The sequence below is a fragment of the Helianthus annuus genome, chromosome 1 (assembly GCF_002127325.2).
Source record: "Helianthus annuus cultivar XRQ/B chromosome 1, HanXRQr2.0-SUNRISE, whole genome shotgun sequence".
NCBI lineage: Eukaryota > Viridiplantae > Streptophyta > Magnoliopsida > Asterales > Asteraceae > Helianthus > Helianthus annuus.
In genome coordinates this window covers 57497596-57569684 of record NC_035433.2, presented here as the reverse complement: position 1 = coordinate 57569684, position 72089 = coordinate 57497596, and the positions used below count along the sequence as shown (strand labels likewise).

Sequence of the window (72089 nt, the reverse complement as noted above, 5' to 3'; positions counted from 1 at the left end):
AATAACCAAAACACTGTGCAATATTCCCAATATGCCCCTGCTGCCCATGTAAACACTGCTCATTATGCAAATCCTGGAACCCCTGTTCCTGTGCAGTATGTCCAAGCCACTGTTCCTCAAATTCAGTATGTCCAAGCCCCTGTCCCTCAGGTTCAAGTGCAACCAGTTGCACCTCAACAAGCTACACCAATAGTGGTTCAACCAGATCAGCAAAGCTTTTTCACCCAAGGCTTTGTTGACTGGAGTAGCTTACCTGATGAGCTAGGTGATGAAAATTTTGCACTCTATGCTACCAATGATGCTTCTAACGATGATTACTGTTTTGTAGCATTAGAGTCTATACTAGAAGGGCTGGAAGCTGAAGAAGGACAGTCAAATGAAGAAACAGTGGATGAAATTGCTGAAGCAGTGGTTACTGTTGTTGCTGGTAAAATACTGTTGGGAGAAAATTCAGAACCCCTGTTGGAACCACTGTCTGACCCTGGTCTGAAGAAGAAGAAAAGAAACAAGGTGAAAAAGAAGAGAAAGTGCCAGATGAAAAAGAACATGTCTGTGACTGTGCCATGATGGCTGCAGCTAAGGCATCATCTCAGGTTCTTAAAAACCTTTGTTGAGAAAAATGCATCATAGCATTTGCAAACATCAAAGAGGTGAATGAAAACCTTAGGGATAGAGTGTTAAATGATGAAGTTCAATTTGAAAAGTCTTTAAAAGAATTAAAAATCAAATTGGCCGAAAAAGATAATGAAATCTGCAATCTCAAACAAGAGCATAGCATAACCACGGACCAACTCCAGACTATGATAGAAAAATATCAAGTTTGTAAAAAGGAGTTGGAAACCACCCAAATCACTTGTGAAAAATGGGTGGAATCCTGCAAAGGTTATGAGATTATGCTTGAAAAACAGCTTGAAAGCAATGTAAAATTTGGTATAGGGTTTAGAAAAAATGACCAAGTTGAAAACACTGCTGCAAATCAAACTGGTTCTGTTGAAATCATACCTACAAACAAGGATGGCTAAGAGGTTAAAATAACTGATAAACTTGGTAACAAGATCACTTTGGAAAGATCTGTGGGGTCCTCAACTTTTGAGGAGATTGAGAAATACCAATTCAAACCCACATGGTCTGATGAGTGCGACATCCTTGAAAACTTCAAACCCATGGACTTCATAACTATAGATGGTGTCAAAGCTCCAAAGGCCAAGGTGATTCCTCTTAAGGATATCCCAACAGTAGTTCAAAACTCTGTTGCAAAAGAGTCTGAAAAGAAGAAGAAAAAGAGAAAAGATTAAAAACCTGTTTTGTGACTTTTGTGAAAAGAAAAATCACCTGACCAAAGATTGTTTACACTTAAAAGCTTATGATCTTAACAAAACAAGTACTATTGTGCCTTCACAGAGCTGCACCATCTGTGGTAAAACAAACCATTCTACTCAGTAGTGTGTGTACCTGAAATCCTTTGAGGTAAAAAAGAAAGAGTACATTTCAAAAACACCAATGAGTTCATCAAAACCACAAGTCAAGAAACAACCACTGTTTGTGCCAGTTCAAACAGCTATTACAAAACAGCTGAACCTAACCTCTGTTAAAAGAGAAGTTCAGGTGACTGATGCACCCCCTGCTAACCAATACTGAAGAGGTAAAGGTCAACCACCATACCCAAGGGTCCCACATGTTTATGAGGTGTACAAAAAGCCTTCTAAACCAAGAGTGAACATGCATCCTAGGACAGGACCCCCAACAGTGGTTAGAGAAAAACAGTTCTAGAACTGTCCAAACCCCTGAGCTAACCACTGTCCATCCACCTGAACTTAACACAGACACTGTTGAGACCCCATCCAAAGCCTTATTGGCTTTGGAGACCCTCCTGAACTAATTATTTACTTGATGTGCAGGGAGCTTCTGCATGCTTAGATAGTCTTTCATATGTAGATAGTGGAAGCTCCAGGCACATGACTAGATGTAGAGCCCTACTCAAGGAATTCAAAACCCATGGAGGGGGTGATATATCTTTTGGTAATAATAGTAAAGGGAAGGTGATGGGATCTGGTACAATTCAGTCTGGTAATGTTAAGTTTGAAAATGTCAATCTAATAGACAATCTAAAATTCATCCTTCTTAGTGTCTCACAAATGAGTGACAAAGGGTATGGGTCATTCTTTACTAAGGAGTGTTGTAGGATTGTTGGACCATAAATGGTTAAAAAGATTGAAGAAATAATAAAAAATGGAAAAACCCAACTTGTTGCTCAAAGGAGTGGCAATGTTTATGTAGTTGATTTGTCAAAAGAGAGCCCCAGGACTGATGCCTGTCTGTTCTCAGCTGCCTCTAACAAAGAGACGGAACTGTGGCACATGAGATTGGGGCACACAAATCTCAAGACAATCACTGCTTTGTCAAAACAGGGGTTAATAAGAGGTCTACCTCAAAAACTGTTCACCTGTCCTGAGCATTGTGTTTCCTGTTTAAAAGGAAAACAACATAAAAGCTCATTTAAGTCCATTGAAGAGTCCAAAACAACCAAGTGCTTGCAAATGCTGCACATGGATTTGTTTGGCCCAGTAAAAGTCATGAGTCTTAAAAAGAAAAGATGTTGTTTGGTAATTGTAGATGATTTTTATAGGTTTACTTGGACTTATTTCTTACATTCCAAAGATGAGACTGCATGCATTCTGCAAGACTTTGTCAAACAGGTTGAAAAGCAGTTTAACTTGCCAGTAAAAATCTTTAGGAGTGACAATGGCACAGAGTTCAGAAATAGGGAGTTGGATGAGTTTTGTGTCTCAAAAGGAATTGTAAGGCAGTACAGCATTCCAAGGACACCAGAGCAAAATGGGGTTGTTGAGAGAAAGATCAGGACACTGATTGAGGCTGCCAAAACCATGCTTGCTGATTCAGGTTTGCCATTAACTTTCTGGGCAGAGGCAGTAAACACTGCTTGCTATGTCCAGAACAGAGTTTTAATCAACCACAGTCATCAAAAGACTGCCTATGAACTTCTGTATAAAATTAAACCACTGGTCTCATACCTTAAAGTATTTGGCTGCCCATGCTTTTTTTTTGAACTTAAAAGACTCAATTTAAAAATTTGCAGCCAAAGTAGACAGTGGATATCATTTGGGATACTCAACCACTACTAAGGCCTACAAAGTGTTTAACACAAGGACCAAAACAGTGGAAGAGACTTTGAATGTGAAGTTAAATGAACTTTCTTCAATGAAAATCCCTGCAAACCCTGCAAAGTTGTTTGATCTTGATAAATTTACCTTTGAAAATGTTTCTGTCAAGACTAGTCGTGCAGGTCCATCTCAAAATCCTCCATCAGATAATGGGTATGAAGTGATTCTTCCACTACAAACCTTCAAATCCATTGCCAGAGCAGCAGATGTTCAAAACAGCTGTCAAAGCTCAACCACTGCTACATCAACAATTGTTGACCAAAGTAGCCCTTTAACCCCTGCTTCCACATCATCAAACACTGTTGATAAAAGTCCTCAAACAGTGGATAAAAGTCAACATGTTTCCACACCAGTTCCACCTATTCCTCCACCTCCATTTCAAGACACTGTTGGATCATCAAAGTCACCAACAGTTGTTAGCTCAGATGATTCACCTCTGCAGCCCTCACCATTAAATACCATTGTTCCATACAAAGGAGATCTAATCTTCTTGAAGTCTCATCCACCTAAACAAATCATTGGCAACATCAGTGAAGGGGTGCTCACAAGAAGTCAATCCTAAAACATCTGTCTTTTTGCTGGTTTTCTATCTCTCCATCAGCCAGTCAAGTACCAAGAGGCACTGGAAGACAACAGCTGGGTAGAGGCCATGCAAGAGGAGCGCCAACAGTTTAAAAGAAAACAAGTATGGGAGCTTGTACCACTACCAGAGAGTGTGAGTCCTATTGGCACAAAGTGGGTCTTTAAAAATAAAACTGATGAAAGGGGCATTGTTGTCAAGAATAAAGCAAGGCTAGTGGTTCAAGGTTTCAGATAGGAAGAGGGCATTGATTATGATGAAACTTTTGCCCCTGTAGCAAGATTGGAAGCTATTAGACTGTTCTTGGCCTTTGCTGTCAACCACAACATAAAGATGTTTCAAATGGATATCAAATGTGCATTCCTCTATGGTAAGATTCAAGAAGAGGTATATGTTTGTCAACCTCCTTGTTTTGAGGATCCATTTAATCCAAATCTTGTCTACAAGCTAAACAAAGCTTTGTATGGCCTGAAACAAGCACCTAGAGCCTGGTATGAAACTCTTTCCACCTTTCTTCTTTCCATTGGTTTCACAAGAGGTAAAATTGACAGAACATTATTTTTAAAATGGAGAGGGAAAGACTTGATGATTGTCCAAATTTATGTGGATGACATCCTTTTTGGAAGTACATGTTCTAAAATGTGTGAAGAGTTTAGACAGCTCATGACAACTGAGTTTGAGATGAGTGCAATGGGTGAACTACAGTGCTTTCTTGGTCTCCAAGTAAAGCAACTGCAAAATGGTACTTTCATTCATCAAGGCAAATATGCCAAAGAACTTTTAACAAAGTTTGATATGAATGATTGCAAACCATGTAGTACACCCATAACAACCACCAAGTTAGTCATGTCTGATGAAAAGGATGATTTGGTTGATCAAACTCTTTATAGAAGCATGATTGGGTCTTTATTGTACCTAACTGCATCTAGGCCAGACATCATGTTTGCAACATGTGTTTGTGCAAGATCTCAATCAGCCCCTAGAAAGTCAAACCTTATTGCAGTAAAAAGGATATTCAGATACCTCAAAGGTGCTCCCACACTTGGTATCTGGTATCCAGCTGATGGAAATATCAAGCTTTCAGGTTTCTCAGACAGTGACTTTGCTGGATACAATACAACAAGGAATTCCACTTCAGGAGGGTGCCAATTCCTAGGCAATTACTTAGTGTCTTGGCAAAGCAGAAAGCAAGCTGCTGTTTCAACATCCACTGCTGAGGCAGAGTATATAGCTGCTGCAAGCTGTACAGCCCAAATGCTTTGGCTTCAAAAATCAACTTTTGGATTTTGGTATCACTGCCTTAAAGACACCTCTCATGTTGGTTAGTCAGGCAGCAGAAAATATCATCAAAAATCCAGTCTCTCATTCAACCACCAAGCACATTGATATCAGACATCACTTTGTGAGGGATTGCTATGAAAAAGGTTTGATTTCTCTGCATCATGTTCCAACTAAAGATCAGTTGACAGATGTGCTAACTGTCACACCCGCTCGTAGCGGAAGCGCGAGGTGTGATCTGATCAGTTCTCATTGCATAACAATATAAGTGAACATACTAAATGAATAAAAACAAGCTCCAATGCCATTGTCATAATCGTTTCAAAAGAACGCAAATAAGTTAAATGTATTGGTTACAAACCATCAAATGAAAATAAGTTGTCATTGTTTTATACTTCGAAATGTAAGTCTTAAAATGTCAAGGCTTTGACCACTATATCACCGCAAAGAGGCGGTATATAACGGGCAAACCCTTTAAATGGTGGCATGGAGTCTTGATACTTGCTTTCCTTGACTGAAATGTCTGCATGGTCCACTAATTCCCTGAAATACATGTTAAGTTTGAAAACATCAACAAAAGTTGGCGAGTTCATGCAGTTTAGTTGGATGAGATGTATCTGTAAAATGTGAGTTGTATAAAATGTATCCATAAAATGTGAGTTGTATAAAATGTATCCATAAAATGTGAGTTGTATAAAATGTATCTGTATGTAATGATGTAGTATGTAAAGCGTCAATGAAATCGTTGATCATTAATGTTTCGCGAGGACATTAATATGTGTGACGAATAAGGAAGCAATCCAACCCTAGACGATTTTATGCCGATTCCTATCGACTGGGACACAAAAGCACTCTTCCGTATGGGTCCATGACCAAGAGTGGGGCTCGCCAAAACCCATTAGATCTAACCACTTGTACCTAGGTCCAAACTGGATTAATGGTGCTTAGATGTATAACCCTAATTCGCACATGATCTAAGGTGTTTCATTCCCTAACTTTAACATACGTTGAACATGTATTTTCCCCGATAGTTGTAAAGTTGTAAAACATTTAAATGAATAGGGGACATGAACTCACAGAATTGCGTCCGTGAATGGTAAGTAACTGTGATCTGACGTACGGTCGTCCTGAATAGTATCACCACCTACAAACGTTCTATATTTGTTAGACACTTCGGTCTTATAATGACTTGAGTACAAGTCTTTTATCTTGAATATGTGTTAAGAATTGTATGTCTTTGTTATTCATTGAACTGTGTCTTAGATGTATTAATTGATAACTTTTACCAATTTATATGTCATTGGGCTTAGCCCAAGAATTCATGTTATTGGGCCAAAATAGTGTTGGGCTTCAATAGTGTTGGGCCTAAATAGTGTTGGGCCTCAATAGTGTTGGGCCTAAATAGTGTTGGGCCTCAATAGTGTTGGGCCTCAATAGTGTTGGGCCCAAATGTTATTGGGCTTTATGTTATTGGGCCTTGGCCCATATGTTGGGTATTGGGCTTAGCCCATAAGTTTTGGTATTGGGCTTAGCCCATGTATTTATGTTAAGCCCATTTAGGATGATAAGCCCATTTGTAAAAATAGCCCATTTGTTATAAAATAAGCCCATTTGTTAAAAATAAGCCCATTCGTAAAATAGCCCATTTGTTATAAGAGAAGCCCATTTGTTAAAAATATATTCTTTCATTTTTATAAAAATTACTAAGTATAGGTTTTTTTTTTTTTAGTTAAAAGAATACACAATAGTTTTTATAAGTTTCAAAACATTCGGATATTGTTTTCGGTGATGTGTATGTATTCGTGTCGAAAGATCGCCTAAACGTCGTAGTAACTTCCTCGGAATGGCGATATGTTCATAGATTCGCCCGTCGTCCGTTTTGACCATAAGTTGTGTTCGAAAGCTCGGAATGTCCGTAAGGTGTTTATAAGATGTATTTAAATGTAGTCTTGTAAGACTTTAGTCGAAATGTACATTGTGTTCATTTGTATCATTGTATTCAAGTTCCTAGTTATCATAAATATAACTAATACAAACAAATGACACATAGCACATAAGTTGTTAAGTTAACTAAATATATATTTTCTCAAAAATATATATTTATATCAAACTTTGCTTTTATAAAAACTATTCTTTAAAATCTTTTTAATCTAATAAATATTTTGTCAAAAATAATAGTTTTTGTAACTTATGATTTTTAAGAAAAACTTGGCCATATTTTATTAGAAATATGGACTTTGCCATGTTTAATAAAAACACATCTTTTTCTTATAAAATCACCACTAATCTTCTCATATTTTTCTTAATAAAAACATATGAGATTTATAACATAACTTATCAAGATGAACTCATAATCATGTAGGGTTTTGGTATGATCTTTACATATGTTTACTAGTCCAAAAATCATATTTTACTTCTAGTTTTAACAAGCTTTTCATAAAAACCCATCTTGTATGTTTTCCTTTTATAACTTGTAAAAGCATTATTTTTAGTTAACAACCTTACATACTTTAACAAAATCAAAGATCATGATCCTCCATCTAAACATTTATGTTTAACAAAAACCCTTAAACATTTTCATGTACACTTGTTAGATTATGTTTTTAAACATCATCTAACAAGTTATTTTTATGCTAATCATCAAAACTAGATCAAATATGCAAGTAATCATCTTTAACTCACAACATAAACACACTTTTATATCATGATTATTATTTTGCTTCTTTATATTTTCATCTTGTTTTGTATTGTTGTTTTAGTTATAAGTTGTTCTTTAACAATAAATACATAAACAAGTATGAAAATAAAGGATTTAGAAGTCTCACTTCTAGCTCTTGGCTAGGGATGATCTAGGTGAAAATAAGAAGCAAAGAAGATGAAGATTTGATGGTTGAAAGCTCTTAGATGAATGGAAATGCTTGCTTCAACTTGTGGTTGTCTTAGATCCTCCTAAGTTCCATGAAAATGCATCTTGATCATCATGAAAGTGGCTTGAAAATGAAGATGGGGGAGGGGTGTTCTTGACCGAAAATGGGGTGTTGTTGGGAGCTTTTGGTGTTGTGAAGATAGGAGGTGAAATGCATGAATGAAAGGGTTAGAAAAAGAAGGTAACTAGTTGCTACAATGATCACATTTCACCACTTGTATCAAGTTGCAACATGAAGTAAATATCTAGATATTATTGGTAACAAGTTGAAAGAAAAGTGGGGCCCACAAGGGGTGTTGCAACCGTGAATGGGGGGGGGTTCCCTTTGCTTTTCCTTCTTGAATTACTTAGTAAAAATGCTAGAGTTCTTAGTTAGATGTTTTAGGTAGTTTATAAGTATAAGTGTTTAAGTGTTTAAAGGGTGTTAAATGATCATTACTAGACCAAAATGATCCGATTAACACTAGATGACCATTAAAAAAAAGATTTGATATCGTTCGGACATTTGTTTCGAATTGTTTCGGTTAGATGTTATTTGAACGCTAAGTTGCGAAACATGTGTGAATTGATGTAGTTATTGGCTCGGATATTACCCGAATGTATCCTCACATGAATTATATGTCAAATAATATTTTTACATGTCGTAAAAATATTAGAAAGCTGATTTCAGCAGAATTTCTGCGGAAAAATGTTGAAATCATCGCTTTTAGTGCTTTTCGGGCAATTTTTAGTGTTATCGGACTTCGGAAAGGATTTAAATCAAACCCTTGTATTCCTAGTTAGGGTTTAATATATATAAGATGTTGGACTTTCGTCTAAGTCCTAAAGATGTCGTTTAGATGATTTTCTGCGGATTCTGCTTTTTCGTCAGAATACTAGTTTATTAGGTGCTTTTCTAGTAGTTTCGATGCATTGTTTAAACTGTTCCAAATGTACTTAATAAAAATGAGTCATATGCATCCTAAGTAAGTATTCCTTGAGTATTCTATGTGTATGTCACGAAATAAGCAGTTCGGATGTTCAAAATGAATAAAAAATGTAGCTAAAAATGTAGCTAAAATGAGTATTTTAAGTGTGAAAAGTTACCGTAAAGTGGCAGTTGTCACATTCTCCCCCTGTTATTAAGAATTTCGTCCCGAAATTCAAGCTGAGTCATCCTTTGCAGGAGTATTCTCGAACAGGCAGGGGTATTTTGGTTTTGATTTGATCTGTACGTTCCCAAATATATACGGGTCCGTGTCGAGAGTTCCAACGAATTTTAACTAATATGTTACGACTCCTTCGTATTTTCTGGACCTCCCGGTCCATGACCTTAACAGGTGCTTTATGAATTGGAGTTTGTCATCAATGTGAACTTCATCCGCCGGGATGATAACCGTTTCTTGTGTTGAACTCTTCTTAAGATTCGACACATGAAATATGTCGTGTACACTACTTAGTTCTTCTAGTAACTTTAGTTTGTAGGAAACGGTGCCAATCTTTTCTAAGATTTCAAAGGGTCCTACATAACGAGGGTTAAGCTTTCCACATTTGCCGAAACTTGCTACGCCCTTCCAAGGTGAGACTTTCAACAAGGCCTTATCTCCGACCTCGAAAGATAATGGCTTCCGTCTCCTGTCTGCGTAGCTCTTTTATCGATCGCGAGCCGCCTTGATACTTTCTCTGATCTAAAGATTTTATCCGTAGTCTTTTGGACTAAATCCGGTCTGATTAGTTGTTTATCGCCCGCTTCCGCTCAACATAGCGGAGAGCGACACTTTCGACCATAGAGAGCTTCAAACGGTGCAGCTTGTATACTTGTATGGTAGCTGTTGTTGTAGGAAAACTCAACCAAAGGAAAATTAGTATCCCAATTGCCGCCCAAATCCATAACACACGCACGAAGCATATCTTCGAGTGTTTGGATTGTCCGTTCACTCTGGCCGTCAGTTTGTGGATGAAAAGTCGTACTTAGATTTAAATGAGATCCAAAGGCCTCTTGAAATGCCTTCTAAATTCGTGAAATGAAGAGACCGTCTTGGTCTGAGATGATTGAAATAGGCACTCCATGACGAGCCACTATTTCCTTAAGATAGAGTTCTGCTAGTTTCTTTGTGCTATCCTTCTCCCGAATCGGCAAGAAGTTTGCGGACTTTGTCAATCTATCGACGTTTACCCATATCATGTCGTGGCCTCTTGCGGTCCTGGGTAGCTTCGTAACGAAGTCCATCGATATTTGTTCCCATTCCTAGAAGGGAATCTTGGGTTGTTGTAGCAACCCCGAGGGTTTCTGATATTCTATCTTGACCATTGTGCAGGTCAAGCATTTTCCGACATAAGTCGCGATATCCTTTTTGAAGTTAGGCCACCAATAGTACTCTTTCAAGTCTTGGGCCTATGTGCTTCCTCAAAATAACATCTCGAAGGCCGCCAAACAGTGGAACTCAAATTCTACCCACAGAGTATAAAGTTCCATCTTCTTTCGGTACTAATTGTTTTTCTGTGACTCAAAGTGTTTCTGCTCGAATATGTTCTTCCTTGAGCGCTTCTTGTTGTGCATCATGAATTCGTGTGGTAAGATCCGTGTGAATCGTCATCTGTAATGCTCGAACTCTCAAAGTTCTAACTCGTTCCTTGCGGCTCAAGGCGTCTGCTACAACGTTCGCCTTGCCCGGATGGTACTTTATTTCACAATCATAGTCATTCAGCAATTCAATCCAACTTCGCTGACGCATATTTAGTTCTTTTTTATTGAATATGTGCTGAAGACTTTTATGATCCGTGAAAATCGTACACTGAGTACCATATAAGTAATGTCGCCATATTTTCAAAGTGAATACCACTGCGCCTAACTCGAGGTTGTGAGTGGTATCATTCTTTTCAACTTTCAGTTGAAGTGATGTGTACGCGATAACTTTTTCCTGTTGGATAAGTACGCAACCAAATGCTTGATGCGAAGCATCACAGTGAACTACAAAGTCATCGGTACCATCGGGTAGTGATAAGATTGGTGCATCGCACAACTTATCCTTGAGAAGTTGAAATGATTCTTCTTGTTTCACAATTTAGGTGAGGGAGGTTAGCGGTTGAGAAAATTTTAGAAAAATTCTCTATAAATCTCCGATAGTACCCTGCTAATCCCAAGAATTGTCGGACTTCAGTTGAAGTCTTGGGCGCTTCCCAGTTCTTAATTGCTTCAATCTTCGAGGTGTCTACTTGAATCCCTTTCTCGTTCACTATCTGCCCGAGAAATTGTACTTCACGAATCCAAAACTCGCATTAGTGTCTCCTTCTTGAGTAGTTCTAAAATGGTTCTCAAATGTTGTTCGTGCTCGTCTGCCGATCGTAAGTCTATCTTGGAGTAGAAGCTTGAACCTTGCAATTGATCGAATAAATCACCAATCTTCGATAGTGGATACCGATTCTTGATGGTGAGTTTATTCAACTCTCTTTAGTCGATGCACATTCTGAGTGTTTCATCCTTCTTCTTTATATACAAAGCTGGAGCTCCCCAAGGCGAGAAGCTTGGTCTAATGAATCCTTTATCCAACAACTCTTTGTGTGAATAACTCTTGCATTTCAAAAGGTGCTAATCGATATAGAGATTTGGTTATGGGTGCGGTTCACGATACCAAGTCGATATGAAACTCGACTTGTCGATATGGTTATAGTCCCGACAAGTATTCAGGAAATATTTCAGGAAACTCTTTTACCACTGGAATATCTGTCAGTTGTGGCCCAACGGCCTTCTTGTCGACAACATGTGCTAGAAAGGCAATACAACCTTTCCATAAGCACTTCTGTGCCTTCTTGTAATTAGTGATCCGCAATGGTGTGTCGTGTTTCTCTCTGTGAATAACAAGTGTCTCTTTATTTAGTGTGGTAGGCTAATGACCTTCTCATGACAAAGACTTCGACTTGGTTATCAGACAACCAATCCATGCCAACCACTACATCGAAACTACCCAACTCAATGGGTAAGAGATCGATACTGAATTTTCGCTCGCCAAGTTCATAGGAACATCCTCTAACAACTTCCCCTGACTAGGGTAGTTTACCGTATGCCAATTCTATAGCATGAGGGGATGTCTAGCTTACTTGACTCTAGGCCAAGTACATTTTGAATTCTATGTGGCGAGGACTTCACAGTATAGTTTTAGGAACCCTATGTTTAAATGTAGGATAACCCAAATCCATATGTTTAGATGTAGGATAACCCAATCCATATGTTTAGATGTAGGACAACCCAACCATATGTTTAAATGAAGCTAAAATTGGCACCAGTAACAAATAACATGGATGTGAAATGTTGGTTGATTGGAAACGTGTCGAGTAACTATTGTTTGAGTGGTCGAGGTAGGGTGGGATGATGCGGTCATGCCTCGGATCTCCGGGGCAAAATCCCATATGTAACGTGCAATGCGTTTGAATTCGGGTGTTATGTAGTATGGAAACAACCCTTGAGATATCGTGAAAGCCTCGAGCGTAACCAACAACATTGGCTCTAATCATGATCGAGTTCTAGAATTTTGTTTCCAACCTTCGAATTTAAATCAGCGAGCAATACTCTTCTCACATGAGATCCTTGAGTTCTTCCCCCGACAACCTCTTCACAGTATCACTTCCTAGCGTTTGTACTTGGAGATTCCACCAAGTTAAGGTTGCGTTCAGCAGGAGACTCTCTGTGTATCTAATTGTCTACTCAGGAATGCGTTTCCTAGTATGACTAACCGACTTCATTGTCTTTACGTGGCAGACAGAACCTACCGCACCTCTCATATTAACGAGGTCTTGCCGCTTACAGTCCGAAAATTCTTAAAATTAAGGCCTTGTGTGGTCGCATCTTCTGGTGTGGCATTGCTACTCATTCCCGATCCATCGAGATTTGAATCACTTGAACTACCAGTACCATCACCAGTGTCGTCCCGATTAACCTCATGTTATGCATTTCTGCACCCTCGTGTTGTTCCATAAGAACTTTAGTTTGACTGTGAGATGTTGATTAGTTAACCCCTTTTTGGGTGTAGACCTTCCTCCTTGCGCCATGATCTTTTTAAGATACAACATTAAAAGAATCTAGACATATATGTTGGATAAATATAGTCTATCATGTGCCCGATAATGAAGAAGGAAATCGGTTATAGAATCCTCAAGATCGTATTGTTCATACATGTTTGAATAGATGATAATGTGGATAACCGCAACCAAAATGCGTAGTGCCTCTTGCGTGTATTGGTCAAAGGTCTAAGTGGAAGAAGAAATAATTTGTTGAGGAGGGGAAACCAACCAGTGGCCTCCGTCCATATAGTATGCATTCCATACTCCATAGGCTTTGATCATCTGAAGTAGAGAAATTCCTTTGTCGTACTTGTTCGTGTGACGAATATGGTAATAGTGCTAGAGCTTCACGAGCTCCAACGAGATCATTAAAATCTCCATAGATGTCGAATAGAATGTATTGAGGGAGTTGTAGCATGGCTCATGCCATACTATCCCTTTGGATAACACAAATGTCAATATGAAGGAATTTATTATATCCATTTCCAATAAATAAGATAAGGTGTCGTAGACACCAAAGAACCAACTCATGTACAAGAATTCTAGAATGTTGAGGAAAGATCCTCCATGAGTGGTTAACGAGTTTTATTTGTTTCGATGACTAGTCTCGAACAACTCGTGTTGTAGATTGAATATTAGGTGTGAACAATACGTATCGTCTTCCTGTATTCTATTGTAGGGTGTTATAGTAACCATCTCGGTTTGTGGTCTACTGGATAGAAATTTGAACAACTTAGGAATTTTGAATGGATAGTGATCACTAGCTTCGCCCGCAGAGTCCCCCAGAATTTCCATGCACTACAAGTTGTTATTACGTGGGCCCCCATAATAATAAATTGCCTTGCATGGTCACCCTAGCATTCTCTCGTTCAAAGCAGACGATCAGTCAGAGAGAGGACACTATTGTCTATGTTAAACACAGAAGGGAACTTCATGATAGTTCATGTGTCAACGTCCGTTGTCATTACTCGCAGAATGGCACGGCATTAGATGAAATAAAAATTAAGAGAATTCGTAAAAATAACAACTAGAGGGGCACCTTTAAGAAGAGTACTTCATCTTCCTTGTCTGGACAAGAGTGTCATCAATCATGATTTGGATGAGCCACAGGGACCTCGTCCCCCCTAATGGAGTTGTTGTCCAAGGCTACCACCTCTGCCTCATCGTCACTACTGAAGTCAGGCATCTTAGCATCTGCGAGAAAGCAACCATCTTCCACGGGATCAATGCTTTATGGTCTCAATTAGGAACCACGTTCGTCATGAGCTCCGCAATAGACGTGAGGTCGATATTCTCATGGAAGATGTATTGTATAAAATATGTCATGTTTGAAAATAGAGTATCATATCTTGTTTAAAAGATGCTGTGTCTTAACCATGTTATGTGTGTCAAGGATGACAATGGAATTCGGAGTTGAAGGCATTTTGTTCTTGCCAAATATTTTATACAACACATATATGAATAATGTATGTATATAATCATGTAAAATCCTATCAATCAAGGATTTCTATCTTGTATAAGCTAAACTTGTAAATTGTTTATAATGCGTAAACTGATAGTGTAATGTATTGCAGGCACATAGTCTGTTAATGTAATGTGTCTATTTCTCATAGACTTCACCCATGGAAATGTCCTCGCTTGATTTATGTGAAGTGAATTTTTGTTGTAGTGGACCTTGAAAAATGTTTATGCAATGAAAACCTTTTGACCTGTCCAATTTTATTTATAATCTGTTCAACATGAACAAGAGGTTTTCGTGAGAGGTCCCTAGTGATTGTAGACTTAGACTCGAGAAAGAATCCTGGTTCACTACAATCGATGCTCTGATACCAATCTGTCACACCCGCTCGTAGCGGAAGCGCGAGGTGTGATCTGATCAGTTCTCATTGCATAACAATATAAGTGAACATACTAAATGAATAAAAACAAGCTCCAATGCCATTGTCATAATCGTTTCAAAAGAACGCAAATAAGTTAAATGTATTGGTTACAAACCATCAAATGAAAATAAGTTGTCATTGTTTTATACTTCGAAATGTAAGTCTTAAAATGTCAAGGCTTTGACCACTATATCACCGCAAAGAGGCGGTATATAACGGGCAAACCCTTTAAATGGTGGCATGGAGTCTTGATACTTGCTTTCCTTGACTGAAATGTCTGCATGGTCCACTAATTCCCTGAAATACATGTTAAGTTTGAAAACATCAACAAAAGTTGGCGAGTTCATGCAGTTTAGTTGGATGAGATGTATCTGTAAAATGTGAGTTGTATAAAATGTATCCATAAAATGTGAGTTGTATAAAATGTATCCATAAAATGTGAGTTGTATAAAATGTATCTGTATGTAATGATGTAGTATGTAAAGCGTCAATGAAATCGTTGATCATTAATGTTTCGCGAGGACATTAATATGTGTGACGAATAAGGAAGCAATCCAACCCTAGACGATTTTATGCCGATTCCTATCGACTGGGACACAAAAGCACTCTTCCGTATGGGTCCATGACCAAGAGTGGGGCTCGCCAAAACCCATTAGATCTAACCACTTGTACCTAGGTCCAAACTGGATTAATGGTGCTTAGATGTATAACCCTAATTCGCACATGATCTAAGGTGTTTCATTCCCTAACTTTAACATACGTTGAACATGTATTTTCCCCGATAGTTGTAAAGTTGTAAAACATTTAAATGAATAGGGGACATGAACTCACAGAATTGCGTCCGTGAATGGTAAGTAACTGTGATCTGACGTACGGTCGTCCTGAATAGTATCACCACCTACAAACGTTCTATATTTGTTAGACACTTCGGTCTTATAATGACTTGAGTACAAGTCTTTTATCTTGAATATGTGTTAAGAATTGTATGTCTTTGTTATTCATTGAACTGTGTCTTAGATGTATTAATTGATAACTTTTACCAATTTATATGTCATTGGGCTTAGCCCAAGAATTCATGTTATTGGGCCAAAATAGTGTTGGGCTTCAATAGTGTTGGGCCTAAATAGTGTTGGGCCTCAATAGTGTTGGGCCTAAATAGTGTTGGGCCTAAATAGTGTTGGGCCTCAATAGTGTTGGGCCCAAATGTTATTGGGCTTTATGTTATTGGGCCTTGGCCCATATGTTGGGTATTGGGCTTAGCCCATAAGTTTTGGTATTGGGCTTAGCCCATGTATTTATGTTAAGCCCATTTAGGATGATAAGCCCATTTGTAAAAATAGCCCATTTGTTATAAAATAAGCCCATTTGTTAAAAATAAGCCCATTCGTAAAATAGCCCATTTGTTATAAGAGAAGCCCATTTGTTAAAAATATATTCTTTCATTTTTATAAAAATTACTAAGTATAGGTTTTTTTTTTTTAGTTAAAAGAATACACAATAGTTTTTATAAGTTTCAAAACATTCGGATATTGTTTTCGGTGATGTGTATGTATTCGTGTCGAAAGATCGCCTAAACGTCGTAGTAACTTCCTCGGAATGGCGATATGTTCATAGATTCGCCCGTCGTCCGTTTTGACCATAAGTTGTGTTCGAAAGCTCGGAATGTCCGTAAGGTGTTTATAAGATGTATTTAAATGTAGTCTTGTAAGACTTTAGTCGAAATGTACATTGTGTTCATTTGTATCATTGTATTCAAGTTCCTAGTTATCATAAATATAACTAATACAAACAAATGACACATAGCACATAAGTTGTTAAGTTAACTAAATATATATTTTCTCAAAAATATATATTTATATCAAACTTTGCTTTTATAAAAACTATTCTTTAAAATCTTTTTAATCTAATAAATATTTTGTCAAAAATAATAGTTTTTGTAACTTATGATTTTTAAGAAAAACTTGGCCATATTTTATTAGAAATATGGACTTTGCCATGTTTAATAAAAACACATCTTTTTCTTATAAAATCACCACTAATCTTCTCATATTTTTCTTAATAAAAACATATGAGATTTATAACATAACTTATCAAGATGAACTCATAATCATGTAGGGTTTTGGTATGATCTTTACATATGTTTACTAGTCCAAAAATCATATTTTACTTCTAGTTTTAACAAGCTTTTCATAAAAACCCATCTTGTATGTTTTCCTTTTATAACTTGTAAAAGCATTATTTTTAGTTAACAACCTTACATACTTTAACAAAATCAAAGATCATGATCCTCCATCTAAACATTTATGTTTAACAAAAACTCTTAAACATTTTCATGTACACTTGTTAGATTATGTTTTTAAACATCATCTAACAAGTTATTTTTATGCTAATCATCAAAACTAGATCAAATATGCAAGTAATCATCTTTAACTCACAACATAAACACACTTTTATATCATGATTATTATTTTGCTTCTTTATATTTTCATCTTGTTTTGTATTGTTGTTTTAGTTATAAGTTGTTCTTTAACAATAAATACATAAACAAGTATGAAAATAAAGGATTTAGAAGTCTCACTTCTAGCTCTTGGCTAGGGATGATCTAGGTGAAAATAAGAAGCAAAGAAGATGAAGATTTGATGGTTGAAAGCTCTTAGATGAATGGAAATGCTTGCTTCAACTTGTGGTTGTCTTAGATCCTCCTAAGTTCCATGAAAATGCATCTTGATCATCATGAAAGTGGCTTGAAAATGAAGATGGGGGAGGGGTGTTCTTGACCGAAAATGGGGTGTTGTTGGGAGCTTTTGGTGTTGTGAAGATAGGAGGTGAAATGCATGAATGAAAGGGTTAGAAAAAGAAGGTAACTAGTTGCTACAATGATCACATTTCACCACTTGTATCAAGTTGCAACATGAAGTAAATATCTAGATATTATTGGTAACAAGTTGAAAGAAAAGTGGGGCCCACAAGGGGTGTTGCAACCGTGAATGGGGGGGGGGTTCCCTTTGCTTTTCCTTCTTGAATTACTTAGTAAAAATGCTAGAGTTCTTAGTTAGATGTTTTAGGTAGTTTATAAGTATAAGTGTTTAAGTGTTTAAAGGGTGTTAAATGATCATTACTAGACCAAAATGATCCGATTAACACTAGATGACCATAAAAAAAAAAGATTTGATATCGTTCGGACATTTGTTTCGAATTGTTTCGGTTAGATGTTATTTGAACGCTAAGTTGCGAAACATGTGTGAATTGATGTAGTTATTGGCTCGGATATTACCCGAATGTATCCTCACATGAATTATATGTCAAATAATATTTTTACATGTCGTAAAAATATTAGAAAGCTGATTTCAGCAGAATTTCTGCGGAAAAATGTTGAAATCATCGCTTTTAGTGCTTTTCGGGCAATTTTTAGTGTTATCGGACTTCGGAAAGGATTTAAATCAAACCCTTGTATTCCTAGTTAGGGTTTAATATATATAAGATGTTGGACTTTCGTCTAAGTCCTAAAGATGTCGTTTAGATGATTTTCTGCGGATTCTGCTTTTTCGTCAGAATACTAGTTTATTAGGTGCTTTTCTAGTAGTTTCGATGCATTGTTTAAACTGTTCCAAATGTACTTAATAAAAATGAGTCATATGCATCCTAAGTAAGTATTCCTTGAGTATTCTATGTGTATGTCACGAAATAAGCAGTTCGGATGTTCAAAATGAATAAAAAATGTAGCTAAAAATGTAGCTAAAATGAGTATTTTAAGTGTGAAAAGTTACCGTAAAGTGGCAGTTGTCACACTAACAAAAGCTTTAGACACATCCACCTTTGAAAGCTTGATCTCTAGGATTGGCATGCTGAACATGGAATAACAGGCAAAATCCTGTTTTTCTATGAATAAAAGCATTAAAATGTTTTCAGAAAATCAAAAATCCATCCTTAAAAATAGCTAAAAATGAAAATTTTCATTAATCCTTAAAAGTTTGCCATAACCACTGTTTGTGGTTCAAACATCTGTTCTGCTGAATGCTGTCCACTGCTGAAAGTCAAACTCTGTTCTCTCATTTTCATTATTAATCACTGTTGGTAAATCTCAGTGTTTTAATCCACTGATAGTTATAGTCAGCCACTGTTTTCATTCTTACCGTTGTAAACCACTGATATTGTTCCATCAGTGGTTTCCTAACAACTGTCATCCATTATTCATAAGAGGTTGTCACGTGGACAGTACTTAGCCGTCAGATCTTTTGTAACCGCTGCCACGTCAGCATACACTTTTTCCACCTATAAAACCCCGATCAAAACACCAAACAAGGTTTTCACTGTCGAATCGAATTCAAAATTCCCTTCACCAAGCAGTTTCTCCCAAATTCTCTCACAAATCACTCATCTTCTTCATTCGTTCTTAACCATCTTCGATTCATCATGGCTCTTCCATTCAAAACTCCTCAAAATTACTTGTGTATACTTGAAAAGCCAAGTCACACCACCACCTTCAACTCCGTAATTGATGCTCTTTCGTCTTCAAAGTACAAAACTTTGTTGACCTATGATGCTCCGATTTACCTGGAAACCCAACAAGAATTCTGGAAAAATGCTAAACTTGAAACTAAGGACAAAAAGCACTTAGCCATTACTTCATCAATAAAGGGTATTTTAGTCTCCATCACACCTCAAACCATTTCGGAGGTTTTTGAACTCGATGATCTTACAGGTAAAAACTCTTTCCCAAAAACAGAGTATCAAACTGATTTCATTGAGAGAGGGCATGAAGAAGAAATGAAAAAAGATACTTTACAAAAGGGCAGTTTTCCACCTGCCACAAGGTTTTTATTTAATATCCTCCTAATGTGTGTGTCAAACAAAACCACTGCTTTCAATGAAATTCCATTGAAGATCCAATACCTGGGCTATGCTATACTAAATAAAGAAAGTTTTAACTATTCCCAGGAGATCTTCAATAATCTTGTCAAAAATGTTAATAAAAAATCATTTTTATTATTTCAAAGGTTTTTAAGTTTTTACTTTCAAAAGAAATTTTCAAAGGATAATGCTCATGTGCTTATTCAAGGAAATCCTTTTCAAATGAACAGCCTAACTTCTGAAACATTTACAAGGCTGTCAAAACCTTCCAAAACACAAACAGAGGTGCCTGAGTAGAATTTAGCAGCAACCACTGCTCCTCAGGCATCTGCTGTTGAGCCCACTGCTCAAGGTGATCACAGCAGCACAACCACTACTGTGAAACCCAGAACTAAAATCACCAAAAGACCCAAAAAGAAAAATATCCAAAAGCCCCCGAAACCCATCAAAAAGGTAACTCTGGAAGATGAGGTCCCAGAGGTTATACCTGTGACAACACAAAAGTCACCAATAACCACTGCTGCTACTTCCTCACAGCAGTTGGAAGAAAGACCTCAACCTGAGCCTAAAACTCCTCCTGCATCTTCTCAAAAAGATTAGGTTGTATCCACAGGGACACCACGTTATGATGCTCTGGAATCACTTGATTCCATCATCCACAGCCCACCTCCCGGGGCAAATTCTCTTTCTACCCCTATCCTCACTGCACAACTTCCACCATCCATGATACCTTTATTGGATGCACTTGATATTGCCCAGACACAAATCGTTCTTCTCAATCACCTATCAATGAGAATATGCCACAACAATTGACTGAGTCTGGTGTCTCTATCTCTGCTAACCCACCAATAGCTGAGGAGGTTACACTGCAGGAATTACAAGTAATTCCTGTCAGTAGTTCAAGTGGAGCAACTACTACAAGTGTTAAACCCACTGGTTTACACTTGGACAGTAGTTTCATAAGTGAGACTCCCTTGAAGGCAATTTCTTCTTTGGGAACCATAGTGTCCAGTGGTGTGCTTCCTTTATACACTGGTACACTAAAAATGGTAACCTCCGCTGAAGGAAGAAGTCCCCAGTACCAAGAAAAAGGGGCATCAGTGGATGATTTCTGGGAAACTTTCCCTAAGTCAACCACTGATACAACCACCACTGGTGGGAAATCAAATGATCCCATTAACTTGGGTGATGGTTTAAAATACAAAGAATTGACGGAGAGGGTTCATAAACTGGACACATCTGTTGCAGACATCAAGTCTATGCTGCAACAACTGTTACAAACTCAAAAGGCTACACCCACTGCTGCAACATCTGAAACTTCTGCTCCATCCTCTGCTGAGCTCTGGAAGCTATTTCAACCTATGCTTCATCAACAAAGACAATATGCTAATCAACAACATGAAGTTCAAATTCAAAAGATCAGAAATTTGATGGAAGCTAGGTTCAAGGACACACAAGCAGATATCAAGGCAATTAAGGCCCATTTACTACAAACCACTGGCACTGCTCCTCCTTCAATCATCTTTGTTGATAATCCTCCTGATGATGCCAAAAAGGGGGAGAAAAAGAAAAAGGGATATGAAGATGGTCTATACATTGAACCAGATCCAAGATCTAAACTGGTTGTGGAAATCCCAAGGCCAGATGGTTCCAAAAAGGTTGATGAGACTCAAAATGCCTTTGCTGATCTAAAAGCAAACATGAAAGAGTCAATGGAAATAAAAGGGATTAAAAGGTTTGAGTAGGAGAAGAAAGTTTTGATGGAAAAGGAAGAGCAGGGTACTTCTGAACCCAAGGAAGAGCAGGGTAAACCTAAAAGAAGACAGCCTACTAGAAAAGTAAGGCAACCCAAATCCACACCTTCCAGAATCACAAAACATACTCCTCAAACCCCTAAAAGTTCCTCTTATCAAACCTCCAAACCAACAGATGTTGAGACACCTATTGTATCAACAGCTGTTGGTACTTTAGTGGTTTCAACAGATGTTACCCCAACAACTGTCATCAATACTACATCAACTCACATTCAATCCACTGGCCCACCAAAAATAACCTCACCACCACCAACACCACCTGCCAAAAAGCAGAAGACAACAGTTGACACATCAACTGTTGTAGTGACAACAGTGGTTGAAACACTAGTTGTTACAACAACTGTTAGTCAGACACTTACCACTTCAATCACCACCACTCAACCAACAAACACTCCATCAACTTCTCCAAAGCCAAAAAGGAGAAGGGTAACCAACATTGTACTGGAAGATGATACTTCCCCAACTCCAACATCTACACAACCACTGTCCCTTGTCACCATTCCAAACCCTGTTCCATTATCATCAGCTCAAGTTCTAAACTCAAACACTGCTATTGTTCCTATGGGATTACAATACCCATTGGATCTTCCAGCAGTCAAAGAAGAGATAAAGTCTTTTTTACTCTGCAGATGACCCTGCAAAAAGGAAACTTCCTTCTATTCAAGGTTATCCTTTCCCAAGAAACATTGAAGAGTATCTCAAAATAAAAGCTTAACAAGTAGAAGATATATCTAAAAGGGATACAGAGGGAAAGTCTGATAAAGAGATTCAGAGAAATCTGCAATACCTGCTCACCAAGGTCAGAACTTTAGAACAGTTCTCAAAAGACCTTTGTCAAAAACTGTCTGAAAGAGATGATGAAAGTATGAGGAAAGACTATCTTGAATATATCATGGCTTACAAGAAGTACAGGGCAGAAAAGCACCAGTACAAGGAATGGACCATCAGTGAGTTAGAAAAAGGAAACAGCCAGAATTCAAGAAATGATCAAAAACAAGGTAAAGCAGACTCCTCCAGTATGAGCCAAGTACAAGAAGAATGTAACAGAAAGGACCCTACAGTTGAAAAGAATGAAAGAAGAACTGATAATAGCTGATTATGGGTCAAGGAACCAGGTCACAAGGTGGTCAGAGGATAAGTTTTAGCCACTTACAAAAAGTTGGAAGAGTTGAGGAAAAGAGATCCCACTGCTCCTCACAAGGGAACAGATGGCTGTCCGATCGGATAGCCACCCGATCGGATGGCCACTCGATCAACCCACCATCCGATCCGCTGCACACCGCCCTAGTCTCTCTCCCACACTATAAATAGGCCTGTCACATCAGTCCTTCACTGATGCGACAGCCTCACTCGACCCAGACGCATGCACACCACATTTCTTCGATTTCTCGACGATTCCGGTACGTTTTACACTAGAATCTTGTACTTTCTTGATCTACACATCATTCTCTACGTGATTTTCCTTTGAAATCACACTTTTCACCGTGGAATCTCTTAGATCTGAGTTCTTGAGGATGATGTCATCATGGTGGTTTGTACAAACTACAATATGATGTCATTCCTGGTAAGATCTAGCTCAGATATGAGGAATTCCATGTGTTTTTCACCGAATCTAAGCTAGATCTAATATTTTTCATAATAAAACTTGAAGATTATCTTCATCTTTTCTTCAACTTTTCACTTTAAACGGTGGAATCCGGGTCTAAAAGGACTGTAGACTTGATGAATGGTCTGGTGTTGATTGGGAAACGGATTGTTGCCGGAGAAGATGGTCGGAATACGGATCCCGACATAAACTCGTTATGAACAGACGACTGATTGGGCAGGGGTGATTCCCATCCGATCAGAACGGCTGTATGTTGATGAGTTTACCGCTGTCTCGATACATACCGTGCCGTCATCATTAAACCAGAAACTTAGAAACTTTACAAAGTTATAAACGGGACAAAGACCACTCAATCGAGCGCCCATCCGATCGGATAGCCATCCGATCGAACAGCCACTCGATCAGGTGACACTTGTCTCATAACCTTTCAACACTTAGAAACTTTTTCAGAAAACTTGAAACTTTGGAACCCTTGATCGAATGGCGACCCGATCGGATAGCCATCCGATCGAACGACCATCTGATCACAGCAACCAAGACCCTTAACAACATTTGACACATGGATCAAGTGGCAATCCAATCGGATAGCCATCCGATCGGACAGCTACCCGTCCCACTCACACATTAGTCTCCCGATCGAGTGGCAATCCGATCGGACAACCATCCGTTCCCTCACACATTGTCACCCCTATCGACTGGCAACCCGATCGGATGGCCATCCGATCGGACGGCCATCTAATCCAGTGACTGATTCCGACACTTTGTACAATCTCGTTATTCTGCCCGACTCTTATCTGTTGTAATCTAATCAGGCTAATTCTAAAAGAGCTCCCTTTGATCCAATAATGGTCTTAACCGTTAAGTAATCACTGTGAGTATACTCGATCCCTTTTTTGTTTTAAACTTTGGGATGTAACATGTATTCTATAAACTACGAGACTTGACACTTTTGAATCTAAACTCTATCCTATGTGTACATGAAACTTGTGATTCTTGATTCTTGATTCTTCGTGCTATGTGACGTTTAATCCAGAAGTGTGTAGTTCCGCCTTAACAATAGTAGCGCTATAGGATTCTAGTTTACCTTGAGTCTTGGGTAAACGCTAAAGCATCGGGATACTTGGGCTATCACTGGTTGGACTGCGACGCTAGCACGACTGAAACTATTTTTATTACTTACATTGTGGATATGAGTTGTTTTGATCTACTAATCTATATACTCAAACTTGTATACTCGCCGGTACATTTTGTACTGACTCTATTTTAATACATGTTGCAGGCTGACAGGATGCTAGGATTGTCGAAACAAGCTAGGATGTTGCTTAGAAACACATCATAGTCTAATCTAGAATCATTTGAAACAATTTGAACAATATTTGTTATGTTTTGTTCTTGATAGTTGATGTTGATGTTTGATCTAGAAAATTATTGCATGAAATCAATCTAATTACTATTGAAATATCTAGTGTTATGGAATCTCATGAGCAATCTGAACGCTTAGTGCTCGCACCCCGATGTTTCCGCCATCGGTTGGGGTGTGACAGATTGGTATTAGAGCCACAACTATAGGGAATTAGGATAAGTAGGAATACTTGCCCTAGTCTATAGTTCTAGGAATCTTGACTCTTATTTGTTGTTTAAGACTTATGTATTCTGCCGTATCTGCTTCCTAGCAGCACAGTTTCTCTGCTAAACATTACATGCCTTTCCTAAGGATGATACAATATACACTCAATACTCTGAAAACACTGTCAATCAGTGTTTGCATTTTGCACGAGGTTTTCCTTCCAGTCAGGAGTGACATCCGAACCTTGATGGGAAATCTCCATATTATTCTAGTAGGTCTTGTCTGCGGATAAGTACCAATGCTATTAGGGTACGATGTTGTCAAGTTAGAGGTGAAACTTAGATCTTGACAACTAGTCCCACTCTTTGATGTTTTATGTCACGCCAAGGTCTCAGAATTTCCATTCAATTGAGTACGTGAAATGACCAAAAGGACGAATATCGAAGGCCTAACAACGATGACGTATTTGTCTAAGTAAGTCAAGACACGTTACCTCAATTCGAAAGGGATTAGAATCACTTTGGTTAGTCACCGTTCCTCTACCCGGAACACTCTATGTTTATGAGCTATCTTTTATGCTATCTCGATTTTCATGTGGTTTTAAACTTAATTCTTCGTTTATTCTTGATTCTTCGTCTAATTTTGAGACTTTTTACAAGATCACACGTATGTCCGCAATCTAAAACATTAACTCTAATCTCAGGATCAAACTAAATTTATGAAGCTTTATTCAATCTATGTGGGAATCATGATGCTATGTAAATCTATTTGATGAATCTATGTGTCGTTGGGTTTGTGAAACACTAAAGGTAACATGGCATAGAATACGAGACAGAAGTGACATGTCTGAAACATGGTGGATACGCCGCTGGTACTTCCTATGTATAAATGTTTCTGGCATGTTACCAACTTCCGTACCAAGTGCCATGCGAAACTTAGTGTTTGCAGACCAGTAATGAGGATGTTGAAATCTAAGCTATGGAAGCTACTCGTGTAAACTATGAGGAAATCAATGTGTAATCTATGCATGTGTTGTTTTGAGTAACAAAATATGAAACGTAGCCTAGCGCCGAAGACGAGGTGGAAGTGGCATGTCCGAAGCGTGGTGGATACGCCGCTGATACTTCCTATATATAAGCGTTTCTGGCATGCTACCGAACCTTCGTATCATGCGCTAAGGGAAGTTCATAGTTTTGTAGGCTCGAGTTAAAGTTGTGGAAGTCTAATTGGCGAAAGTTTGTGGTGAAGCTTAATGTTGTGGTTAACAAAGCATGACACCGACGAAGAGGGGGACGCGGCATGATCGAAGCATGGTGGATATGCCGTTGGTACTTCCTATATATAAGTGCTTCCGTCATGTTGCCGAATTTTCGTATCATGTGCCATGCGGGATTTTGTTGTTTTAGACTATGATGAGGTTGTTAACTCTAAACTATGCGAATCTATTGGGTAATCTATGAGAATTAGTTGGGATAATCTATGTTGTTGAATCTATTTGGTTAATCTAATGTTGTGGCTAGTAAATCATGACACCGACGACGAGGGAGACGTGGCATGATTGAAGCATGGTGGATATGCCGCTGGTACTTCCTATACATAAATGCTTCCGTCATGTTGCCGAACTTTCGTAGCACGTGCCATGTGGGATTGCGTTGACAATAACACTAATATAAGTGAAACTATTGAATCTATTGAATCTATGGAATTTATTGAATCTGTTGAATCTATGGAATCTATTGAATCCATTGAATCTGTGGGAATCTATTGCATCTATTGAAAACTATGTGACTCTATGATGATGAGTGTGTTTTGCGAAACATAACATGACACCGCGTACGAGGCAGAAACAATGTGTCCGAAGCGTGGTGGATACGCCGCTGGTACTTCCTATATATAAGCGTTTCTGACATATTGCCAAACTTCGTACAACGTGCCATGCGAAGGTCGTAGTTTCGTGGTGTTGGATCTATTGAAATCTATCGGGTCAATCTATGTGTGTGTTGTTATGATTGGCAATTGCGACATGTAACATGACACCGAGTACAGGGCAGAAGCGATGTGCCCGAAGCGTGGTGGATATGCCGCTGGTACTTCCTATATATAAGCGCTTCTGACATGTTGCCACACTTCGTACAAACATGCCATGCGAAGGTCGTGGGTTTGCGGTGTCTATGTGAATCTTGTTGAGTCTTTAGTCTATTCGTGTGTGAATCTATATTGTGAGACTTCGTGAATTTACAGTTATACGATCCTCTTGTTGGATCTTTAGGATGTCTTCTCGAAAGCTATCCGACACTCTCAAGAGATCCAGGGAGAAGTCTCAGAAAAAGATGATGTCTTTCATGGCCGACCAGATAGCTCGAGTCGTGCCAAAGATCGTCTCTGAGGTCTAGGGATCAAACACTCCTCCATCCTCTGTGGACTCAAAGGCTGAAAAGCAAAAGCCCACAAAGTTCACCTACAAGCATTTCATCTCTTGCAATCCTAAGCCTTTCACGGGCAGTGATAGGGTGACTGCTATGCTCGAGTGGTTTGACAGCATCGAGGTTACCTTCATTAACAGCGAGTGCCCAGATCACCTAAAGACTAGGAGTGCGACTGGAATGTTTCAAGACAGAGCGTTGGAGTGGTGGTCAAATGAGAGAAACATCCGTTCGAATGAAGAAGCCTATGCTCTTCCATGGGCCGAGGTGCGTGAACTGATGATGCTTGAGTTCTGCCCTCCCCATGAACAACTGAAGCTTGAAGAAGAGTTCTGGCACTTGAAGCAGATTGGTGATGATAATCTGGCTTATACTACCCGTTTTAAGCAGCTCAGTTTGATCGTTCCTCACTTGGTTTCTACTCCTAAGCGAATGATAACCAAGTACATCAATGGTCTACTTCCTGCTATGCGCGATTCTATTGAAGCAGCTCAACTGGAAACTATTGAGGAAGTCTACCGTCTTGCAGCTAGTCTCAACAACAACCGTGTGCGTGATAAACAATTTGCTAATTCTACCTCTTCCAAGCTTGCACATCAAGTTACTCAGCAGCCAAGTGGCAGCAAGAACAAGAGGCGAAAGTCTCAGGGTTCAGGATGCAATGCAATTGTTCCTACTATTCAAAACCCTGTTGCTAAACCTACTCCTGCTGATACTGCTCCAATCACTGCTATTCCCGAAGTCACGAAGCAGTACAATGGGACTCACCCCAAGTGTGCAACTTGCAACTATCATCATCCTGCTAATTCTGCAATCGCTATGGTCACACGACTCCTTATTGCCGTCAAACTAACCCGGCCCAGCAAGCTCAACAAGCCCCAGCTCAGGCAGCTTTACCAGCACCTCCAGCTCCTCTGCAGAATCCAAGGCCAAACAATGTTGTCCGTGCATGCTACAAGTGTGGAGACACTATTCATCTTCGTAACCAGTGTCCTTAGCTGAACCAGGATCAACAGCTAGCCGCTCGTGGACGAGCGTTCAATCTCAATGCTAACCAGGCTCGTAATGACAACAATGTTGTAAATGGTACGTTTCTTGTGAATGACCTTTATGCTTCGATTCTATTTGATACTAGTGCCGATAGAAGTTTTGTGTCCGTAGAATTTGAGTCTTTGATAAACTGTACACGCTCCAAGTTACCCGAGTCTTTCTCTGTTGAAGTCACCAATGGCAAGTCGTTTCTTGTTGATTCTATTTTGTGTGATTGTTCCCTGACTCTTAACGATCACGTCTTTCTATTGATCTAATACCCATGCAACTGGGTAGTTTTGATGTCATTATCGGTATGGATCGGTTGCGCAAGAATCATGTCGAGATTGCTTGTCATGAGAAATTTGTTCGTTTACCCCTTCTGTCTGGTGATATTTTGCACGTCTATGGAGACCGACCTTCGAATGGACTGAGGCTGATGTCATGCACACAAGAGAATAGATGCCTACGTAAACAGAACTTTGCCTTTTTGGCCCACATAGTGGAACAAAAGGGTAAAGGGAAGAACATAAGTGAAGTTCCAGTAGTGTGTGATTTCCCTGATGTCTTTCCCGAAGATCTACCTGGTCTTCCTCCTTCTAGATCTGTTGACTTTCGTATTGATCTCGTACCTGGTGCGACTCCTGTCGCTAAGGCTCCATACCGACTTGCACCTTCCGAGATGCAAGAATTGTCCAGTCAACTTCAAGAATTGCTCGACAAGGGATTCATCCGTCCAAGTACCTCTCCGTGGGGTGCTCCCGTGCTGTTCGTCAAGAAGAAAGATGGTTCGTTTCGTATGTGTATCGACTACCGTGAACTTAATAAGCTTACCGTTAAGAATCGTTATCCTCTCCCTTGTATTGACGATCTATTTGACCAACTACAAGGTGCGTCCTGTTTCTCCAAAATCGATCTTCGTTCTGGTTATCATCAGCTTCGTGTACTCGAGGATGATGTACCCAAGACCGCATTTCGTACTCGTTATGGACACTATGAGTTTGTGGTCATGCCTTTTGGACTGACCAACGAACCCGCTATGTTCATGGACATTATGAATCGTGTGTGTAAACCCTAGTTGGATCGTTTTGTGATAGTCTTTATTGATGATATCCTCATTTATTCTAAGTCTAAAGCTGATCATGCTTGTCATTTACGTCTTATGCTCGAACTCCTACGTGGTGAACGTCTGTATGCTAAATTTTCTAAGTGTGAGTTTTGGATTGATGAAATGCAATTTCTTGGTCATGTCGTTAGTAAGCAAGGTATTCACGTTGACCCGTCCAAAATCGAAGCTGTGAAGAATTGGAGTACGCCTAAATCCGCATCTGAGATTCGTTTATTTCTAGGATTGGCTGGTTATTACCGCCAATTCATGTCAGACTAAGATTGCTATACCTCTCACTTCGTTGACCCAAAAAGAGAAACCTTTTGCTTGGGGTCCCGAGCAAGAGGAATTTTTTCAGACTCTTAAGACCCTTTTGTGTAACGCTCCTGTTCTCACTCTACCCGATGGGAATGATGATTTCGTGGTATATTGTGATGCCTCGAACCGTGGATTGGGCTGTGTGCTCATGTCGCGGGACAAGGTCATCGCTTATGCCTCTCGTCAACTCAAGGTACATGAGAAAAACTATACTACTCACGATCTGGAGCTTGGTGCAGTTGTATTTGCGTTAAAGATCTGGCGACACTACCTGTATGGTACGAAATGTGTAGTCTTCACCGACCATAAGAGCCTCCAACACATCTTTGACCAAAAGGAACTGAACATGCGACAGAGACGTTTGGTAGAACTACTTAACGACTACGACTGCGAAATTCGCTATCATCCTAGCAAGGTGAATGTAGTGGCCGACGCTCTTAGTCGTAAAACCCATTTTAAGGCCATTCGTGTCTCTAGTGATCTGCATGCTTGTATTCGTGAAGCTCAGTACTCGTCAGCTAATGAAGGAAGTATATCTGTTGAAGTTCTTGGCGCTAATGTTAATCAACTCGAAATTAAATCTGATGGTCTTCAGTACTATTTCAATAGAATCTGGGTGCTAGATCGCGATAACCTCCATGAGCTCATTATGAATGAGGCTCATAAATCTCGTTACTTTATCCATCCAGGTGCCGATAAGATGTACCAGGATCTGCGTACGACTTATTGGTGGCCTGGGATGAAGAGGGACATTGCTGTATATGTTTTTAAGTGCCTTACTTGCTCGAAGGTTAAGGCCGAACATCAACGTCCTTCTAGACTCTTAGAACAACCTGAAATCCCAATATGGAAATGGGATAGCATTGCTATGGACTTTATTACCAAACTACCCCGTACGCCTTTTGGTCATGATAGTATCTGGGTTATTGTTGATCGTTTGACCAAATCGGCCCACTTTCTTACTATTCGTGAAGATTATAAAGTGGAGAAACTTGCTCGGATCTATACTGATGAGATTATATGCCATCATGGTATCCCTCTCGACATAATCTCTGACCGTGATGGTCGTTTCAGTTCGCGTCTTTGGCAAACGTTTCAGTCCGCTATGGGTTCGCACTTGAATGTTAGCACGGCCTTTCATCCTCAGACGGATGTACAGACCGAGCGTACTATTCAGACCCTAGAGGATATGCTCCGTTCTTGTGTCATCGACTTTGGTGGTAACTGGGATGTACATTTACCATTGATTGAGTTCTCGTACAACAACACTAATCATTCCAGTATTCAGATGGCTCCTTTCGAAGCTTTGTATGGCCGCAAGTGCCGGTCTCCTCTCAGCTGGCATGAGATTGGTGACAAGCAGTTTACTGGCTCTGAACTCATTCAAGAGACAACGGATAAGATTCTTCAGATCCGTGACAACTTGATCAAGGCTAGGAGCAGACAAAAGAGCTATGCTGATGTTAGGCGCAAGCCTTTGAAATTTGATGTTGGCGACCGAGTTCTTCTCAAGGTATCTCTGTTGGTGCAGTTGTCTGTCGACTACATCTTAGTTCGAGTCTTAGTCTAGGGCTGTTTGTATCATGCACGGAAATCGAGAAATCATGTTTTAGACATGGTTCCGCTTATGTGTCATAGGGTAGTTCCGCTTGAATGTCACTTGGAGGTTTCGCTTGTATGACATGTATACTGAAGCGAAACCCCAACCCTATATAAGGGTCACTCAAGCGAAACTATGTAGCAGTAGTAGTGAGGTTGTGTAACGGCGAAGCCCTGCCAAATCGTCTCCAGAGCTTGTAACTTGTTAATAAGAGCAATAAACAGAGACAAATTAGTGAAATCAAGCTAAACAAAGACTGAATCAATGAATTCCGCCACTGATTCAGTCTGAGCATTCTTCTGATTGACTCGTCTGGTCGTCTAACGATCCTACATGCGGTATCAGAGCTCAGGAGGAAGAGTTCTTACCGTTTAGCTCGTTTTCGCTCAAAAATTCTGGTTTCTACACCTTTTTTCAGTACAGGGACTTTTACCGGTCAAAATTGGATCAAAAGTTCACAGATTGTGCGTAATAGGACACTAACAAACCCTGGAAAGTTTTGGACCTAAATACGAATTAAAAATGGATCAAATCAGCTTCGGACTTGGTTTCGCTTATTCGAACATCTGAGAGTTTCGCTTAATTGACTATATAGTTTCGCTTCTGTGTCACAAAATTGAAAGGTTCCGCTCCAAATTTCTGATAGTTCCGCTTGAAAGGTTCGCTTCAAGTGACAAGTTGGAGTTTCGCTTGTAAGGTTTCGCTTGAAAGTTTCGCTTCAAGTGACAGGTTGGAGTTCCGCTTGTAGAGTTCCGCTTGAAAGGTTCCGCTTCAAAGGACAGTTGTGATAGTTCCGCTTTTGTGAACAGATCAGTTTCGCTTATCAGGACATTTGTAGTTTCGCTTCAGAGTACATCTAGGTTTCACTTTGGAGTTTCGCTTATCAGGACATCAGAGGGTTTCATTTTTTTGTGAACAACAAAGATTTGTTGGGATTATTAGAAAAATGGCAATGGTATTTGATGAACAAGAAAACTATTATTTTGAGAGATTTACTAATTGGAATCAAGGGTTTATAGATGAGAGTTATAAAAGAGTGAGCAAGGATGGATGGGCAAAAAGGTTTAAATATTTTGTATGTTTGAAAGATGAAACTTTGGAAGATCTAGAAAACCGATATGGAGTCTTACTTAGTTACTTGAAAAATCATGAGATATTTCTGTCAGATGCTGAAAAGATAGAAAAGTTTGCAGATGCATTACCTGTTGAGTGGAGTGAATGTTTGAAAAATTTAAGGAAGGATTCAAATTTTTCAAAATTACATCTAAACAGATTCATCAGTATACTGAAAACTCATGAACTTGAAAATAGAAAGAAAAGAAAAGATATGATTAAAGTGTTGGAAAATCATTTGATGGATATGGGATTAGATGTGATTGAAGAAATGAACAAAAGGATTGTTGCATGTGTTAGGGCTAAATATGTGATGAAATACGATATCAAGAGAGGTTGTTATATCGATGAGAATGAAAATCCTCTTGATTTCGTTAAAATATTTTGTGCAGGTACATTCAGGGCCAAGGAAGAAAAAGCTTCAAATGCTGAGGAATCTGTAGAGTTTGGATCTTCAAATTCTGCATCAGTGTGCTCCAAATGTGACAACTTTAAGACTGACAATGACAAACTCGTGAAAGATGCGGAAAGTTTGGCATTGGAGATCAAGAAGTTGAACGATGAGAAACAAGCTGATGATAAGCAGATTCTTATTTTGAAAAGAAATTGTGAGAAGTTGAAAAATGAAAATGGCAAACTGTTAAGTAATTTTAACAGTTTGACATTGGAAAACAAGAAGTTGAAAGAAAAGACAAAAGTTTTTGAAGAAAAGATTAAAGGCCTTGGAATTGAAAAATTAAAAACTGAGAAAGAATTTCAAAGTTAATTAAAAATTCTTGAAGATAGGAGAGATGTGTTTAGCAAAAACAACATTGAAAAACAAAAAATGATAAATTCCCATCTTCAGAAAATTATTAAACTTGAAAAAGAAAGTGAATGTGCTAGAAAGAAAATTGAAGAGTTAGAAAAAGATTTTGAAAGCAAAAAGAAATCTTCAGAAAATGAAGATTTCTGGATAAAGCTTGAGAACAAAAACTTGAAAGCAAATGAAACGAAATTTCAAGAATAGATAAAAGATTTGGAAAATAAAAAGTCTGTTCTTGAAAACTTGAAGAATGAAAATGAAAATTCAATCAAGTCTCATCTTGAAAGAATATCTCAGCTTGAAAGTGAAGCTGAGAATTCCAGAAGCAAGATTGATGTACTTGAAAAGAAATTGAAAGGTTTTGTGACTTCATCAGATAGTTTGAATTTTCCTTGTCCAAAACCAATCAATTCAGTTCCAATAAGTGACAATGTCACAAACTTTGACAATGTCAAAGTCGAAGATTGCGATGAGAAATCTAATGATGTAAAAGAAAAATTTCAGAAAACTGTTCTACAATCGACTGAAAAGGGAGAATGCTCTAAGCAAAAACCTTTGAAGAAGAAAGTAGAACAGAAACAAAAAGATAAAAATTTGGAAAATTTTCAAAAAGAAAATAAAAGTTCATCAGATCGATCATCCAATCGCAATGAAAAATTACAAAAAGTAAAAAATGAAAACTCAAAAATTGTTGGCAATAAGTGGTGCAGGAATCACAGTGCTGAAAAGCCAAATCCAACAATCAACAGGAGAAAGGAATATCACCAAGCCAAACAATGCTTTGATCTGAGTATTTGGGCTGAAAATGGTGATTGGTACGATAACAGAGTGTGTTACCGATGTGGTTATCAAGGACACATTGCTGTTAACTGCCAGAGAAGAAGTTATGAGACGAGAAGATGCTTTAACTGTCAAATCAGAGGTCACATTGCCAGAGATTGCCCAAGGAGATCGAATGACAGATTGAGGGCTAAGTCTCAGAAATTGGCAAAGATTCCAGTCAAAGTCAAGCCCCATGAACAGAAGGTTCTAAAACCTAAAGTTCAAGAACAGACAATTCAAGAAAAGAAAGTTAAACTTTCACAGGGGCAGAAAGACAGACTGAGGAAAAAGAGGAAGAAGGCGAGATAGTATCTTGAGAAGATATTATCCTCGGGTTCATCTGTTGGTAAAAATAAGAGTTCTGATGAATCGACTCCTTCGATTGCAAAGTCAAGCAAAATGAATTCATCAGATACAAATCTGAGGACAAAAGAGGAAAAGAAGAAGAAAAAAATGGTCGGCGATGAATCTGATGTGTCAAAGTCAGACAAGCCACCTGCAGACAATGATTCTGGTTCTTCAAAACCAGAGGAGCCATTGGTTGAGGTAAAAATGGAGAATTCATGTTTAACAATGGATGATGCAAATTTTCCACCATTGTTGAACAAGAATTCAAAATCACCCAAGGACCGTCAGGCTTGGGTGAATCTCTTTAAATAGAAAAACCCGACATGCCGGAGTTCCCAGGTTGGTAAGCGTGGAACATGAATCGGCACATTTCTTGAGAAATTTCACTCTGGTGATTTTTCGCCTTACATGTGGTAAATCAGGGACATTAAGTTGTACTTGATTTTCTACAAATGGTTTATGGTAAAACTGAAAATGATAAATTTTTAAAATGTTTGAAGAAAACAAAGTGATAAAGTAACCCTAAACCTACAAGTGGTTGACAAACAAACTAAGTTTTCCGGAAAAACCATTTTGATTAAAATAAACTTAACTGTTTTGAGATCATAATGGGAAAATAGTTTGTTGAGAGGGGGAGTTCTGATTGTTTACGTCAAGTGGATGGCGAATTGAAGCGATTCGATATCATGTTGTCAAACTTTGTACAGTTTGTTTCAAATTTTCCCAAAAAATCAAAATTAAAACATATTTTGATTTTAGGGGGAGTAAAAATTTAAAAAATTAGAAAATTTGAAAATGTCAAATACATTGAAAAATTAAAAATGAGTTTTAGTGCGAATAAGAGGAAATGATAGTACATCAGCTAGACTGGCACAGTACGCTAAAGATTTGTATTGTATAAATGCAATTAAGCAGTCTCGCTAAAGATGTGCCGGTAGGTTTTCTAAGAATTAGTAAATCAGTTTGGGATATAAACATATATTTCACTTGCGTCTACGTGGGGAACACCTCCAGGATATATAGGTAACCCCTGAAATCCTATTTGAAGGATCCTGTATTCTGAGATACTAGGTCTTTATACTCAGTGATATCTGGGGTATTATCCCGGGACTTCTGCTGTATGGAAGTACTGACCTAGTCCCCGGATAAAACTTTCTGCAAAAAGCTTTGAAATATAAGCTCGCCCTCAGCATGCTGATGAAACAATAAAATTGATAGTCGCTGCTGTTGTAAATAAAAGATCCTCTAAAGGGGACACACCTTAAAGTCGAAGCCGTCATCTCTCTGCGTATACGGAAGTATCGACCTGAGCTCTCACGGCCCTCGCACCTACCCCTTTACAGATATCATTTGTGGTATACTCACCTGTAAGACTGAATACTGGGGGTCTGGATACGGGAGTATATACTGAGGTGGGACACATGTAAATGTTTAAGTTCTAAAATACTAATTCTGTATCCCGAATAGGTTGAACATTTTGTGAGAATTTAAGTGGATCAGAATATCGGCAATCTATGCGAATTGTTTAAAAGCTTAAAATGAATTAACAGCTTAACGGTACTAGTGTTTAGTCAGCAGCTGATATGATCCTCTTGCACGAACTCACAAAAATATGTTTGTATATATTTCTTTTCTGCATTTTATTGTTGTTATTGCTTTTATGTTTCATTCTTGAAAAGTAAAAAAAAAAATTCGACAACTGATGTTGGAGAACTGAAATTCAAAATCTCAAAGGGTAAACATGATGAACAGATGGTTTGGTTAAATTGATTTGATAGGTTTAATCAGATTTTGGAAAGTTTAAAAGTTAATAAATTGTTAAATATGAAAAAGTCTCGAATGATTAGCTGATTCATTAAGTTGAATCACAATTGTGTTTGTTTTGTGATAGATTGTTTGAGTTGTGCAGGTTTCTGATCCTTTTGCTACGGAAAGCCAGGAGATACATCAGAACCTAAGAAGAGTTTAAATTGATAAAGCCAGGAGTTGATTTCAATGGTGATAACGAATTCGAGACGGCGATCCCATCTTGATGATAGGGGGAGTCTGATGAAAGTTAGAGCCAAAGAAAGATCCGGGTTCATAATTCCAGGAAGAGTTCCTGAAGAAGACCGATTAAGAGTGAAGAGCTGTCAGGATTGAAGACTCTCACTGAAGAATCCGTCAACATTCAAGGGGGAGTCTGTTGGTGCAGTTTTCTGTCGACTACATCTTAGTTCGAGTCTTAGGCTAGGGCTGTTTGTATCATGCACGAAAATCGAGAAATCATGTTTTAGACATGGTTCCGCTTATGTGTCATAGGGTAGTTCCGCTTGAATGTCACTTGGAGGTTTCGCTTGTATGACATGTATACTGAAGGGAAACCCCAACCCTATATAAGGGTTACTCAAGCGAAACTATGTAGCAGTAGTAGTGAGGTTGTGTAACGGCGAAGCCCTGCCGAATCGTCTCCAGAGCTTGTAACTTGTTAATAAGAGCAATAAACAGAGACAAATTAGTGAAATCAAGCTAAACAAAGACTGAATCAATGAATTCCGCCTCTGATTCAGTCTGAGCATTCTTCTGATTGACTCGTCAGGTCGTCTAACGATCCTACAATCTCCCTGGAAGGCAGTAGTTCGTTTTGGTAAGAAGGGAAAGCTCACTCCTCGCTATGTGGGTCCTTTCAAGATACGCGAGAGGATTGGCAAGGTGGCGTATAGACTCGACCTGCCACAGGAACTAAACAATGTGCATCCAATGTTCTACGTATCCAATCTACGTAAATGCCTAGCCAACGAGGAACTGCAGGTTCCCCTCGAAGATTTGCAAATAAACGAGGCTGTACACTACGTGGAGAAACCGGTCGAAATCATGGATCAAGGCGTTAGGCGATTGAGGCGTAGCAAAATTCCCTTTGTCAAGGTTCGATGGGAAGGAAAGCGTGGCGCTGAATTCACTTGGGAATTGAAAAGTGAGATGAAGGCCAAGTATCCGCAACTCTTCGAGCAGTCTTCCTCTAAGATTTCGGGGACGAAATCTCCTAAAGGAGGGGAGACTGTAACGCCCTGCGTCCCTAAACTTTAGTCTTTTGGCAAGTTTAGTCCCTGAACTTTGTCTATTGCCAGTTTTAGTCCCTAATCTATGTAATGTTGATACTTTTGATACTTGTGAAACTTTGTGAGTCTTTATTATGCTATAATCTTGATTCTTGATACTTAAACTATGACTCTTGATGCTTAACTTTAGAATCTTGATACTTAATACTTGGAAACTATAATTCTATGAGGCTTGATTCTATGATTCTTGATACTTGATACTTACCCTTGATTCTTGATACTTAATTGGTGCTTGACTCTTGAGACTCGTGAAGCTTGATTCTTGGTTAAACGAGAGACTAGAGTCTTGTCACTGGCGGAATCTATAAAACTTGGAAACTTTTGTGTAATCTAGTTATGTGATACTTTTACCAAACTATATGCAACACAATGCTTAATCTAACTCGCAAACGAATCAAAGACAGGAACGCGGAACAGATAGGATTGGCCAAGTGGCCATCCGATCGGATAGCCACCCGATCGGATGGCCACTCGATCGACCCGCCATCCGATCCGCTGCACACCGCCCTAGTCTTTCTCCCACACTATAAATAGGCCTATCACATCAGTCCTTCACTGATGTGACAACCTCACTAGACCCAGACGCACGCACACCACGTTTCTTCGATTTCTCGGTGATTCCGGTACGTTTTACACTAGAATCTTGTACTTTCTTGATCTACACATCATTCTCTACGTGATTCTCCTTTGAAATCACACTTTTCATCGTGGAATCTCTTAGATCTGAGTTCTTGAGGATGATGTCATCATGGTGGTTTGTACAAACTACTATATGATGTCATTCCTGGTAAGATCTAGCTCAGATCTGAGAAATTCCATGTGTTTTTCACCGAATCTAAGCTAGATCTAAGATTTTTCATAATAAAACTTGAAGATTATCTTCATCTTTTCTTCAACTTTTCAGTTTAAACGGTGGAATCCAGGTCTAAACGGACTGTAGACCTGATGAATGGTCTGGAGTTGGTTGGGAAATGGATTGTTGCCGGAGAAGATGGCCGGAATACGGATCCCGACATAAATTTGTTATAAACAGACGACTGATCGGGCAGGGGTGATTCTCATCCGATCAGAATGGCTGTATGTTGATGAGTTTACCGTTGTCTCGATACGTACCATGCCGTCATCATTAAAACTGAAACTTAGAAGCTTTACAAAGTTATAAACGGGACAAAGACCACTCGATCGAGCGGCAATCCGATCGGATAGCCATCCGATTGAACAGCCACTCGATCAGGTGACACTTGTCTCATAACCTTTCAACACTTAGAAACTTTTTCAGAAAACTTGAAACTTTGGAACCCTTGATCGAATGGCGACCCGGTCAGATAGCCATCCGATCGAACGACCATCCGATCACAACAACCAAGACCCTTAACAATAGTTGACACTTGGATCGAGTGGCAATCCGATCGGATAGCCATCCGATCGGACAGCCACCCGTCCCACTCACACATTAGTCGCCCGATCGAGTGGCAATCCGATCGGACAGCCATCCGTTCCCTCACACATTGTCACCCCTATCGACTGGCAACCCGATCGGATGGCCATCCGATCAGACAGCCATCCGATCCAGTGACTGATTCTGACACTTTGTACAATCTCGTTATTCTGCCCGACTTTTATCTGTTGTAATCTAATCAGGCTAATTCTAAAAGAGCTCCCTTTGATCCAATAACGGTCTTTACCGTTAAGCAATCACTGTGAGTATACTCGATCCCTTTTTTGTTTTAAACTTTGGGATGTAACATGTATTCTATAAACTGCGAGACTTGATACTTTTGAATCTAAACTGTATCCTATGTGTACGTGAAACTTGTGATTCTTGATTCTTGATTCTTCGTGCTATGTGGCGTTTAATCCAGAAATTTGTAGTTCCGCCTTAACAATAGTAGCGCTATAGGAGATGCACCTCCCCATTATTCTCGGGGGTATTGTTAGGAGGATTCTAGTTTACCTTGAGTCTTGGGTAAACGCTAAAGCATCGGGATACTTGGGCTATCACTGGTTGGACTGCGACGCTAGCACGGCTGAAACTATTTTTATTACTAACATTGTGGATGTGAGTTGTTTTAATCTACTAATCTATATACTCAAACTTGTATACTCGCCGGTACATTTTGTACTGACTCTATTTTAATACATGTTGCAGGCTGACAGGATGCTAGGATTGTTGAAACAAGCTAGGATGCTGCTTAGAAACACCTCATAGTCTAATCTAGAATCATTTGAAACAATTTGAACAATATTTGTTATGTTTTGTTCTTGATACTTGATGTTGATGTTTGATCTAGACAATTATCGCATGAAATCAATCTAATTACTATTGAAATATCTAGTGTTATGGAATCTCATGAGCAATCTGAACGTTTAGTGCTCGCACACCGATGTTTCCGCCATCGGTTGGGGTGTGACAATGAAGACCTAAATACTGTTGAAGACTAAGCACTGATGCTCAATCTACTGTCATGGTTCAAGTACTGCTGATGAAGCAAAGCACTGCTAGGAGTATAACAGTGGAATGAGAAGCAGTAGTTTAGTTTATTTCTTTGTATTAATGTAATCAGTAGTTTGGTCTAGCAGTGTTTGTAATAGGCAGTAGTTGTAAGTTGTTAGGAGGTTAGATGTCACTTTCATGGTGACGTCAGCAAAGATGCTTCAGTGGTTTGTTCTGTACTATAAATAGAACAGTACCCTGTACTGTTCTATTAGCTCTTTCTTCACCAAGTCATTTTGTACGAACAAACCATTGTGAGCTCAGGCTGAGGGGGAGACTTTGTGTATGCATGCAATAGTTTTGTTTATTGTAATCAAATACAATCATCCGATTCTATTATAAACATGTTTGCTGAAAATTGTTCTCTCTTTGATTGTGTTGAAAGTTTATTCATATAATTCCGCTGCAATTGTTTATCATTGATCTTCATTTTAGTTAAACAAACACAATCTTATCAAACTCAGATCCTAACAATTACTGAATTGTATAAAACAGGGTGCACGAGAATAGAACAAAGTGTGTCTTACAAAAGTTGTATTTTGCCATCTTTATCTAAAACGCCATTCATATAATACGCCAAACTTAATGATGGGACACATTACAGCCTTAACAGATAAAGCTGAACAAACAGTAACTACAAACAGTAACTGAAACTACAGAAACTTTATTACTAACATTTATTATATTAAAATACCGCCTAAACTACGCGCTAAAAACATCTTATATAAACGTCTCAGGACCTTTCAGTGATCACACCAAAAATAAACGCCATATTATAAAACGCCAGAAAGTTCAAAAACCACCCCATGGCAATTTTCTTCGATATTCAGTTTTGTTCTCAATAAAGTTTCACTCAATGTGTTGGACAATATTCTTAAGTGAGAATATTGTCCATCTCATTGAGCAAAATCTTATTGAGTTTATCCTTACCTATTTTATTTTTCCTTACAAAAGTTAATTAATTGTATTTTTTATATTTTCAAAACCCCATAATTACTTGTCACATTATAGGTCTGCATCCTACATCACACGACAAAGATAAAAAATACACATGAAAAAAAGATAATTTCTATTGTTTTTAGCGCCAAAAACATAAAGACCTAATCTACTTCATGCCAAAAAAAGGTCATTATATAAGTAGAACAAGTAAACAAACTTAACACGTCACAAATTGTCTAAACACGGCACAAATTGTGTAAAACGCCATACAACTTAAAAAAATGGCTCAAGTTATTGCATGGAGGTTTGATAGGTCAGAGAGACGTTTCATCCTAAAGTTCTCTGACAGGAGAAGGGTGAAGGTCAAGACCATCAAGGCCATACTTAGTATGGATGAGGCCATTTAGAGGGATATTCTAGCCCTTGGGGTTCCAATGGCCAACGAGTGTGAAAGGACTCAAAAAGTAATAAGAGGAGTGAAGAGAAGATTTCCAACAGATGATGATGATAATGATGTTTTTGATCTACCAATAGTTAACGGTTGGAGTTTGGATGAACAATCAAGAACGGTGAAAGTGACTTATCAAAACGAGGAGGATGGTTCATTGACGATGGACGAAGTGCTGAACACAGATAGACTACACCTTTTTGAACAACTCTGTGATTTAGCACCTTCGCACGCTACAACATCCAGGATTGTGATTATATTTAAATATATGATGTGAGATAGGCTAAACCAGTTCATGACGTTATACGCCAATGACCTAGATGAAGATAAGTGATGAGCAAAGCGATGGGTACATCTCTAATATAATACCATCCATAAAAGAATATGAGTTTAGTTTGATTACGTCTTATTTGTAATGTTTTGAATTATGAATGAATTATAATGAATTTGGGAACGCCATGAACGCCAAGAAATTTACTTTTATAAGAAAAAAGGGATTAATTCAACTGGACATATCTACAAAAACGTCAAAAAATTGTAATGTTTGAATTATTAAAGGTATATAATGAATTTGGGAACGCCATGGACGCATATATGTTTACTTTTATACGACAAAAAGAATTACTTTCAACTTGACAGATCTAAAAAAAACAAGAAAACGCCAAAAAATTGCAATGTTTGAATTATTAATCGATTATAATGAATTTGGAATCACCATAAACGCCAAGATATTTATTTTGTAACACAAAAATGATTAACTCAACTCGGCAAATCTAGAAAAACAATAAAACGCCAAGGAGTTTTTTTTAACTACACACCAAAAAACTCCTACACGCCACAAATGACAACGTTGTGTGAGAGATGCATTGGAAAAGAAAATAAAAGGACAAAAAAACCCCTTCGCTTTGATTATATCGCGCGCCACGTTTTCGACCGGGATCAGTTCTCACCGTTTTCACACTTACAACCGTTTTCTCCTTATCCTGTTTCTATATATATATACATATATATATATTATAATTATTTAAAAAAAACATGGGCTGGCCACACACATATACATGTCTCAAAAATCAAGCTCAAGTGTGCTGGTGGTTGCTTAATATAGGAATTGATTATGACTATGTTAAATGTTGTTCGAGATGAGACAAATAAACGCCAAAGATGACACCCCAACAAGTGATCTCAGTAGGTATAGTGGATAGAATCATGTAGGGACTATGTTGTAACATCCGCCCGAAAATGGTTTGAAACCCGACTCGTTTTGTAAACCGGATCCTACGTGTAATAAATAAAAATGGAATTTTTATTATCGTTTTATTTATATTTATTATTTATAATATTTTTATAATAAATTAACTAATATAATTATTTAATGGTTTAAAATAATAATTATATAATGAAAACTCAGTTAAGACCGTTAATATTTATAAAGGAAAGTGATAACGAGGTTAGAATTGTACGTTATGGTTAGTTATAAAAGAAAGGGACTGAAATTGACTTTTTCCAAACTTGAAACCTCCGCACACTACGCACACGCGGTCAATACCCCACCCACACACCTTTTGACCCATCCACATGCCCTGATCGTGTCCCACACGTGCCTCACCACTTGCACTCTTTCTTCTTCGCCCGTCGGTCACCCAACCCGACCTGGAACCCGACCGACTACTAGATGTCATTTGCGAAGACCAAACGACTTCATTTCGATGCCAAACGACTTGCTTTTGTGGAGAAACGACCCTTATGTCGTTTAAATGATTCAGTCACATCCATAATTAATCATATTGATATCAATTCAATACACCAGTAAATCGAATTTATACCGTACAATTATAACGTATTTTAAGTGACCCGATTCACACATAGAAAACATAACGAGAATAAAGGAAAAACTGACACGTGTAATAAAAAAGGATTAATTAGAGTTTAAAAAAAACACAATTTGACTCCATTGGTTTGGAACAAAATTTTAGAAATGTAGATAAAATAAGCACGAATACGTATTATATTTAACTTTACTCGTTTCCAAAAAAATATGTCGAAACGTAGATCAACTGGAATTTATACCGACACGTACATAAAAATATGCACATAAAAATAGTTTTTTAAACGAAAACGTATTATATTTGACCTCCCTTATTTCCATACACATTATATTGCGTATATTACTAATTTAATTGTGCAATCTGGGCTTGAAAATAAATACGTTAATGATTTTATAAAAGCTTTTAGAATAGTGTTACACGATGTTTTTAAAAGCGGAAAGGAAAAGATATCAAGAATATAGAAACCTTTGTGACGATGTGTGTGCCAAATATTTTGATTCTAACTGGGACGTACTTACTCATTGGAATTCAACTTCTCATATGTTTAAAAGCTTTTCATGGTAGTCTTTGTGAAGAAAATGAAATCGAATTATTTCCGCCATTGGCTGGAATAATATTCAACATCTCATCGAATTTCTTACGGTTTTCAAAACTGCTATAGCAAATGTATCCAAGATTTTCTATCCCAAAAGTAATTTAGTTCTTTCATAATTATTTTTAATAACCTTAAACTTAAAAAATTTTGAAAATAAAAATTCAATGTTTTCTCTAATTACAAAACCAATGAAAGAAAAAAATCAAAATTACTTTTTTTTTGGAATTATCACCCATTCTTACTTGTGCAGCCTCTTAAAACACATGTTAAATATTGCGGGATTGAAGCATCCATAGATGAAATATTTGAAAATTTGAATATGCATGAGTCCAACCAAACTTTAAAATCCAACGCTAAGGAATAATAATTCAACAAACGTTTGAATATATATATATATATATATATATATATATATATATATATATATATATATATATATATATATATTATTTTAAAAAAACATGGGCTGACCACACATATATACATGTCTCAAGAATCAAGCTCAAGTGCTGGTGGTTGCTTATTACAGGACTTGATTATGAATATGTTGAATGTTGTTCGGGATGAGACAAATAAACGTCAAAGATGTCACCCCAACAAGTGATCTCGGTAGGTATAGTGGATCGAATTATGTAGGGACTATGTTGTAACATCCGCCCGAAAACGGTTTGAAACCCGAGTCGTTTTGTAAACCGGATCCTATGTGTAATAAATAAAAAATGGAATTTTTATTATCGTTTTAGTTATATTTAGTATTTATAATATTTTTTATATTAAATTAATTAATATAATTATTTAATGGTTTAAAATAATAATTATATAATGAAAACTCAGTTGAGACCGTTAATATTTATAAAGGAAAGTGATAACGAGGTTAGAATTGTAAGTTATGGTTAGTTATAAAAGACAGGGACTGAAATTGACTTTTTCCAAACTTTAAACCCCCGCACACTACCCACACGCGGTCAATACTCCACCCACATGTCTTTTGACCCACCCACATGCCCTGATCATGTCCCACACGTGCCTCACCACTTTCACTCTTTCTCCCTCACCCGTCGGTCACCCAACCCGACCTGGAACCCGACCCGCTACTAGATGTCATTTGCGAAGACCAAATGACTTCAATTTCGATGCCAAATGACTTGCTTTTGTGGAGAAACGATCCTCATGTCGTTTACATGATTCAGTCACATCCATAATTAATCATATTGATGTCAATTCAATACACCAGTAAATCGAATTTATACCATACAATTATAACGTATTATATGTGACCCGATTCATATATAGAAAACATAACGAGAATAAAGGAAAAACTGACATGTGTAATAAAAAAGGATTAATTAGAGTTTAAAAAAACACAATTTGACTCCACTGGTTTGGAACAAAATTTTGGAAATGTAGATAAAATAAGCACGGATACGTATTATATTTGACTTTACTCGTTTCCCAAAAAAATGTCGAAACGTAGATCAACTGGAATTTATACCGACACGTACATAAAAATATGCACGTAAAAATGGTTTTTTAAACGAAAACGTATTATATTTGACCTCACTTATTTCCATACAAGTTGTGTTGCGTATATTATTAATTTAATTATGCAATGTGGGCTTGAAAATAAATATGTTAATAATTTTATAAAAGCTTTTAGAATAGTGTTACACGATGTTTTTAAAAGCGGAAAGGAAAGATATCAAGAATATAGAAACCTTTGTGACGATGTTGGTGCCAAATATTTTAATTCTAAGTGGGACGTACTTTCTCATTGGAATTCAACTTCTCGTTTGTTTAAAAGCTTTTCATGGTATTCTTCGTAAAGAAAATAAAATCGAATTATTTCTGCCATTGGCTTGGAGTAATATTCAACATCTCATCGAATTTCTTACCGTTTTCAAATCTTCTACAACAAATATATCCAAGATTTACTATCTCACAAGTAATTTAGTTCTTTCGTAATTATTATTATTAATAACCTCAAACTTTAAAAATTTTAAAAATAAAAAATCAATGTTTTCTCTAATTACAAAACCAATGAAAGAAAAAAATTCAAAATTATTATTTTTTGGAATTATCACCCATTCTTACTTGTGCAGCCGCTTAAAACACATTTTAAATATTACGAGGTGAAGCATGTATAGTGAAATATTTGAACAAAATCCAACACTAAGGAATAATTCAACAAAAGTTTGAAAATATATATATATATATATATATATAGAGGAAGGTTCAAATGAAAACCACTATTTATTGTGAAAACTCGAAAACTAATTAAAAAAGGCAAAAAAACATACCAATTTTTTTTTTGCAAACCAATTTTCGCAGATTTTTATATATAAAAAAAATTTCAAAAAAAAAAATAAAATTGTGTAGTGCACATGTGTTACTACACATGCGTAATACAATTTTTTTTTTGAAAAAAAGTTTTTTTTATATATAAAAACCTGCGATTTTTATAAAAAAAATTGAAAAAAAAATTGTGGGTTTTTAGGCTTTTTTTAGTTAGTTTTCGAGTTTTCACAATAAAAGTGGTTTTCATATATATATATATATATATATATATATATATATATATATATATATATATATATATATATATATATATATATATATATATATATATATATATATATATATATAGGGTAGGGATCCTAAGAGAAGTCCACCCTATATGAGAAACTTGAGAAGCATTCTGGACCACACATTTTTCTAAGCCTTTCGTAATATACACATATGTATAGTTTAAAATTGACTATATACATATATGTATATTGAGTTATACACATATGTATATAGTCAATTTTAAACTATACATATGTGTATATTACGAAAGGCTTAGAAAAATGTGTGGTTCAGAATGCTTCTCAAGTTTCTCAACTAGCCTATCACTTCTCACATGATCCTTATCCTATATATATATATATATATATATATATATATATATATATATATATATATATATATATATATATATATATATATATATATATATATATATATATATATATAGGGCTGGGCTATATAGAAAACCCTAAAAATTTTAAGAAACCCTAGAAAACCCAACCTCCCAACATTTTGTTTTTTGAAAAAAATAACACATGTAATATACATGTTTTTAAGAGTTTTGGGCCAAAAAAAAAAAACAAAAAAGCGCCGAAGGAATGTTTTTAAAAGAAATAAACAAGTTTCAGCATTTTTTGTCTAACACATGTTAGTCACAAAAGTTGCTGAAATTTGTTTATTTTTTTTTAAAAAAAATCCTTCGGCGCTTTTTTGTTTTTTTTTTTTTTTTGGCCCCAAACTCTTAAAAACATGTATATTACATGTGTTATTTTTTTCAAAAAAAATGTCGGGAGGTTGGGTTTTCTAGGGTTTTTTTAAAATTTTTAGGGTTTTTTGTCTAGCATTAGCCTATATATATATAGGGGAATGCTAGACAGAAAACCCTTAAATTCTTAGGAAACTCTGGAAACTCAAATCTCCCCCCATTTTTACCCAACCTCCCGACATTTTTTTTTTGAAAAAAAATAACACATGTAATATACATGTTTTAAAGTGTTTTGGGCCCAAAAAAACAAAAAAGCGCCGAAGGTATTTTTTAAAAAAAAATTAACAAATTTCAGCAATGTCCGGTTGCCTAACATGTGTTAGACAAAAATGCTGAAAGTTGCTGAAATTTGTTTTTTTTTAAAAAAAAACCCTTCGGCGCTTTTTTGATTTTTTTGGCCCAAAACCCTTAGAAACATGTATATTACATGTGTTATTTTTTTCAAAAAAAAAAAAAGTCGGGAGCTTTGAGTTTTCCGGGTTTCTTAAATGTTATAATTATTTAAAAAAAAACATGGGCTGGCCACACATATATACATGTCTCAAGAATCAAGCTCAAGTGCTAGTGGTTGCTTAATACATGACCTGATTATGACTATGTTGAATGTTATTCGGGATGAGACAAATAAACGTCAAAGATGACACCCTAGCAAGTGATCTCGGTAGGTATAGTGGATCGAATTATGTAGGGACTATGTTATAACATCCGCCCGAAAACGGTTTGAAACCCGACTTGTTTTGTAAATCGGATCCTACGTGTAATAAACAAAAATGGAATTTTTATTATCGTTTTATTTATATTTATTATTTATAATATTGTTTTATATTAAATTAATTAATATAATTATTTAATGGTTTAAAATAATAATTATATAATGAAAACTCAGTTAAGACCGTTAGTATTTATAAAGGAAAGTGATAACGAGGTTAGAATTGTAAGTTATGGTTAGTTATAAAAGACAGGGACTGAAATTGACTTTTTCCAAACTTGAAACCCCCGCACACTACCCGCACGCAGTCAATACCCCACCCACTTGCCTTTTGACCCACCTACATGCCCTGATCGTGTCCCACACGTGCCTCACCACTTTCACTCTTTCTCCTTCGCCAGTTGGTCACCCAACCCGACTTGGAACCCGACCCGCTACTAGATGTCATTTGCGAAGACCAAACGACTTCATTTCGATGCCAAATGACTTGCTTTTGTGGAGAAATGATCATTATGTCATTTAAACGATTCAGTCACGTCCGTAATTAATCATATTGATATCAATTCAATACACCAGTAAATCAAATTTATACCGTACAATTATAACGTATTATATGTGACCCCATTCACACATAGAAAACATAACGAGAATAAACGAAAAACTGACACATGTAATAAAAAAGGATTAGTTAGAGTTTAAAAAAACACACAATTTGACTCCATTGGTTTGGAACAAAATTTTAGAAAAGTAGATAAAATAAGCACGAATACGTCTTATATTTGACTTTACTCGTTTCCCAAAAAAAAAATGCCGAAACATAGATCAACTCGAATTTATATCGACATGTACATAAAAATATGCACGTAAAAGTGGTTTTTTAAACGAAACGTATTATATTTGAACTCACTTATTTCCAGAAAAAGCTTACGTTAAAACGTAGACCAATTCAAATTTATACCAACACATACATAAAAATATGCTCCTAAAAGATTAGTTTTAACAAAGAGGCTATTTATGTTTTGTAGTAGAAAACATATGAATTTAACCTAGTAAAAATGGATAATGGGAAAAGCCATCAACTTTCCTAATTAAGATACATAGAATTGTTTTTTTTTTATATTTGAGAATAGAGGGGTGTATATAAACTCAACATAACTAGAAGATTGACTCGTGTGCGTTGCGTCACGGCCAACAAAATTGACATCTTGTTGATCAGATTCACATTTACAATGTATTAAAGATGTTTTGTCGGTTAAGCCTGTATTATTATCTTATACAAATAAGTAATTCACCAAATAATCTCAATACAATTAAGGGTATCATAATTAATATGTTACATAACTTGTATCCATATAAATAACCTATCGTATTAAGCTCCCTGCGTTGCGGCGGGGACGTAAAACCATGAAAAATAGCACCAATGCCACACTATAGCCAACAACCACCAACATTGAAGTTGTGGCGTTTTAACGTGGAAAAAAATAGATGACATAAACACACTGAACCACACATGTACGTTGCCCCATGCTAACTCGCAAAATTTCGAACGAAACGTATAACAAAACGTAAAATCGTTGAACCACACACACATTGTGCCGTGTTAAGTCGGAAAATTTATATCTAAACGTAAAACGAAAAATTTCGCAAAATATGAAAGACATGGGGGATCAAAGTTGAAAGTAAAAAGGTTGTGAGGTTAAATTGGAAAAACAAAAAACTTTTGGGTTAAACCTACAAAATCAAGTAGTTTTTGGTTTAAAGTGAAACATCAATTTTTTTAACCCCCAAAACATGGGGTATAACACCTCAATGCCTCAACTTGTTGTAAATTTATATTATGTAAATTTATACACACTAAGCATCATGTACAAACCCACTATGCACACACATCTTTCAAATTAATAATATATAAATTATTAAGATTGTTTACGTTTAACTAGAGTAAAAAACGACAATGCATAGAACCCTCTATGTACCTATTTGTTATACAACCATCACTTGTGCTCTAGTGGTGGCCACGGATATTTAAGTTCCACCTATGGTGGGTCCGGGTGAGTTTTCCCCTCCAGGTCTCAAGTTCGAGTCTGGGTGATAGGAGTTTCTCATTGAGGGGTTTAAATTGGGGATCTATTGTGCGAGGGGGCTCTCTAGCGCGGACTCGGTTAAGACAACGTATGCTAGACCTCCCGACATTCGCGAATAATTCACACCATTAAAAAAAACCTATTTGTTACACAGTTCCGACTTCCAATAAAGGAGAAATCCCAATGACATAAGAAAAGCTGATGTGTCAGCTAGAGAGCATGTCCAACAAGACTTTTCTTATGTCATTATTACATCATAAATGTTAATATAAAATCACTTTAAAATTCAAACCACTACCCTACATTCAAAATTCAAAGGTCTGGCCCATATTCAAAGTTCAAAGATCTGTCCTTCATTCATAACTGAAACCACTGATGTTCATTCAAAATTCAAACATCTGATGTTTCAAAATTCAAAATTCAAAATTGTGGCTCCATGTATATAAGATACATCAGGCTCCACATTCAAAATTCAAACCTCAGTTTAAATGCATCTTCAAACAATTCTCAAATCAATAATCAGTAACGATCTTAACTCTCTGTCTCTAAAACTCACTTTCTATCTCTCTCAAATTCAAAATCGCTCATAATCAAGATTTTCAAAATCGCTCAGCAGATGGTGGTTCGTTGAGAGGGAGAGTTTCAGATCAAACAAAACAATGGAAGCAACAATGGGATTGATGAGAAGAATGCCTCCAAAACACACCGAAACTGCTCTCTCCGCTCTCCTCAGCCTCCTGCCGGACCACTCCTCCGATCTACTCTCTCAAATCGATCAACCTATTCAGGTACTTTTCACCTTTTTTTTTTCTTCAAGCCCTAATTTGCAATATTATACATCGATTCTGTTATTGTAGCTCGAAATTATTGATTTGTTAATCGATTTTATTGTTATCTGTTGTTTGAGATTCAAAATAAGAGTTCCTAGGGTTAGAGATTTAATCAATTTCAGTTTAGTTAGGGATTCGTATGATGAATAGTTAGAGAACAAAGGCAATGGAGAAGAAGATAAGGAAACTTCAACGGCCTGTTCTCATTCTTCATCAGCATTTTCTGTACTTGCAGGTTGGTTCTTTCAATTTCGTAAAATTTTCAGAGCATTTAATCGGTGAAACTTATTAGTGTTTGTGATTATCTGTTTTTTGTACATTATCTGTTGGGGATGATTATGTCGGTGAAACTTCAACGACCTGTTCTCATTCTTCATCAGCATTTTCTGTAGTTGCAGGTTGGTTCTTTCAATTTCATAAAATTTTCAGAGCATTTAATTGGTGAAACTTATTAGTGTTTGTGATTATCTTTTTTTGTACATTATCTGCTGGGGATGATTATGTCGGTTGATTGATTAGAAAGAAGAATCGTTCAATCTGATCGTGTCATGTTTGGTAACTTACTAAATGTGTTGAAAGTACTCTTAAATGTTTCAAAACTGAAATCTAATGGTGAGTGGGTTTGTCCAATGCAACGGTTTGAAACTATGCCCCTAATTGTTAGGGCTTTTATCACTTAGATTGAAGTAGTTGTGTGAATATTTCATTTTCAGAAAAGATTTAATTTTTCTTGTATTTTGTTTTCAGATAACAATTAGTTAAATAATATTCTTAGAAGGCTTATACATTAAAGCATGGTGGTGTCTTGGTGTATTCAGTGTTTGAAGACTAACCGGCGCCGGCGGTGAGCCAGATTTGATGGATGGTTGGTTGGTTCAGTTTTGTTTCAGATCATTTGATTCCAATCCCATGTCTGATGTTAAAAAATTTTGTTTAAATGGAAGTTGGTGGTGTCTTGGTAACTGGAGTAGTCACCGGCGGCATAGTAGTCCAATGGACGGTTGGAACCGAAGTCGGTCAATGACGGTTCACGGTGATGGATTAGTGGGAACAGTGTTGTGAGATTCACTTTCAGAACTGATTGTTAATGATCATATATGTGGCTTGTCACACCCCAACCGATGGCGGAATCATCGGGGCGCGGCACTGAGCGAAACAGATTGTCCAGAAGTTTCCATAACAATTATCATTACTATTCAATTTAAAGTAACATGTCTCATACCATGCCTCAAACAGTAAACAAATTATTACAGACAAAATCTAGGCAAATAATTCTGTTCCGACAACTCAGATTTAAATATAACAATTGTTTATCTGCTTCTAGAGACCCTTGATTCAATTACTACAGACAACTATTTGTTGGACTCTAGAGCTTTATTCTAGCCTCGCTTTCCTAGCAGATAAGCATCCTAATTACCTGTCACATACATTAAAATAAAAGTCAATACACATAGTGTAAAGGCGAGTATACAAGTTTGATAATAGCATATAGAGTTCGAAATAGTTTACGCATAACCAGCACGTACACAGCGGAAAACGAAGCATGTTAATTATCGATACGGATCTATCGATACCAATGACTGCGGGTTGACTAAGGCAGTTCGTAATACATGATCACCACTGTAATCCATGCAAATAATTGTCCTTAACAACCCCCGCATGAGCGGGTGCTGAGTCCAAACTATAGTACTATCGTCGTTAAGGCAGGTAGACAACATTCCATGTGTAAACATAACAAACAAGCATTCATTAAGTCACGTAATACATGCGGTAACGGTTAGCGTTTTAAAATATTGCGTAGTGTGTTCGATGTGATTTCGTATATGTAACGTATGTAACACCCAAAAGTGCATAAAGCAAAAAGGGATCGAGTATACTCACAGCGGTTGATGGATTGAAGGGAGCGCTTGAGAGTAAGGTAGAGCGCTTGAGAGTAAGGTTAGCCTGAACAGTTCGATAGTATAATGATAAGCAATGCGTAAAACGGAAACAAGTGTCGATGGATCGGACAACTGGTCGATCGGACGGTAGTCCGATCGGACGGCTGACCGTTCGGTTGACAGTCCGTTTGAATAGTTATCCGGTCGGACTGGAGTCCGATCGGATGGCTGTTCGAGTCGATTGTTTCTTCCTTTGAGTAGGATGTGTTTGTGTATGATGGTTGACTTTTGAAGTTTTCGTTGTAGCATTTGAAAACCTTGAAGTATCTTTGCCTTTCAGGTCGGTCGATCGAACGATCGTTCGATCGGTCGGCAACCCGATCGGCTGGTACTTCAGTGAGGGACATTTCCTCAGCAAGAGGTCACTCGGTCGAACAGTAGTTCGATCGGGAGGCGTTTCCGTGCATCGAACATGTTGAAAAGTCGATTAAGTGTTGAAGTCAAGTATCTCATGATCCGAAGAGTAATCCAATCGGACGGTAGTCCGATCAGTTAGCCGTTCGTTCAATACCCAACTTCAAACTAGTTGATTAAGTGTGGGACCATGTGTTAGCCGATCGGCTGGCCGGTCGATCGGCTGACTGTCCGATCGGCTGGCTATCCGTTCGGACAGCAGTCCGATCGATCAGCACCCTGACCTGGTCGGCCTGTTCGTCTAACACTTGGTTGTTCAGATTGTTTATCGTTTTATCGGGATATTTTGACAACGAGTCAAACAACAGAAACCTCGTCTTTACTTGGTTCTCCTGTTCGGACAGGAATCACCCAAATCCGGTTGATTAACGGTTCGAGGCGGTGTTTAACGTTTAACCCGAAATCGGTGAACCTCGTGGATAGATTCCAGATCTTGAGTCACGCAACCACCGAAATGGTTAGTAAGTCGGCACAAGCTCCGTTTCTATCGGTTTTGGAGGTATTGAGTGTAAAAGAGTTGAAAGAAAATTGGAAAACCATCTTTCAATCCCTTTTACCGTGAATATGTTTAGATCTGTGAAGGATCTTTGTTTGTTTATGTGGAAATCGGTTAGATCCAAGTTATTCTTGATGGATTGAGGCCAAAACATGAAGTTCTTCAAGAACACCATGATGACATCATCCTAGAACACTTGAATCTTGATGATTTCACGGTTAAAAGTTAAGAGTTAAAAGCTAGAAAGGTGTAGGAGTGCGTGTAGATCAAGAAAGTACAAGATTTAGGTCGAGATCTTACAGGAATCAAGAGAAATCTGAGAAAAGATGGGGAGCACGAGCTGGTCGGACAGAGGTTTCCAAAAGTAGAAAGTTTGACAATGACAGGGGTATTTATAGGATGCCAAAAGAGGTAAAGGCTGGCCGATCGGTCAGGCAGCACGATCGAACAGCAGTCCAATCGGCTGGCTGTTCGATCGGCTAGTAGCCTGATCGATCAGCTGCCTGATTCGAGTGTTCGGTGCGATGATTTTTGATATTTCGATTTCGATTGCGAGCGATGCGAATGCGATAGTGATTTCCTTTCAAATTACTTTTAATCCCAACTACTATATCAACATACAAGTATCCCTATTCCGTATTCGGTTTGCGATTGCGATTCGATTGAGATTGAGTTCGATTGCGATTCGATTGATTACCACATATAACATAAATAAACACGCACAAGTAACACATAAGGCACACACACGTATAACAGTAACCCAAAATGTGTATATTCGAGTTTGCGAGCGCGATGATGATTAGATTAGATCGATTAGCTTTTAATTAACTTTATCGCATTGTTACTTCCTATTATTCACAGTCGTAAAGAGGTTCGTATTGAGAATATACTTTGATTGCAATAAATTACTCCACATAATACAACTAACGTAAGAACATAAAATAGACTAACTACAGTCAAAGAAGTCAAAACAGGGATTGAGCAAGGAGAGACAGATTGCTATTAGCGATCTTTTCCTCCTTTGACTTCAATCTTGACTTTGACTTTGACTTTCGAAACACTGGGGTGTTACATGGCTCAACTAAGTCAATACAATCAACAAACGAGTCGAGTCAAAGCTGGCCAGACACAAGTTTATACCGAGTCATGGTTTATACAGATTCGATTATGACGATGGAGATAACTTTTGGTCAAAGGTTAGTTCTGTTGTTTGTGTAATGATAGTTGGGTGATGTTCGAAAACACCAGCTTAGATCTGTATATTTTTAAGTGCTTATATACATTTTTTATGAACAGTTCTATCACCTGCATTTATGCTTATTGTTTCAAAACTGAAATCTAATGGTGAGTGGGTTTATGCAATGCATCAGTTTGAATCTATGCCCCTAATTGTTAGGGCTTTTATCAGTTAGATTGAAGTAGTTATGTGAATATTTCATTTTTAGAAAAAATTTAATTTTTCTTGTGTTTTGTTTTCAGATAACAATTAGTTAAATGATATTCTTAGAAGGCTTATACATTAAAGCATGGTGGTGTCTTGGTGTGTTCAGTGTTCGAAGACTAACCAGCGCCAGCGGTGAGCCAGATTTGACGGATGGTTGGTTCGTTCAGTTTTGTTTTAGATCATTTGATTCCAATCCCATATCTGATGTTAAAAAATTTTGTTTAAATGGAAGTTGGTGGTGTCTTGGTAACTGGAGTAGTCACCGGTGGCAAAGTAGTCCACCGGATGGTTGGAACCGAAGTCGGTCAACGACGGTTCACAGTGATGGTTGCAATGGTGATGGATTAGTTGGAACAGTGTTGTGAGATTCACTTTCAGAACTGATTGATAATGATCATATATGTGGCTCAACTAAGTCAACTAAGTCAACACAGTCAACAAACGAGTCGAGTCAAAGCTGGCCAGACGCAAGTTTATACCGAGTCATGGTTTATACAGATTCGATTATGACGATGGAGATAACTTTTGGTCAAAGGTTAGTTCTATTGTTTGTGTAATGATAGTTGGGTGATGTTCGAAAACACCAGCTTAGATATGTATATTTTTAAGTGCTTATATACATTGTTTATGAATAGTTCTATCACATGCATGTCGCGTGTTGATTGGGTAACTTGGTGGTGGGTTGTACATGTTTAATCTTCAGCCTTTGTTAAAGCTCAGTAGTTGGTGATGATTTGTCATGTATGGATCACATGTTTAGATGTTTTTATTGATCTACTTTGATCTTAGCAGTAGGCTTTTGAGCTAGAAAGAATGGTGGACTCATGGAGAAGTATACAAGCAGATAAAATCGACCAATGGCCTTATCTTAATGACGCATTAACCAAGTTTCAGGTATATTTCCCTATCTTGTCATAAATTTATAACTTGATGGAAATTTTTATTTATTTTTTTAACTATTCAGTATCATACTCATATACAAGAAGAAGATGAAGACGAATACGCTTCCCTTTCCTTCCAAACTGATTACCCCTTCAGGCCTCCAAAGTTGAAGTTCGAGACCGCTTGCTTTCATCTTAATGTCGATGCTTTCGGAAATATATGTTTGGATACTCTTTAGGTATGTATATGCGTCTACATATTATTTTAACTATAATTTAAAACTGATTATGATTATTTGAACACATTAATCAACTTATAGGACAAATGGTCAGCTGCTTATGATGTGAGAAGTATACAAGCAGATAAAATCGATCATTGGCCTTGTCTTAATGACGGTTTAACCAAGTTTCAGGTATATTTCCTTGTCTTGTCATAATTTTTTAACTTGATGGAAATTTTTATTTATTTTTTTAACTATTCAGTATCATGATCAGGTACAAGAAGAAGATGAAGATGAATACGCTTCTCTTTCCTTCCCAAATGATTACCCCTTCAAGCCTCCAAAGGTGAAGTTCGAGAACACTTGCTTTCATCCTAATGTCGATGCTTTCGAAAATATATGTTTTGATATTCCTTAGGTATGTATATACGTCTACATATTGTTTTAACTATAATTTAAAACTGATTATGATTATTTGAACACAATAATCCAGTTGTAGGACAAATGGTCAGCTGCTTATGATGTGAGAAGTACACAAGCAAATACAATCGATCAATGGCCTTATCTTAATGACGCTTTAACCAAGTTTCAGGTATATTTCCCTATCTTGTCATAATTTTTTAACTTGATGGAAATTTTTATTTATTTTTTTAACTATTCAATATCATGCTCAAGTACAAGAAGAAGATGAAGATGAATACGCTTCCCTTTCCTTCCCTAATGATTACCCCTTCAAGCCTCCAAAGGTGAAGTTCAAGACCGCTTGCTTTCATTCTAATTCTAATGTCGATGCTTTCGGAAATATATGTTTGGATACTCTTTAGGTATGTATATATGTCTACAAATTGTTTTAACTATAATTTAAAACTGATTATGATTATTTGAACACAATTATCAACTTGTAGGACAAATGGTCAGCTTCTTATGATGTGAGAAGTATACAAGCAGATAAAATCGATCAATGGCCTTATCTTAATGACGCTTTAACCAAGTTTCAGGTATATTTCCCTATCTTGTCATAATTTTTTAACTTGATGGAATTTTTTTTAACTATTTAGTATCATGATGCTCTGGTACAAGAAGAAGGTGAAGATGAATACGCTTCACATGTACAAGTTGTTTTCATCAGTAATTCATGTATATAGATAGTTCATGTATATAGATTCACACTTTCTCACGTCTCTCTACCCTTTCGTTCTCTCTCTCCCTCTCAAAATCTCAAAATCACAGTTTTTTGAAACCACTTTTGGGTTAAAAACAGTGTTTGAAACCACTTTTGGGTTAAAACAGTGTTTGAAACCACTGTTTTGGGTTAAAACAGTGTTTTGAAACCACTGTTAGGTTAAATAGTGTTTGAAACCACTGTTGGGTTAAAACAGTATTTTGAAACCACTGTTGGGTCAACAGATGGATGAAAACATATGTTTGAAACAACTGTTGGGTTTGAACAGTGTTTGAAACCAGTGTTTTGGGTTAAAATAGTGTTTTGAAACCACTGGTAGGTTAAACAGTTGGGTTAAAACAGTATTTTGAAACCACTTTTGAAACCACTTTGGGTCAACAGATGGATGAAAACAGATGTTTGAAACAACTGTTGGGTTTGAACAGTGTTTTGTGGAGAAAATAGTGTTTGAAACCCTAGAGGAGCTAAGCAAGAGCACCGAAACCATACAATAAGTTAATGATTGATTTATTAATCGGATAATTAGGTTTGTGTGATGAAGGTTTAGTTAGGATTTTTGAGGGTGTTTAGTTTATTCCGGTTAAAACAGGTTTGTTTTACTCTATAATGAAAATAAGATAATACTCAGAGTTTTGTTTAGTACATACAAGATTCTTATTTTCAACTGTTGCAGGATGCACAAGACCTTGGAATAGCCATATCCCAGTTGATTTCATTTGAAGACTCAAGACTACAGAGATTTCGTTTCAATTACAAGGTAATTTCTCCATATCCCAGTTGATTTACTCCATATTTAGCTTAAATATTTAATGTCATCGTTCAGGTAAGAAGCGTTGTTGATGGTGGATCTGGAATGATCTATACCACCATCGTGCATCACCATCTCAGATTTACCTTGAAAACCTCTTTCAATTTTGAAAGAGGTAAATGCTTAATTTGAGATACGGTCTTGCTCTGTAACAAATCTTATAGACATTAATTTGAGATACGGCCTTGCTCTGCAATAACAATATTTATATTATTTTTATTTTATTTTATATGATGGAATTTGACTTTTTGACTCTATATTAGATGAAAATAAGACTTAAACATATCAACACCACTTCATATTAGGGTGTTTGGATGTATGTTTAAGAATGGTTACTTGAATGTTGAAATAAATTGTAAAAATCAGTGTGGTTTATTTAGTTTTTTTTTTTTTTTTTTCATATGGTTTTCTTTAGTTTGATTATTCATGGATATTTAGCTAATTCTTGTGTTTGGTCATATCTTTGAATGCAGATTTGATGCAATAACCATGTTAGAAAGATTGAGGATCTGATTGACTCTGCTTTCTCATGACAACCGGCAAGTACACAACCATGGTTCTTGGTTATTTTAGCTGATGCAACTTCAGGTGCATAAAATTAGCCATTTTTAGATTCAATTTAAGTTAGTTAGATGATAAAGAAACTTATTTTGTATTTGTGTTTTAATGTAATAAATACTTTTGAAGAATTTAGATGGAAGTGTTAATTAATTCAATATTATTCAGTTGTTGTATATGTGACTTTGGATGATTTGACAATTAGTTTTCCATTGAATTTGATGATTTGGTATTTAGTTTGGTCTACGAGAATTGAAAACAAGTTGATGTTTTTTTAATTCTTTAATGATCATTATCAAGGCAGGATGGTATGTGAGCTTTGATGAAGTGTCTATTCACCATGATTCGCACGTTTTTTTCTAACTCTAATAAATTTGATCTATCTAATAAAATGTATAGTCATTCATCATTTAATAAAATGTGGTATGTATCATTTAATAAAATGTAGTATGTAACTGATATATTAATTGATGATCTATGTTTATAGTTGTCTATTATCTATAATAGATAACAAGTTTTGGTACGATATCTATATATCTATCTACACTTTCTATTAAAATGTATTGTGGTTTTCTAAGAAACGACCCGTGTTTGCACACGAGTCTTACCGCTAGTTTTAGTCAAACAAGTTTTTTTTTTTTTTGAACCAGTCAAACAAGTTATTTGTGCTGTTCTCAAATACAGTTCCAAGTTCCAAATTCCAATTTTAGTCAAACAAGTTATTTGTGTTGTTCTCAAATATGCTTTTTGAGATATTTTGAGTTTTTGTGACCTCGCATTCGGTACGTTATATTACAGGACCAGCAAAATTCCTAAAGTAATATTTTTTCTTTAAAATTATATGATTTGGCTTTTTTTTAGCACAATGACTAGGATTAGCCTTAATTTTTTTTCATTTTTCTTATTTCAACAATTATTTCATTAATAAAAACTCATGAAATAAAGGGAACTACATACAAAATAACAGGATCGTACCTTTTATCATGATAATTCATGACTCGATATCTAGCATGAAATTAAGTAATAGTTTTGTTAAAAAGAAAGTAGCATGAAATTGTAGACATGTTGGAATTGGTATTCAATTATCGATTATTTAATGTTACAATTAAGGTACGATCTAAAGAGTTATATTTTGAACGACGAATAAAGTATAATATTTAAGTGTTATATATTAGGGGCGAAGCATTGAAGGGGTCAGGGGGGAGGGCGCCCGACCCCCCCGAACTTTTCGTTCAGTAGTGTCATGTATGTACATTTCGTATAGAATTTTTTAGGTATATACGTTTTCGACCCCCCGGTTTTATAAAAAAAAAATTAGGTATACTTTTAGGTCCGGTGACTTCCGACCCCCCGGTGGAAATTTTCAAGCTTCGCCACTTATTGTAGAGAAAGAGTGTTTAGTGAAATACTAGAGATATTAATTGTTTGCAAAACAATTAATTTAGTGAAAATAATTGGTGTCATTTAAAGAGTTAAACGAGTAATAATTTATTATTTAGATAATAAACTGAAATTTTATTTTATTAAGAATAAAATAAAGTCAAAGTGTTTTGACTAGTGATGAATAATTATTATTCGACAGAAACGATAATTAATTATTATTACTATTATTATTGTTGTTGTTATTATTATTATTAGATAATAATTATGGGGAGTAATTTCACTCTTATATAATAAAACAAGGTCAAAGAGTTGATAGGTAATTAATAATTAATAAAAAAAATGAATTACTTGGAGAGAAAGCTAATAGTTAGTGATTAGAATGTAACTAAGACATCTATAAAGAGAACCTTAATTACACCTTAATTGCATCACAAACACAAGAGGAAAAAGAAAACCTAAAACCCTAGCATCTTCTCTTCTCCTTCCATGTGATCGGTCGACCACTACTCGACGCTGCTGACGCCGCCACACCGCTACCGGTCCTCCCGACCACCGCGTCGCTCAATCGGTCACCGCACACTGCTGCCTTCTGCTGCCACCTCGAGTTCTTGATGATCCTGACCGGATCTGTTTTGCGTGTGGAATCTAGTTGTGTTTTGGAGATTGTGATCAAGCTTACTAGTGGAGTTGTTCGTTGCATTCATCGTGTGAGTTTTTTCGTTTTTGTCAAGGTACAGTTCTAAACCCACTATGATTGTGTTTTTATATAATCATCTGAGTAGATTGTAACATGATCGTTGGCGGGAATAGTATTATCCGTATTTCTGTTTATTCACGTTTCCGCATCTGATTAATAATTATTTATTATTATTATTATTATTATTATTATTATTATTGTTTTAATATAAAATTAGATTTTATAAATTAAAAATTTGTAGTTAAAGGGCAAAATATGTACCATGATATAGTAAAAGGGATAAATGTTTCACAAGAGTTAACGGCTGCACCTAGGTTTTTATACGTGGGATAACATATGTTTATTTTGCAAATATTTCATTTTTAACATATTCAGAATCTATACTATATAATAAAAGAAACCACTTTATGGACACTTGTCATTATATTAGACCATCTCTTATAGATAATTATTATTTTAATTTACTTTCTTCTAATTAATTATAGATAACCATCCTACAAAATATTATTTAGTTTAATATCTTATATTACAAATAACCCTCATACTAAATATTATTAGTTTAATATCTTAATTACATTTTTTAATTTAATTAAATCAATTTTTTATATGTATTAGATCTTTTACTTTGAATCCGAGAATATGCTTTCTTTTATATCAAGTCCTTTTCTATAACTAAATTGTAATTTCATTATTACTATCTTAATTTTTGGTTTCCTTTTTTAAAATTATCATTCCCAAACACTTAATAAATGCCATCACCTTTTTTTATTTACAATATTTAATTATAAATTATATAAATACAATCCATTAAGTGTATGTTGCATAATGACAATCAACAAAAACTAAAGACATCATCTATTGAGCTGCTTTGTATTTGAAATAACCTGTTTTCACCCATGTTCAATTGTCTGTCGCTTTATCAAAAGTAAAATCTATATATGAAGTCAAATTACTAATATTAGACAAAGACGACAAACCCACAATTAAAACAACAAATGTGGTGTATAAAGAAATTTTTAACGACTTGTGTTTTTTTTTTTTTTTGTATTATTTTTTGGGGAAATGGATTTTATCACCCTAAACTAAGCAAAATTGGCCAATATCACTCCCAACTTTCATTTTGGTTCCCACCACCCTCTACTTTTAGTTTAAACTCCTTCTCAATTATAATATTATTTATTTGAATTAATTATATTTGGACTTTTTGTTTAGTTTGGTATCAAATAGATTTTACGAAACTTAAAATAAAATTAATTATTATTATTTATCATTTATACATTTACGGAGTTTTAAATAAAGGGTTAAATTTACTGAGAGTTCGTTAACAAATTTTACAACAACAGAATAATATATTTTTATCACGAAAACTAAACTTTGTATTATTATATTAAATATTTTTGTTTTCACTATACAGAATTACATTTACTCAACCCATGTAATACATGAGATTTTTTAAGTAATAACTTTTTATTATTTGATATATAAAAATAGATTTATTCAATTCGTACAATACACGAGGTTTTTAAAGGATATATATTTTTTTATTATTTAGTACAGAAAATTACCTTTATTCAAACTGTGTAATGCGCATATTTTTAAAGATGTATTTTTTATTATTTGATATATAAAATTACATTTAGTCAACCTATGTAATAAATGAGGTTTTTTAAAGATGTATTATTTTATTATTTGGTAAACAATATTACATTTATTCAACCCGTGTAATACATGTGGTTTTAAAGATATAACTTTTTTATTTGATATATAAAATTAAATTTATTCAACACGTACAATATGGTTCTTATAGATATAATTTTTATTATTTAATATACAAATTATATTTAATCAACCCATAAAATAAATGAGATTTTTAAAGAGATATTATTTTATTATTTAGTATATAAAATTTATTTATTCAACCCCGTGTAATACACGGGGTTATAAGCTAGTGCAAGTATAAAGTAAGAGTTTTGGATGTTATAAATAAACAAAAGTTTTCGTTAAGATATTTTTATTTGTTTGACCTCCATTTACGATATATGTATTTCTTAAGTAGCCTCCCCTCTAAACGCGCTTGTTTATGATACATAAAATCTAACATATGAAATGGAGGATTAAGATCAAATACAAAGGCTTCTTATTGTAAGAAGAGTACAAAGGCTTCTAAAAAAAACCCACTACTAAAAAAAAAAAAAAAACAACCTAAACACCCATCGCCACCCAAAAACCTAACCCTCCCACCCCCCCCCCCCCCTCACCCATGGGGGGTTAGGTTTTTGGGTGGTGGTAGGTGTTTAGGATTTTTTTTTTTAGGTTTTTTTTTTTTTTTGGGGGGGGGGGGAGGGGGGGGGAGGTTAGGTTTTTGGGTGGTGGGGTGGGGGTGGGTGTTTAGGTTTTGGGTGATGGTGTAGTGGGTTTAGGTTTTAGGTTATTGGACACTTGTCATTCTATAAATCCTTCTTACATTTCTTACAAATAGGAGTCTTTGTAGAATAACTTAACCCATGAAATAGATAACTCGTAATCAACAAGCGGCCGCTATTATGTCTGGGTGTTGTTGGTTCTGATCCTACATCTCTAATTTCACTTGAAGTGTTTCAACCCATTAAAGTAAAGCTGCATACCACCTTTGTTCACTTGGTTTATTTTAAATTAGGTTTAAACATTGTTGAAGTTTTTCAACTCGTTTAAGTAAAGTTGCATATCACCATTGTTCACTTGGTTCATTATGAATTTAAGTGTAAGAGTGTAGATCTAGTTTTTGAAATTGATTCCATTATTTGTCCGGATGATTTAAGTTGTTGTATAGGTTTTGAAGGTAATTTTTTTTTTTTGTTCACGTGCTTTTATTTTTTTATGTGATTTGATTGCTAGTATTTTGATATTGCTTAAGTTTAACAACTAAGAAAGTAATACTTAATCTACTAAGCAAGTACTAGAGAGCTTAAGAAATGTAGCAAATAGCAAATAAATTAAGAAAATAAAATAAGGTTAATCTAGTTTAGTTCAGTTTCTTATTTAGCCTATTTTAATTTTGAGTTAGGGTAATTGCTACAAAAAGAACATGGAAAGAAAAACAACAAAAACACAACGTCGAATGTTTTAACCCGGGTTATTTTAGAAGTCTACATACGTTAAAAAACAAATAGTCTTTTTCTTGCAGACTGCAGAGATTTGGTCTCACCTTTTCTTCTACAGATGTCTGCAGATGTGGTCTGCAGTTTGTATGTAGAAGTTAAAAAACAAACAATTTTCTTCTTACAGACTGCAGAGGTTTGGTTCACCTCTTCAGCTACAGATGTCTGCAGATGTGATCCTTAGACTGCAGACGTTTTACATCTGAAAAAACAAACAGCACCTAAGTAAAATGGGGATAAGGGTACTCCCATCAAGCTTATATGTTCATTCTCAAAATTTCATTATACTAATGCGTGGCTGGGTTAGTACCCAAAAATCCTTTCAAACCCACACACAAATGTTCAGGATGGAGGAGTGTAAGAAACGAGACAAGTAGATTATAAATCTTAAAATTATACGACATGTCCATCATAATGTTCTTTGAATATAAATATATCGACGTGAAGAAACACTGAACTAATTAGGCAACTAATCAGTTTGGTTTATGTTTCTACCATAGTGGTTAATCTTCTAATGAATTATCTGAGCTCCGACTTGATGTTTGATCCTGCAAAACAGAACACCGTCACTCGTCAAGAGGGGAATGTGGGGGTTTCCCTCTTAACCGGGCTCCGGCGTGAGAATAAGCAACTGCTTTGGGAGGATGATTAAGTGCTAAGAGTGAGAGTAGAGGGAATAGAATGTTTAACCTGTGGAGTGAGGTCTCTATTTATAGCCGGAGAGGTGTAAGAGGATATGGGCTGATTGGCCTTGGGCCGGTAATTGACAACATAATGGACATGCTTTTTGTCTCACTGGAGTCGACCGTTTAGTGGCTTCTAGAAGCTCTTCGGCGCTGGCGCGCCTTGATTGGAGCCACGTGTCATTGTTGTCGGCCCTGTCGTCCTTCTGCCATCAGCAGACAAGTGGAGATCGTGGGATAGATGTCTCCGTCCTCTGATTGGTGCCACGTAGGCGTCCTTAAGTACTTCTCGTCAGACGATCGTGGCGCACGATTGAATAGAGCCTGCTGGATGTTCATTGGCTCTTTTTCTCTGCCACTTGTACCTTGTGTACTACCTGGAGCAGCTTTGCGCTGCTTCCTTGTGTGATTCTTGTTGAGCACGCAATTGACCTGCGCGGGGTTTGGGGTGACTGTGTGCTCCTTCAGTATGCTAAGTGCTGTTATCGGAGCTTCTTGTCGGCTAACCTTCGCGCGTCGTAGAGCAGGAGATGGTGTAACTCGCGCAAGACTCGTGGTAGGAAGTTTATTGAATAAGGAGTATGGTTCCTCGCGCAACCTTGACGGAGGTTTGCGCGGCGTTTTTGGGACCATACCCCTTCAAGTCCCCCCAATCCAGTGCTGCACCATGCGCGAGGCAAGTGGTTGGAGCTCTGGACTTAGAAAATAAAAGTTGAAGAAAATGCTTCCTTGATTCTGGCGGACGTGGCGCGTGTAGGCTTTATTGGTTACAACGGCGCGACTGCCAGGCTTGGTTCTAGGTGGGTTATTGCTTTTCATGAATAGGCGCGAAGGGTTATTAAGGCATTGCTACACTGCGCGGCCTTAGTAGCTTTTGCATGAAGCTAGTTTTAATTTATGGCGGGAAAAACTTCGAAATTTGAACTCTGACAAGTTGGTGAGAAACGTCGTTGATGATGACGTTTGAGTTGACCTGTTACACGGCTGTCGTCAGGTTTTCCTGACGGTTCGGCTTTCCGTCAGGCGAGTGAGGCCCACGCGCGCGTGGTAACCGTCACTCCGAGATTCCCTCCTTACGTGTCATCTTCTGATTGGTCACGAGCGCGGCGATCGCGGCACGTTTACCCATCGCATTAAATGCGATGGGTATATATATCCGAAGAGACGTGAGAGGTCATCACTTTTCTCTTCTACTATTGCTATCTTTCTCTCGTTTCGTGTCTTTTTCTCTTCGAATCTTCAAAGTTTGTAGCAGATCTTCAAGATCTTTCTTCGTATCTTCAAGTTTTTCAAGAAAAACTTGAATCTTTATTTACTATGGCTGAAGAACATCAAGAGGATATTCCTGGGGAGGAAGGCCCTGTTCCCGTTCTACGGTGGGATCCGGGTCTTTTTGAGCAGATCACGAGGAGTTTCCGGTTTCCACCGGAATGGGACGCTAAGTACCCCGGCCAAAACCAGACGGCTGCTGATGCACCACCGGGGTATATCACGTTGTTCGAAGATTTCTTTCATCAAGGTAATTTCCGGCTACCGGCGACGAGTTTTATGGCCCATATTCTGCAGTTCTATGGGTTTCATATATCGCAGATGAGCCCTCCCGGGATGGTCCGGGTTCGTCACTTTGAGTTCTTGTGTTGGTCACATGGTATTGAGCCGACGGTTGATAAGTTTAGGGTATTCTATCAGCTAATAAAAAACATGGGCTTCTATTCATTTGCCAGTCGGGGTGCTGCAAAAAAGATACTTCTGAACCCCCCCAAGAGTTTTCATGACTGGAAACCGAAGTTCTTTTATATTCGTGAGGAGGTGATACCGATCGCCATGACTTTTCGCGCGTGGTCAGAACCAATTTTGAAGGAGGATTTGGCGATCCCCAAGAATGACGCTTGGTACAAGAAGCTTACTTCTACTCCAAACCGGGTGTTTGGAGAAAATGTCTTGGTGGCGGCGCGCATGAGTGACCAATGGCCAGCTGATAGTAAAGACGTTCCGGTTCTGATGTTCAACGATAGAGGTTATTAATTTACTTAGCCTTTTTGACTTCTTGTTTCGTAACTCTTGTTTATTTACATAATTTGTTGTGTAGAGGCGCAACTGTTTCAAGCTGCATTCCCCACCTTTGGTGGTTCTATGAGTGTGCGCCCCCTCCAGGCTGGGGAGGAGTATTGGTACCACCAGATTAGGGGTAATTTCATGTACCCGGTTGCTGATGCATTTGCCTCGCTGCCTACTGCAACCAAAAGGTGCGCAAATACCTAAACCTCATATTTTGCGCTCTGTGACTTCTGCTGGGAAAGAGGTTGTCTATCTTTCCAGCGAGGAGTCTGTAGGGTCTTCGAATGGAGAGCTAAGTCCGTGGTCTAACATCTTTGAAGGTGTGTTGCGTGACCTGGGCATTGACCCTGAAGATAAGAAGAAAAAACCTTTGAGGAAGAAGAAGGTAGGCAACTTGAATCCTGGGGTGACCAGTAAGGGAGCTGGGAGTAGTCGCGCAACCGCTGGTGCTGCTGGTAAAGGTACTCTTCGCCTTCGACAGAGTGATTTAAAAGATTATGTGATAATCAGTGATTCACTTGAAGGCTTGTCGCGCGCAGCCGAGAAGAAGACTGGAGCCGGTGGTTCAAAGAGCTCTGGTAGCGCGGGTTCTCGTAACCCTGATGCTGGTGCTACTCCCTCTACTGCTGCGCATGAGGAAGAAAAAGAAGAGGAAGAAGAAGAGGAGGTTACTGAAAAGCTGATCAGTAGAAAAAGAACTAGAAGGGAGACCACAACTGGTGTGGCTTCTGCGTCGGTAGCTGGTGCGATTCCCTTGATTGGGAAAACGAGCAACTTGCGTTCTCTCTATAAATTCTCTCCTGGTAAATTCTTACCTTCTCTTCCTTTTGTTACTTTCCTTTCTTAACCACTTGGTTTATGCAGAGACCAAGAAGACCACCCCTGAGAAGGGTGTTAAGTTTACCGAGCCAGAGCCAAAGAGGCCAAAGAATACCATTAAATCTTCGAAGACTGTTGGGGCTGAGTCTGCCAAGGAGAAAAATGTTGCTGAGGGGGATAAGGCGAAGGATGCTGAAGAGAAGAGAAAGGTTGAGGAGCGTCGGAAGAAGGTTGAGGAAGAAAAGAAGAGGAAAGCTGAGGAAGATAAAAAGGCTGAGGAGGCGAAGCGGAAGAAAGCCGCTGATATGGAGAAAGAGAAGGAGAGGAAGAAGGCTGTGGAAAAGCCTAACGATGATCAGGAGTTTGTGATCACCACGGGGCCTGAGAAGCCTCATCAAGAGAGGAGAAAAGAGCCTGAGTTTGAGAAACCTATCCACCCCACGCATATGGAGGTCCCTGATCGCACTAAGGTAACTTCTGCCAGGGGATCAGGCCGGTATGTTTCTAGCGGCGCGAGCTCTGGTGGCACTGGGGTTATAACCCACAAGTTATTGGGGCGAAGGATACCCTTGGTGATATCTATTATAAAAGTTATACTGAAGAGGAACGTGGTAATGCCCCTCACCAAGTTCCCTGGGGTTTGAAGCAAAGGGACACCTTTCAAGTTCGGGCCTTGCCGTGATTGGTTCCTAAACTCCTTTACTCCTGGAGAGGTTAATCGGCAGAGGGCAAAGACTCATGAAGGGTTATATCGCACTTATGTGATCGGGGAGGCCAACACTCGCGCTGCTAATTATCAAATAGTTCGTGAGTGGCGAACGATGGTAATGGAACGGGCGGATTGGGAGAGCTACCGCGAGCGAATGTTGAAGCGTATTAGCGAGTTTGAGAAGTCAAAAGCCGCTTTTGATGAAGAGAAGGCAAAGTTCGATGTTGACAAGAAAGCGGAGGAATGGGGGCGTGAGGGCCTGAAAAACAAACTTCAAGCTGCTGAACAGCAGCTGGCTAAGGAGAAAGCCGAGTTCAAGCGCATGTGTGAGAAAGACAATGAACGCGCGTTCGCGGCTCGTAACAAGATTGTCGATCTTGAAGCCAAGGTTGTTGAGCTTACTACGAAGGTTGAGGATGCGCAAGCTGCACAGGCTGCTAAGGAGCAGATTGAGGTATATAAAACTTATTCCCTTTCCTTCTGTGCTCTGTTTGCAAAATAGCCTAAGTCCCTTGTCGCTTTTTAGGTTGAGTTGGCTGATGTGAAGTTGCAGCTGTCGAGCAAAGACAAGGATCTGCAGGCCAAGGATGTCGAGATCGCTGAACTGAAACACCGCCTGAATGATCAGGTTGATAAATGCGAATCCTTGGAAATCGACCTTGCAGCGGAGATAGTTAAAGCTGCCACTGCTGAGGAAGCGCGTGATGTTAGTACTGCCGCCCTCAATGTAGCGCAGACTAACTATTCTGAAGCTCAAGGCATCGTTGATACGCTTGTCTCTGAGGCCGAGTGGATGCGAAGCCGCGGAGTTGTGCTGATATGCTATTCTTTTGTCCTTTGGAAGTTGTGTTAGAGGTTGTTTTTAATGCGCATTTTTCGTTGTAGGTTGCCAACTCTGTCCTTAATGCTGGAGAGCTAGATTGCACTGTTGCTGCTTTGACAAATGCCGCGCGCGCAGTTGGTCATCGAGGAGGGTATCTGGAATGTGCGCAACATGTTGAAGAGGTATTTGGATAGGAGTTTGACGTGAGTCATTGCTCGGTGACTAACCAGGCTAGTACCGAGTTGACACGTGCTGAAAATGCTTATGATAACCTATCATTGCCTGTGATGGACTTAGTCGTGAAGGCTCTAGAGCATGATGACTAGTGTCAGCGCCTCAAGGCCATTCTCGACCCACCGATAACTGTTGAACTATCAGATGAGGAGGAGCCAGCTGGTGATGATGGTGGAAACGATGGTGATGACGGTGGAAACGATGGTGATGACGGTGGAAACGATGGTGATGACGGTGATGAAGGCGATCAACGTGATGGTAGTGATGAATTTGAATAGGCTCTGTCGACAGGCTTTGTGCCTTGTAATTTTTTGTTTGTTTTGAATGTAAACTTTTGCGCGGTCGCGCTTGTTTTAGATTGAATGAATGCTGTTTGTTCTTTCTCGTTACAGTTATTGCACTGTTGTTAGAAACTTTGGTTAAGTTAGCTCGAATAAATGGAAGTCTCTCGTGTGAGTGCAATTGCCCGGTCTCGCGCTCTGTTCGCGGAGGACCTTGGAGGCGTTCTCATTTGAGAGCTCTTAAGTTACTGGAGTGTTTTCGTGCTAATCAGAAGTTTAACATGCATTTGTAACGAAAGAAGTAATGGAAAACATGTCGTATGCTTTCATTGACTTGGAAACAGGCGCTTAGGCCAACCTACATTAATTGTAAAGGGCGCGTAGCCAACATAGGAAAGTAAAAGGTGCAAGGCCGAGAATAATTACATATAGCATTTGCGCAGTTGTTGCGCATTCCATGTTCGCGGTATGATGTGACCATCTAGGGTGCGTAACTTGTAAGCCCCTTTGCCCAGCACTTCGTGAACCAAGTATGGGCCTTCCCATTTGGGTGCTAGTTTCCCTGGGCGTTCAACATTTGACGCTTCGTTGTCTCGGAAGACGTATTCTCCTGGAGTGAAGGTACAGATGCGGACTCTTGCATTTCCAGTTGTGTTTTGTACTTGGCTTCTCTAATTCGCGCGACTTCGCGCCTTTCTATTAGCAAATCCAAGTCAAGACGTCGCTCTGCCTCGTTGTCGATTGCGTTGACTGCTGTCAAGCGCGGGGAGGGCAGGCCAACTTCCGCCAGGATAACCGCTTCTGAGCCATAGACTAGGCTAAAAGGGGTTTCACCGGTACATGTCTTTGGCATGGTTCGGTGAGCCCACAAGATACTCGGGAGCTCATCCACCCAGCCTCTTCGCTTTGTGCCCAGTCGGGCCTTTATCCCATCGACGATACACTTGTTCACGCTTTCCACCTGCCCATTGCCTTGAGGATGTGCAACGGAGGAGAAAGTGTGTTCGATTTTCATCTCTTTCATCCACTTCTGGAGGTCTTCGGACGCAAAGTTGGTGCCGTTGTCGGTTACAATCTTGAGTGGTAGGCCAAATCTGCAGATGATGTGTTCCCAAATGAACTTGCGCACCATCATAGCTGTAGTTGAAGCGAGAGCTTTGGCCTCCACCCGCTTCGTGAAGTAATCGACGGCCACTATTATAAATTTGACGGCGCCAGGAGCCTCTGGGAAGGGTCCCACCATGTCAATTCCCCACTGCTGAAAAGGCCAAGCAGTGGATACAGGGATAAGATCGTTTTTGGGGCGCATGGTTTTTGGAGAGTGTCGCTGACAGGAATCGCACTTGCGCAGCTCCTTCAGGGCATCGACATGCATCCCTGGCCAGTAATATCCGGCGTTCATAATCTTCACGACAACCATGCGTGGACCTGCATGGATGCCGCAGATCCCTTCGTGGATCTCCCTGATCAGGTAATTCGCATCTTGGGGGTCCACACAGCGCAACAATGGTCCCAAGAAGGATTTTCGGTATAAAATACCACCATTCATTTCGTAATGCAGGGCCTTGTTTTGAATTTTTCTCGCCTCTGCTTTGTTCTCAGGGAGTATCCCCTCTTGCAGATATTGAATTATAAGGGTCATCCAGGACGGTTGCCCTACCTCGATCACGTTGACTTGTCGTAGCAGGACTGATGGATTCTTGAGTATTTCGATTCTTACATCTTTAGCAAGATGTTGAAAGGAAGTTGAAGCAAGCTTGCTCAACGCATCCGCTGGTTTGTTTTCAGAGCGGTTGATGTGGATTACCTTGTGAGACTGGAACTGTTGAAGCAACTCTTTCGCCTGCTCTAGATATAGGGCCATAACCTCGCCCTTTGCATCGTATATACCGTTAACTTGGCTGGCTATCAGGAGTGAATCAACGTATGCTCGTAAATTTTTAGCTCCCATTTTGATGGCGAGGTGTAAGCCTGCCAGAAATGCTTCGTATTCCGCCTCGTTGTTGGTGTTTTTAAAATCCAACTAGATGACGTAAGTGAATTCATGGTTTTCGGGGCTCACGAGGCGCAATCCGGCTCCCGCGCCGTCCTCATTTGAGGCCCCATCAGTATAAAGCATCCAAGTCTCATTTGTCACGTCTTTTTCGGGAGTCTCCACCAGCTCACATTCTTTGATTTTATCAATTGGGACTTCTGTGATGAAGTCAGCTAGGACTTGGCCCTTGATGGCTGGGCGCGGCCTGTACAAAATGTTGTGGCCCCCCAACTCGATGGCCCATTTTGCTAATCGCCCGGATGTTTCTGGTTTTTGCAATATCGTGCCGATGTGGAAGTTTGTAAGCACGGTGATCACATGCCCTGTAAAATATCTGCGCAGCCTTCGGGAGGCGTGTAGCAGCGCAAGCACCAATTTTTCCATCGTGGAATATCTTGTTTCCTGGTCAGTGAGTACCCTGCTGACGTAATAAATTGGAGTTTGGACTCCATTTCTCTCCACCAGTAATACCGACCCTACTGCCTTATCCGAAGAAGATAAGTACAGTATGAGTGGCTCTTTTTCAAACGGTGCAGTCAGGGTGGGGAGCTCAATCAAACATTCTTTCATTTGCTGAAAAGCTTTCTCTGCCTCGGGGGTCCATTTGAACTCTTGTTTCTTCACACAGTTGCGCAGAGTACTGA

At 37.8% G+C, this 72089-nt stretch overlaps 2 protein-coding genes and 2 long non-coding RNA genes across 4 annotated transcripts; 2 read left to right on the top strand and 2 right to left on the bottom strand.

Moving 5' to 3' along the window:
- Positions 1-5543: 5543 nt before the first annotated feature.
- On the bottom strand, positions 5544-8252 carry LOC118481234. The gene is made up of 3 exons (XR_004864971.1): positions 7866-8252; positions 6118-6184; positions 5544-5583 (listed from the first exon to the last, which is right to left on the bottom strand). It is a non-coding gene; the product is annotated as an uncharacterized LOC118481234 (long non-coding RNA).
- Positions 8253-15140: 6888 nt separating this feature from the next.
- Positions 15141-17848, bottom strand: LOC118481233. The gene is made up of 3 exons (XR_004864970.1): positions 17462-17848; positions 15715-15781; positions 15141-15180 (listed from the first exon to the last, which is right to left on the bottom strand). It is a non-coding gene; the product is annotated as an uncharacterized LOC118481233 (long non-coding RNA).
- Positions 17849-28456: 10608 nt separating this feature from the next.
- LOC118490207 lies at positions 28457-54981 on the top strand. The gene is made up of 3 exons (XM_035987594.1): positions 28457-28913; positions 54788-54898; positions 54971-54981. The coding sequence occupies exons 1-3, from the start codon at positions 28457-28459 to the stop codon at positions 54979-54981; spliced, it is 579 nt and encodes a 192-aa protein (XP_035843487.1).
- Positions 54982-68184: 13203 nt separating this feature from the next.
- On the top strand, positions 68185-69407 carry LOC118490206. The gene is made up of 4 exons (XM_035987592.1): positions 68185-68526; positions 68599-68847; positions 68958-69077; positions 69228-69407. The coding sequence occupies exons 1-4, from the start codon at positions 68185-68187 to the stop codon at positions 69405-69407; spliced, it is 891 nt and encodes a 296-aa protein (XP_035843485.1).
- The last annotated feature ends 2682 nt before the right edge of the window (positions 69408-72089 follow it).

Bases quoted from the DNA above. Each gene is read 5' to 3' on its own strand.
- LOC118490207 (XM_035987594.1), top strand. From the start codon at position 28,457: ATGCAACTGGGTAGTTTTGATGTCATTATCGGTATGGATCGGTTGCGC. The intron at 28,914-54,787 runs GTACCTCTCCGT...TTTTATGAACAG, and splicing joins CAAGGGATTCATCCGTCCAA to TTCTATCACCTGCATTTATG.
- LOC118490206 (XM_035987592.1), top strand. From the start codon at position 68,185: ATGGTAATGGAACGGGCGGATTGGGAGAGCTACCGCGAGCGAATGTTG. The intron at 68,527-68,598 runs GTATATAAAACT...GTCGCTTTTTAG, and splicing joins CTGCTAAGGAGCAGATTGAG to GTTGAGTTGGCTGATGTGAA. The intron at 69,078-69,227 runs GTATTTGGATAG...GACTAGTGTCAG, and splicing joins GTGCGCAACATGTTGAAGAG to CGCCTCAAGGCCATTCTCGA.